Genomic DNA, 72,089 nt, shown 5'->3' on the forward strand with positions numbered 1-72,089 from the left:
TATTGGTCTGGCGGTTTACAGCGTGCGTCGTGCAACGCGCCCATCACTCAACTTCCTCCACTTCCTACGAGATGAGGATTGCGCTCAAATGACTTGTATAAATAGGTTCTTCAACCTATTTTCAAACAACACAGAAAAAACCAAGTGTTGTCATCAATATTCAGAAAACACCCAGAATTGATAGATTTCATTGTGCAAGCCAGTTCATCATTCTGATACAAGTCATAAACAGCCAACACCTTCACAATCTCAACACATTCTTCGCTTCCCTCCCTAAGATCAACCTCATCTTCTACACTTTGTGACCGAAGCAAGTCTGGAACGACCATTTCTTGGTTTAGGCCAGAATTGTATAGATTGATCTCTCGAATCAAAAGCACTTCCTTGCAGTGCATTTTTTTAGGGTTTAGATTTGTTTCTCATCCACACACACCCAAATTTTCCAAAACCAGTAGAAACAGTTTTCACCCATAAACACTACTTTATATCCTACTCTTGAGACAAAGTCGTATAAGTATGATAATTTTCAGACATACACATTTGATATTTCGAGCCGAGTTTACTCGCCTATCTTTTCTCGAAATATGTGTTGGTAAGCTTTCGCTTTAACCACTTTTCATATTAACCCGTGACGAAAGTCATGATGACGTTTCAATCTTGAAAATAACTTTGATGACGATAGTTGTGAATAGCGACTATTATAAAATTATAGAAGAATGTTTCAATGATTGAAATGTAGAGTTGAGATTACGTAACCAACTATGGATATAAGCATATATAGTGTGTTCTCACATTAGTGTATAAATCCATGTACCAGAAACCAAGTGTGTGCATATGTGTGCATACGGTATTGGTGAAGGAGACGGGTTGGGTACGCGTACCAGCGGAAGTTTTCGAACCGAAAATTTCTGCTGAGTTTATAAGTTTGCAAACTGCTAAACCAGTCACCTTAGGTATGCATACCCGTACGCGTACCCATGGAAGTTTTCAACCAAAAATTTATGTTGAGTTTCTAAACTCAAATCCGGTAGCTATAGTACGCGTACCCAAGCTGGTTATATTTCTCAAATCGGAAGATCATGAACTTAAACAATAAATCAATAAGGAATGCAATCTTTGAAAACCGTGCCTATATTTTTTCATGAATTGATTCAAGTGAATCAAACCAATTTTGTTTCAATTGTGTCTATTCATTAAGACCTAAGCAATTGAACAACTCTTCAACTAGTTCTTATGAGTCATTTGAACTAGTTATGTGAAGAAGATGAATACGGTTAATATGGAAGTGCTCATATGGCTAACTATTAGTTAATTATTTGTGAACCAACTAAGTGTACACGTTTAGGTACGGTTACTCAAACCTAAATGAAATACATTTCATTTGTGTGTGACAATCTAAGTTTCGATCTAACGGTTGAAAGATATTAGTTTGGCTAAATCAGGTTTTTCATCTAATGGTGAATATTGAATGCTTTGTTGCCAAGGTAACTTGGATTGCAAACCCTGATTTGAAAACTATATAAAGGAGACATCTAGCAACTGGAAAAACTAATCCCCACACCTACTGTGTGATACTAGTTGGTTTTGCTAGAGTCAATTCTCCTTTAACCTTAGGTTTCTTCACGAGACCCTGTAGGTTAACGACTGAATACTTCATTGGGATTGTGAAGCCAGGCGAAACTACTTCTCTTGTAGTTGAGCGATCTGATCTTGCCATTTTCTATCGTACGAGTTCAATTGAATAATTGACTTGAGATTATATCTCCGATAGGGAAAGATAAAAACAAATCACAAACATCTTCGTCTCATCGTTTGTGATTCCGCAATATCTAGTTTCGCTACCATACGATTTAGATTATTGTGAGGTGATTGATAATTCTAGGTTGTTCTTCGGGAATATAAGTACGGGTTATCAATTGGTTTCTGTTCACCTTGATTTTATCAAAAGAAGGAACAAAACTTTTAGGTTTATCTGTGGGAGACAGATTTATCTATCATCATAGACTTTTCTGTGTTATACAAATTTGTTTATTAAAGTCTTCGACTTTGGGTCATAGCAACTCTTGGTTGTGGGTGAGATCAGCTAAGGGAATCAAGTGCGTAGTATCCTGCTGGGATCATAGACGTAAGGAACACAACTGTATCTTGAATCAGTGTGATATTGATTAGGGTTCCACTACAGTCCAGACCGAAATTAATTTGTAGTAAGCTAGTGTCTGTAGCGGCTTAGTACAGTGTGGTGCTCAATCTGGACTAGGTCCCGGGGTTTTTATGCATTTGCGGTTTCCTCGTTAACAAAATTTCGGGTGTCTGTGTTATTTCTATTCCGCATTATATTTTATTATATAATTGAAATACCACAGGTTGTGCGTTAAGATCAATCAATTAGAATATCCAATCTTTGGTTGTTGATTTAAATTGATTGACACTTTGATATTGGTCTTTGGTACCATCCAAGTTTATCTCTCTAGTATTTGATAAAGACTCGCAAATTTCCATTTGATTGAGTATATATCAAATCGAGATATTGAGATATTAACTCTTTGATATACTTTTATCTAGATTGAGTCTGACTGTCTAGTTGATTCTCTAGAAAGTATATTGGAGTTAGTCCATACAGATTGCTAATCGAAATATTGGGTGACGTTGTTAGACCCCCGCTTTTTTAATTGGTATCAGAGCAGGCAAACACGTTCAAGACCTCAAAAGTCTGTGTTTGTAGCGATCTGACTCTATGGACAGTAAAGTCTCTATAAACGCTTCACCAGGAATAAATCACAATCTTAGAGAATGTTCAAAAAATCTTTTTATTCTCCAAAAGAAGTTGGATGAACAAATCCAGTTCAAACTTGATCTTATTGTAGAAATTGCAAAACATATGGATTTGAAATCTGTCAAAACTCCTTCGGTTGTGATGAATAATCCCTTTGATTCCTCTCTAGTGAATCATAATAAGTCAAGTGTTAAACAAAGTGCATGCTTTAAGAAACTTGATATAAGGAAGAACTTCTCAAATAAGATTACTGATGTTGGCCCCTGTATGTTTTGTGAGTCTCACAATCACACTCAACATACGTGTACACGCTTTCAGAAAAGTGTAAATGTTGCGAGTAATCTTCTCAAGAAAATTGAAAAACTGTTTACTTGTCTAAAAAGGTGTACAATACTAACAAGAAATTCTAAACAGGAAAGTAGTGTTAGTATGGGAGTTTTTGCCTTAAAATCAACATCACCCTTTCAATGGTTTCTTGACAGTGGTTGTAGCCGACATATGACTGGAGATCTTTCATGGTTTGTTTCTACAAGCGACTTTGAAGGAGGATCAGTCACTTTCGGAGATGGGAGATGTTGCTACATTAGCAAGAAGGGCATGATCAAGCTTCCCGGTGTTCCAGAAATCCATGATGTAGTAAACGTCAAAGGTATGACTGCAAATCTTCTTTCTATTAGTCAAATTTGTGACAAAGGCCATAAAGTTATTTTCAATGCAAATGGATGTGACATTGTAGACAAAACTGGAAAAGTGATTTTTCAGGGAACTCGTGGCAAAAATAACTGTTATCTTCTTGATACTCAGTTTTGTAATTGTTGCAATTTGACTAAGGTGCAATCTACACATCTTTGGCATGAGCGTTTTGGTCACGTTAATTATCGTCTCTTAACTAAGATCATTAACAAGGAACTTGTTAGAGGCGTTCCCAAAATCAATGCAAAGATTGACGGTGTATGTGGTGCCTGTCAATAGGGTAAGCAAACGAAAGTTCACCATAAGTCATCTCGAGATATTTTCACTAAGGCTCCATTTGATTTAATTCATATGGATCTCTTCGGACCAATTCAACAACCCACTGTTGGAGCAAAGAAGTACGCCTTAGTTATGGTAGATGACTACACCAGATTCACTTGGGTAGCGTTTCTAGCTCATAAGAATGAAACCCTTGGTGAATTTAAGATTATTGTTAATAGGATACAGAATGAAAAGGTCGTAAATTAAAGAAAATTAGAAGCGACCGTGGCACTGAATTCAAAGACACCAAAGTATTTGAATTCTGTGATAAACTGGGAATATTCAACAATACTCACCACCTATCACTCCTCAAGCTAATGGAGTTGTTGAAAGAAAGAATAGGAATATTCAGGAAATGGCCAGGGTAATGCTTCACAACAAAAAATTACCTCTAAGGTTTTGGAGAGAAGCTGTCTTTACAGCATGTTACTTGATCAACCGTGTCTACCTACGGTCTAAAACCCTAAACACTCCATATGAGTTGTAGTATGGTAGAAAACTCAACTTAAACTATCTTAGAGTGTTCGAAAGTAAGTGCTACATCCTGAAAGATCGATAACAAAGAGGGAAATTTGATACTAAAAGTGATGAAGGTATCTTTCTGGGCTATGTGTCAGATAGTCGTGGTTTTCGAGTATTTAATCTCAGAACCCAAGTAATGATGGAATCCGCTAACGTTATCATTGATGATATTAGTGATTTTCATCATGATTTTTCTCCTACTGAGCTGCCTCCAACTGAGACAACTGAGAAAGTCAAAGAAATTCCGGATTCAGTTGAAGTTATACCTACTGTTGTTGATCCTGATCATTCTAGTGACGAGGAGAAAAAAACTGATCAGACCGTGCCTGTTGAACAAGAACGTGTCCCACCGCGACATCTCTGGGTTCAAAGAAATCATGATCCAAACAGTATCATTGGATGAAGAGATTCTACTGCAAAGACTAGAGGACAACTTCAAAATTTATGCAATTTTGGTTGTTATTTGTCACATGTGGAACCAAGAAATATTGATGAAGCTCTCAGCGATCCCATATGGCTGAATGCAATGCATGAAGAGTTAAATCAATTTCAAAGACAAGATGTATGGTCCTCCAAATGTCAACATTATTGGAATCAAATGGATATTTAAGAATAAGTCTGAAGAGTTTGGCACTATTATCAGAAACAAAGCAAGACTTGTCGCTCAAGGATATTCACAAATCGAAGGAATCGACTTTGACGAAACCTTTGCTCTTGTGGCACGCCTTGAGTCCATCAAATTATTATTAGCTCATGCTTGTTTTCTTAAGGTAAAGTTATTTCAAATGGACATTAAATCCGCTTTTCTAAACGGAACCTTAAAGGAAGAAGTCTATGTAGCTCAACCTAAGGGATTTGAAAACCTGACTTCCCAGATCACGTCCTTAAACTTAATAAGGCGTTATATGGGTTGAAACAAGCACCTCGTGCCTGGTTTGAAAAACTGACCTCATCTCTTCTTGGGAAAGGTTTTTCGAGAGGAGGAGTTGATAAAACATTGTTTACCAAGTGGAGTGGAAAAGATGTTGTGATTGCTCAAGTTTATGTAGATGACATCATCTATGGATCAATATCGGAGAAACTTGCACAAGAGTTTCAAGTGTCTCTTGGAAAGGAGTTTGAAATGAGCAATGTTGGTGAATTAAAATTCTTTTTGGGTTTACAAATTCAACAACACAGGGATGGAATTTACTTATCTCAAGATAAATATGCCAGAGATGTTTTAATATTTGGCCTTGATAAGTCTACCCCTAAACTAATTCCTACAACTACCACTGGTAAACTGCATCGAGATGATAAAGGTGTAAATGTTGATCAAAAACTTTATCGATCAATCATTGGAAGCCTTTTATATCTCACAACCACTCGACCTGATATTGCTTTTAGTGTAGGTTGTTGTGCTAGGGTTCAGGAAAATCCAAAGGAGTCTCATCTTGCAACTGCAAAAAGGATCATATGCTATATTAATCACATTGCAGGGTATGGTCTCTCTTACACCTTCGATACTAACACTGATCTTACTGCCTATTCAGATGCAGATTGGGCAGGATGTGTAGAAGATAGAAAAATTACATCCGGGGGTTTCTACTATGTAGGACTGAATCTTGTAGCTTGGCATAACAAGAAACAAAATTCACAATCCCTCTCAACATGTGAAGCAGAATACATTGTTGCAAGCTCATGTTGTACTCAACTTCTATGGATGAAACAAATGCTTGCTGATTAGGGAATCAACTCTGGAATAATGAGAATCTTATGCGACAACACTAGTGCAATTCGCATAACAGAAAATCCAGTTGAGCACTCAAGGACTAAGCACATTGACATAAGGTATCATTTTATTAGAGATCTTTATGAAAATGGCATCATTAATATGGAGTTTGTGCCCTCGGAACAACGTACAATTGGATGATATTCTCACCAAACCATTAGATACTGCTACGTTTCAATACTTACGGCAGTCTATTGGTGTCGTTCTGGTTCATTAGTCTTCCATAACTCTTGCCCCTGTTATTATCTCGATCTTTTGGGCAATTGAGTTTGGAATGTCTTGAGGTGTAAGGCTATATTGCACATTTGTTTCTAGTAGATGTATCTTCTAAGTATCTTACTGTTATCTTAAAATCCTTCTTTTCTTATAAAAATAAGGTCGCTTTTGTTGTTCTTTCGGGAATGACATCAAATGGGGGAGAGTTCTTTTGAACTTGCGCTTAATTTCCATATCTTTGTGGGGAGTGCGGCTGTGGAATATTTTAGGGGTTATCTTGTATCTTTATAAAATCCTTGATCAATGCATTTAGCTTCGGCTTTATGATTGCATCTAAACAAGTTGATATGTACTTTTCTTTGGTCTTGAAGCATCTCCGTGGAAATTCCATTAGGATCCCGTTTTCGTACCTTTGCCAATTTTATTGACAAAAAGGGGGAGAATTCATATGTAGTTCACACTACAAATACATATGGTTTACGTGTTTTACGGATCATTATGTAAGGGGGGGTGGTTTTCATGTTGAGAAGAAAGTATTGAATAAGGTGGAGTGATACATATCACCATAGTATTGTTGTCGAAGTTGTGATATAAGAACTTTGATATTGTGTAATAATACTATGACACTGTATAACAATGATCGAGAGCTTTTGTTTTCTCATTGTTATGGCTACGGATCTTCAACAACTATGATGTTGAATTAAACATCTATGGAATCATGGGAGTACTTGGAAAATATGAAATTTTCGAGTAATGTTGAAGCACCAATGAGATCAAGCATGTGGACGAGAAGCTACAAAGTTTTATTTATTTTGTAATCCATATGTATTGATAGTTTTGCCACTAAAATTGACAAAGGTGGAGATTGTTAGAGCATTGCTTGGTCGAACTCGCATGCGTTGCTATCTCAAGAATGTTTGTCAAGTTTAGTTGTCAAGACTATATGTCTTGATTTCTAGACTACTTATAGTTAAGTCTCGGTTTAAGACAGTTTAGTATAGTTGATCTCCAGACTCCATGGAGATCATATTACGAAGACGAAGAACTACTCAAGGAACTAGTGGAACTTCATCCGACTAAAAGGTATGTGGAGACTTGAACTTATCTATCACTCAAAAGTTTATCTACTCTATCTCCTACTCTTGAGACAAAGTCTTATAAGTATGATAGTTTTCATACATACACATTTGCTATTTTGAGCCGAGTTTACTCGCCTATCTTTTTCTCGAAATATGTGTTGGTAAGATTTCGGTTTAACCACTTTTCATATTAACCCGTGACGAAAGTCATGATGACGTTTCAATCTTGAAAATAGCTTTGATGACGATAGTTGTGAATAACGACTATTATAACATTATACAAGAATGTTTCAATGATTGAAATGTAGAGCTGAGATTACGTAACCAACTATGGATATAAACATATACAGTGTGTTCGCACATTAGTGTATAAATACATGTGCCGGAAACCAAGTGTGTGCATACGGTATTGGTGAAGGAGACAGGTTGGGTACGCGTACCAGCGGAAGTTTTCGAACTGAAAATTTCTGCTGAGTTTGTAAGTTTGCAAACTATTAAACCAGTCACCTTAGGTACGCATGCCCGTACGCGTACCCACGGAAGTTTTCAACGGAAAATTTCTCCTGAGTTTCTAAACTCAAATCCGGTAGCTATGGTACACGTACTCGTACGCGTACCCAAGATGGTTATATTTCTCAAATCGGAAGATCATGAACTTAAACAATAAATCAATAAGGAATGTGATCTTTGCAAACCGTAGCTATATTGTTCATGAAATGTTTCAAATGAATCAAACCGATTTTGTTTTAATTGTGTCTATTCATAAAGACCTAAGCAATTGAACAACTCTTCAACTAGTTCTTACGAGTCATTTGAACTAGTTATGTGAAGAAGATGAATACGGTTAATATGGAAGTGCTCATATGGCTAACCATTGGTTAACTATTTGTGAACCAACTAAGTGTACACGTTTAGGTACGACTACTCAAACCTAAATGAAATACATTTCATTTGTGTTTTGTTTTAATTGTGTCTATTCAAAAAGACCTAAGCAATTGAACAACTCTTCAACTAGTTCTTACGAGTCATTTGAACTAGTTATGTGAAGAAGATGAATACGGTTAATATGGAAGTGCTCATATGGCTAACCATTGGTTAACTATTTGTGAACCAACTAAGTGTACATGTTTAGGTACGACTACTCAAACCTAAATGAAATACATTTCATTTGTGTGTGACAAGATAAGTTTCGATTTAACAGTTGAAAGATATTAGCTTGGTTAAATCGGTATTTTCATCTAACGGTGAATATTGAATGCTTTGATACCAACTTAACTTGGATTGCAAACCCTGATTTGAAAACTATATAAAGGAGACATCTAGCAACTGGAAAAACTAATCCCCTCACCTCCTGTGTGATACTAGTTGGTTTTGCTAGAGTCGATTCTCCTTTAACCTTAGGTTTCTTCTCGAGACCCTGTAGGTTAACGACTGAAAGACTTCATTGGGATTTTGAAGTCGTATGAAACTACTTCTCTTGTAGTTGAGAGATCTGATCTTGTCATTTTCTATCGCACGAGTTCATTTGAATAATTGACTTGAGATTATATCTCCGATAGGGAAAGATAAAAAGAAATCACAAACATCTTCGTCTCATCGTTTGTGATTCCGCACTATCTAAATTCGCTACCATACGATTTAGATTATTGTGAGGTGATTGATAATTCTAGGCTGTTCTTCGGGACTATAAGTCCGAGTTATCAATTGGTTTCTGTTCACCTTTATTTTATCAAAAGACGGAACAAAACTTTTAGGTTTATCTGTGTGAGACAGATTTATCTATTATCATAGACTTTTCTGTGTGATACAGATTTGTTTATTGAAGTCTTCGACTTTGGGTCGTAGCAACTCTTGGTTGTGGGTGAGATCAGCTAGGTGAATCAAGTGCGTAGTATCTTGCTGGGATCAGAGACGTAAGGAACGTAATTGTACCTTGAATCAGTGTGATATTCATTAGGGTTCAACTACAGTCCAGACCGAAGTTAGTTTGTAGTAGGCTAGTGTCTGTAGCGACTTAATACAGTGTGGTGTTCAATATGGACTAGGTCCCGAGTTTTTTTTTCATTTGCGGTTTCCTCGTTAACAAAATTTCTGGTGTCTGTGTTATTTCTATTTTGCATTATATTTTGTTATATAATTGAAATATCACAGGTTGTGCGTTAAGATCAATCAATTAGAATATCCAACCTTTGGTTGTTGATTTAAATTGATTGACACTTGGATATTGATCTTTGGTACCATTCAAGTTTATCTCTCTAGTATTTGATAAAGACTCGCAGATTTCCATTTTCTTGAGTATAGATCAAATCGAGAGATTGAGATATTAACTCTTTGATATACTTTTATCTAGATTGAGTCTGACTGTCTAGTTGATTCTCTAGAAAGTATATTGGAGTTAGTCCATACATATTTCTAATTGAAATATTGGGTGAGGTTGTTAGACCCCCACTTTTTCAAAACATGTAACATGCAGGAATTTTTGCTTGAGATGGCGACCTTGTTGTATAGATTTGGATCCCCTCCTTGGTTTTCTTGACCTCATAGTTTCGATTTTGAACATAACCCAACAATCCCATACATTCTCCCATTCTAATTAGCCATCAATATTTCATCTAGCATTTATCAAGTGTGATGTCACGAACCCACACGTTGCATAAATACACTTCGTTTAGTTAAGGAAATTGATTATCTAAACAGTTCTCAAACTGAACATCATAAAGAAGCAGTTTTATTATTCTGTTCTTAAGACTAGCCAGCATCAGCGACACTCTGAATCTTAATGTATTAAAGTTTCCACTAAGCTCACTTATGCAGATTTCTGTTGGTTTTTATTCAGAATTTAGTCGCGGAGATAAGGAAGAGAAGAAACGAAGAGGAAGCCCCCTCTCTTTCTCCCTGTCTGTTTTTGTTTTCCCTTCCCGTTCAAAACTAGGAGAAGAGTAACACGTGGTATCTTGCATTGAGGCTTATTAAGGCATCAAAGTTTCAGATTAAAACGGCCACCAGTTTATAAACACACCCTATGTTGTGTTTTTGAGTACTTTTAAATGCAAATATATGACTAATGGATTTGGTTAAACCCGAGAAAAAGGTTCGTACTGCTACAATACTTGTCTGGTAGACTAATAACAAATAACATAGTGATCGCCCATGAACTAGTTGACACTATGAAGAAAACCAACGCACAAAAAGTTTTTATGGCTGTTAAATTGGACATGTTTAAGGCTTTTGATGGAATATAATGGAATTTTCTGTTAGGGACTCTAAACAAACTTGCTTTCTATGCTGATTGGTGCTGCATGATTGAACAATGCTTGTCTACTGTTTTTACTTCCATTATGTTGAGTGGCTCACCTGGAGAGATATTTAAACCTCAATGGGGTTTAAGACAAGAAAATCAATTATCTCCTTATCTCTTTATTCTTTGCATGGACTCATTCTCTAGGGCCCTTTTAAATGATGAAGAAAATGATAGTATTCATGGTATAAAGGTAACTAATTCCAGTCCCTCTATTTCCCACTTATTTTTTGTTGATGATTGTTTGATTTTCACCAAAGCTAAAGCAAGTGAAGCTAGGATTTTAGCTAAAATTATTAAGCAGTTCAGCCTTTTCTCTAGACAATCTTTCAATTTTGACAAGTCATGTATAGCATTCAGTCCTAAAGTTCCTAATTCTGTTAAGAACGAAATCTCAAATATTCTTCATATTAAGATAATGGCTTTTTGAATGATAAATATTTAGGTGTCCCCCTTCTTATACTGAAAAATAAAATGCAGAATTTTGGTGGGATATTAGAAAGATATGAAGACAATCTCCACACTTGGAAATTAAAATATTTAAGTCAACAAGAAAGGACTATTTTAGCTCAGACTGTTCTTGGAAATACTGCCAATCATCACCTTGTAGTTTTTCCTATGCCTAAAAAGCTTACAGATCAAATAGATTCCATCCAAAGGAAATTCTGGTGGAATAAGAAGAAAAATGGAAGAGGGGGTTATCCTAAAAGGTGGCATGATGTGGCTAAACCAAAATGTTAAGGAGCAATGGGTATTAAAAAGACTGAAATTGTGAATAAAGCTTTGTTAGCTAAACTAGCTTGGAGGATGATTTCTTCTCCTGATAATCTGTGGTCACAGATTCTAGAAGGTAAGTGCTTTTCTAATGCAAATGCACTCCGGGGAGATTGTGCTACTAGTGCATCTTGGATTTGGAAGGGAATACTAGATGGACTAGAATGGGTTAGGAAATATAGTTGTTGGGAAGTTGCTAATGGTGACAAAATCAAATGGAAATACAGATTGGTCCCTACTATTGATGAGTTCTTAGATTCTACTTTATGTTCTTCTAATATGTGCACTGTTAACCAGCTTATTGATTCAGAAAACTTGACTTGGAAAGTTCACATTCTAAATGTTTTTTTTAATCATGAAACTATTAGGGAGATATTAAAAATTAGAATTTCTGGTAGTGGTAGTGACACATTAAGATGGCTTCCCTGAGAACAATGGTCTTTTCACTGTTAAATCAGCTTATAAGGTGATTCTAAATGAGTATCAAAACCAGAATGGTATTAACAACACTTATGATGGTGTTAAATGGAAAATTTTCTGGAAACAGAAAATTCCTCCTAAAATTCTACATTTTTGTGGAAATGTCTAAGTAGATATCTTCATGTAGGTGATAAATTCACCAGATTTTCTTGTGATAGATCTACAATGTATCCCTTTTGTAATACTTCTGTTGAAACTATGCATCACCTGTTTTTTTAGTATGACATTTCAAAAGAAGTTTGGAATATGTGTGATAGTAACTTTGCTTCAGTTGTGAGTAATGCTAAATTTGATGAATGGATTGTGAATATTTTTCAACGCCATCTAATTTTCATGTGCAGCACAACTTACAGTTAGAAGGAAAATCTAGAATAATCTTATGGCATTTATGGAAAGCTAGATGTCAAAATCAGGGAGTATCTCTAACCTAATTAATAGATACTACGATGACTGGAAATCCATTTGTATTCCAATCCCAGCTAGCAATGGGGATGTCAACAACAAGCAACTAACTTGTTGGAAACCACCAGTTGCAGACATTTTAAAAATCTATTTTGATGTTTTATTTATTAAAGAAAATGGCAATGCATGATTGGGTCTAATTATTAGGGATTTTACAGGTGCGCATCATGAAATTAGATCCTGGTTTACAACAGCAGTAAAACCGGAAGGAGCTGAAGCTGCAGCAGCACTCATGGCAGTGAGGTGGGCAAATAAAAGAGGGATAAGAAAACTACATCTACAAGGAAATTGTAGTTGTGTGATTAGAGCAATTAATGGAGCGAGAAATTCAGTGCGATTGACAACCAACTCTTGGATTGAAGACATTATTGTTCTATTAAGTAGCTCATTTGATTTTTGGTTGTGTTCCTTTGAACCTAGAGAGGCAAATAATGCAGCGCATAGGCTTGCAAAATATGCAGTTTCAAATTTTAGTAGGGAAAGATGGTTTGAACAAGTTCCTGGCTGGTTGAATGATACTATTCAGCAAGATCTATACAATATGTTCATTAAATTTATTCAATAAATTTATCTTTCTTATTAAAATTAAAAACTCCTTAGAGAATATCTGGGGAAAGAAAAAATTTATATTTCTGTTCGACAATATCATTTCTTATGGCATACTACCAGCAACAATAGTATTGGAAAATGAAAAGAAGCTACAGGGTAGTGACATAGATTTGTTGTTAAATATATTCCATATCAGAAAGTGCGAAGCCGCTTTTATGTATCCACATAGTAATGAACAAATCGAAATCGCGAATAAAACAAGGCTTCTCTTAAATATAACCCACATTTTTATTAACCAAAGCTCATTTTAACCATAACTCACAATATTTTTGAATTTATTACCCGTAGCCCATACCAAGTTAGCAGAAATCAGTAGCTAGTTAGAGGTGAGTTGAGTTGAGTTGTCAATTAACCGATCCAACTAAGTTGATTCAGTTATTAAAGCTAAACTAGATAAGGGACGAATGAGTAAAGTTGTGCTACTTACTAACCTCAGCTACTTACTAACATGTACAGTTTCGGAGTATTCATAGAGCATACTAGGAATTGATCCAATGTCAAATGTGTATAGGGGTTAGGAGAAATCCTCCGATTTTAGTAGATTGACTTTACCTAAACATAGAAACCATCAATATGGCTGCAAAACTAGATAAGGGACGAATGAGTAAAGCTTTAATCTTTTGTAAACATGGATGTTTCACTTCTTCCTGATCATTTTACACTAAGGATGACATATGTGGCGTCATGGATCTTTCAGAGGGTACATTGTATAGTTTCTTGATTTTCAGCTAACCACGACACTTACTGATGAAACTCTTAGGAATTCTTATCACATAATCACTCACAATGTGCAAATTACTATACTCAAGACCTTGTTTTATCATTATGTCAAACTACAAGGTGTAACCCAAATATGAACCTGTAACTCAACTTCCAGACTAATTTGACCATCTACTAGTACGTGGTGTCACCCAAACCTAAACCTGCATCCCTCTTCAAAACCAGATTCAAGGAAACAACTAACTGCTAATTACAAATCAAATATCCCACTATGATTTCCATTCAAAGTAGATGTTTTAAAAACATTTACTCCATTTTTCCATTTGATGAGTTCTCGACCATCATTGGTTCCATGAGTTCTCAAAGTCAGGGAAAAACAAAACTCACTGTGGGTCTGGTATACGAGAATTCAATGAATTATAAACCACCATAGAGACCGTGAGTTCTCAAACTAAATGGAAATGAAAAACCACGGCGGGTCTGGTATACGAGGTTTGATGAGTTCTCGGCCACCAGGGGGACCGCGAGTTCTCAAAGTCCGGGGAAAAGAAAAATCACAATGGGTCTGGTATATGAGAATTCGATGAGTTCTCGACTACCAGAGGGTCCGTGAGTTCTCAAAGTCAGAGGAAAATAAAAATCACATTATGGAAAAAAAATTAAAACGAGATTGAAAATTAAAACATGTAATACAAAAAGATTAAACTTAAATAACCTTATAATATCCAAAACAAAACTAAAAATTTTAAAGTAACTGAACAAAAAAGTTCAATACTTGACTCAGAAATTTAAGCATTTAACTAAGGTCTATGGTTTGAGTAGAGCCATCTTGGACTTGTGATGGGACAAATTCATTCCACCCTTGATGCATTTTTTCATAATGAGGAGTCTACAAAAGTGTCGCTTATTTGCATACGTTTTCCCATCCGGGATACACCGGTGGAGTAGGAGCTCCTGGTTTGAGGATTGCCTTCACAAAATGTCGATTATCTATATTGAAGATTGATACATTCTTGACATCTCTAGGGGGGTGGTAGTCAAGGGTAAAAAGCAGTTGTTCTCATTGTCCGAAATAACTGTAAAGATACCGTTGAATGCTAAAGCAAAATTATATCCCATCTCAGGCAAGGTCATCCAGTAAGACTGTGTTGCAATATTGTATGTGTATTTAAGAGATTTAGTTACTTTATTGTAACTTTCTTCTCCACCCATTTGTGGGACATGCAAGTCGCGGTTCTTCTCTAGTTCATTCAGCATGCGTCTCTTGACGGTTCTCCAACCATCCACCGGAAATAATCCATACATTTCGGCACAAGCACGAAATCCACAATGACCATTCAGAGCTACATTTTCCAATCTATGGTTACATCGATAAAACCAGTGTCCAGAGGTTGGATTGGAGCTGGCTATGACCTTATTATTTGTTATTCATGATTTGGTACATCATTTTCATTCTGTAATAGCATATGCATGACTTAAATTACGTAGATCACGGTATAATCATAATAAAATAGTACAAACAATAATTATAAACACAATATGTAGTTAAATAATAAGACAAAAGATTTGTAGTATTACCTCATTATAAGAAATCAAAGTATTAGTACTTAGTACCAACATGATCTTCCAGTAAGTTTCTAATTGATTTTTCTAGGGTTTCAGATGGTGTAGACAGAGAACTTGATGAATTTTCTTCCATTTTAATAACAAATATTAAATAATAATTATATAAACTTTGTATCTAGTAACAATTAGGATTCTAAAGTTAAAATATTTTTGTTTCTCATGCAGATAAAATCTCGTTGAAAGAAAGAAAAACCAAACAAAAACAAAAAAAAAAAACGTTTTTTATAAAGATTTTTTATTGATTCGCCGAGTCACTGATTTTTCAACTCACTCTCTCACTTATTCACTAATTTACTAGCCTAGTTTATGGGCTAATTTTCAATGTAACAGAAGTCATCATCCCCTAGATTGTCACCATTCACGCTTACGCATTAGTTTAGCTGGGTTGTAGGCTTGGATACAACAGCGGATCAGATCCAGCCCGCCAATTATTTTGCGAGTGGGTTGGATTAGTGGTTGTCGTTCCAACTAAATTTGGCACTAGTACCATCATTGCAAAGGAACCATAATATTGGGCATACCAAAATCTTCCAAGGCATACTGAATGAAGACAAAAAAGGTTGTGAAATAGCAAAATCAGATAACCCCTTAACCCAAAAAAATTTTAATGGCAAATCTGCCCTTTACTTATTAGTGTTATTAATCTTGATTAGTGATTAAATATTTTGTTTAGCGATTAAAATAATTTTCAGAATTATAAGAGTTGTTTAGATGAAAAATTTGGGGGGGGGAAAAATCAAAGTTTTGGTTTGGTTAAGAAGGAGAGAAAGAGAAGGAGAAAGTGAGAAAATTCTAATTATTGATTCAATGGAGGATGAGGAGTGTCATATATCATCTAAAAAACCTAGGAAAATACACATCAACTACAACAATGATTCCCAAATGGTTGATTTCCTAGATTACGAGAATGATTCAATGGAGGATGAAAAGGTTCGGCTTACATTTATGAGCCGAACCGATCCCTTTATGAATAGTTCGGCTAGCTGAAACTGTTTAGGTATGCGCCGAACATTTGCTAGACACTAGTTCGGCTTGTATAAAATTTTCCTAGAAAGCCTAACCTATTCCTGAGAGTTCTGGAATAAAAAATGTTAATGGTTCGGCTTATATAATGAAAATCGTATCAACCGAACTGTTCATATACACTTTCAGGCTGAAAATTTGAAGAACCGTTCGGCTCAAAAACAACAACATTATGCGCCGAACCTAGGTTCGGCTCACAACGCAACTAAATGATGCGCCGAACCTAGGTTCGGCTCACAACTCACCTAAATTATGCGCCGAACCTTGATCTGAAACCTGGATATTGACAACTAATGAACAGTTCGGCAAGCTGAAAGTGTTATTGTTATGAGCCGAACCAACTAGTTCGGCTTGTTTAAAAATATCATAAAGCCGAACCTAGTCCTGTGTGATCTGGAAGAAAAATTATGTGAGGTTCGGCTCATAGATGTAAGCCGAACTGTTCATCAATGGGTTGGTTCGGCTCATAGATGTAAGCCGAACCTATTCCTGAGAGTTTAGGAATAACAAATGTTAATGGTTCAGCTTATATAATGAAAATCGTAGATTTTAACCCATTAAAATCAAGTAGATTTTATCTTAATCTTCAAGAGAATGAAAATACAAAGATAACGCAAAAATAATGAGGCCATTCCGACATTGGACGAAGAAGTTATGATCAAAACAAGATCGAAAGAATTCAGTCTACAGCGGGAAGTTCGGCTGATAACTCATCAACACGAGTCAGCCGAACCTAAAGCCTATAAATCAATATTTTCGAAGTGTTTAAGGGTATATAGGTCATTCATACCCATTAGACACCCCTTATCAATACACCCTGGTTAGGAAAATGACTTTGTATGCCTATAAAGTTTTTGATATGTCCAATATTATGGTTCTTGCAAAGGCATAAAAAAAGTGAAAACAAGAAAATATTGCAACATTGGTTAATGGACTCTTGGATTTTATCTAAAAAGGACCGACGAGAGGAGGACTATTATCCTCAACTGCTCTGAAGTGACTCAACAAATTCACCCATTTATACAAAATGGTAAAAGTGGCCTTTAGTAAGGTTTTTTCTCACACTCATTTTTCCTATTTCCCATCCCTTCGCAATTTTTAAAATTAATCTACTTTCCAATTTAATTTTTTCCTATTTACCAAATGCAAAAGTCAAATTAAGTAAAACCATAATTTTTGTTTGTCTTCTTCTTCTTGGTTGATTAAAAAGAAAATATCATTAAGAATCCAACACATTAGAAACCCTTGGTTAGATTTTATTCAAGTTTTTATAGTACATCTATATGAATTAATCGTTTAATTATTACTAACCAAGATACGCTTATTAAAAACCTAGGAAAAAAATATCAAAACCCTAGATGAATCTAATATCCAAAAAGATTTCTATGATTGAAAATCTAGTTTTCCATCAAGCATAACCCAGATCCATTTATACATCTGCTCAGGTGTACTAAGCCGAAGAAAATCATAATACGAACACTTGAAAGAACAAAATTATTAGCGCAGACAAAGGCTGCCTGTGTGTTAAGGCTTAGCAGAAAGGAAAAGAAAGGCATAATTAAAGATCATAATTTGTGAAAGAGGAGTTTCGTATGTGTACAGAACATTCAAATGCTTTATCCATTTACTTGGTCACGTGTTGCATAATTTCTCAACACCTACACTAGAATAGATACTTGTTATTGCATCAGGATCAACAATCTTTCTGTGTTTAATGAATCTTTCCTCATTCCATCCACAAATGCCTTTTTATCTGCTCGGTAATGAGCTCAAAAATGTGCTTCCATGATTACTCAAATATGTAAATCACTATATTTTTATTTAGCTTGGTGTAGTGGTGCATTGTGGAGGTGAGGAAGAACATATAATGGTCGTGGTGAAGATGGAGAAAAAGTCATCTGTAAATTAGGTTTTTATGTTTAGTTGGTGGATGATTGTAATGTTGGTTGCAAATAAAAAATCAAGAGATGGTATTTATGAGATATGAAAAATTAATATGGGTAGTACATATGATTATTGGGGATGGGAATTTATGTGAATGGGAAATAGGAAAAATGAGTGTGAGAAATAGGAAAAACATTCAGTAAATACCAAAGTCTTATTGGTTTTATTCTTCACATTGGCACCTACATTTTTCAGCCGCTTTATATACGAAAATGATGTGTTTATATACAAAAATCGATATGGTTCATGAATGTTGAAATTCACTCACCAAGTGGTCTGGTGGTTGGTATGCTCCCTTCTACTGTGGAGGTAGGGGTTCGAACCCTGTAATTGCTGAAATCCACTCCAATTTAAGTAATTTGGATGTAGTCTAAGGACCACTAATTTAGGGCATCAACAAAAAAAAAATGGTTCATGAATGTATATATAAAAGATCAATTTTTCTGATGACCACCTTGCGAACATAGAGAAACTAATAAAGCTACTGAGTATTTGGCCAGCATTCACCCTGCTAGTACTTGGGTTGGGCTTAGAGTGGAGGAGTTTTCTCTGGACTTCGGAGGAATTTTGGTTGTTGATAAGAAAGAACGATTTTTTGGGCACTAGCCCATTTTGGTGGGGGACTACCCATTAATTTGGGGTGGATATTTTGAAGTAAAATCCAGCCACCCCTTATCTTTGGTTTTTATTAATTCCCAATAAACCTTATTAATTAAAACAACGTTAGTATTAGTGTTAGTGTAATGATTAATTAGTTGTTAGTGAGTTATTAATAGGGTATTTTTATTAGAATCTGAATAATTTAGAGAGAAGAAGAGAAGATGAAGGAAAATAGGGTTCCACCCATAAATTTTTTTTTTGAGCTTTCTAAATATGATATGAGTGATTCATGTGATGATAACTCCTCCTCAGAATCAGAACCTCCTTCATCTCCTAGAGTATTTGTCAATACTTCTAACAATCCAGGTATGCGTTATTTGTTAGATGATGAATGTTATTTTCCCCAAACTCAAGCAAACGACCCAAATGATGAATTTAATCAGCCACAACCAGAAGATAAGGATATGGGTACTCAGGTATGGCTCAAATTTAGTTAATGTAGCTTGAAATGTGCAAAAAATGGCCAAAATGAAAATTTTAGTAAAAAATTTCGGCTAGGTCAAGTTGGTTCGGTTACCAGATATGCAATGCGATGTAACCGAACTCCTCTGTATGTGCAGTTCGGTAACTTAACGTATCAGACGCAGGTAACCCAACTACATTTTAATGGAGGTTTTTGAAAGTTCGGTTACATTTTTGCAGATAACATTGCCGAACTAATAGTATAGAGTAGACATAGAATAGTTCGGTTTTGTCTAGTATACTATATGGGTTGCCGAACTTTTTCGTAGAAAATTTTTTATGCCAGTTTGGCAAGCTCGTTAAACATATCAAGTGACTAGAAAACTGAACTTTAAGTTCGGTAATGCCGATAAATTTGTTTCATTGCTGAACTTGTAGGTGTTTCTTGTTTTTGGTTGTCATTGACGTTTTCCTATTTATCGTAGGTTGAATGTGATCAAATACCAATGGAAAATCAACCTTCCCCGGTTAAAATTTTGTACGAGGACACATCCCATCACTACATGAATGACTTGGTATTCAATGATCCGGCGGACGCAAAGAGTTGGGCTAGACAACATGCACAAAAACAAATGTGTGTATTAGTTTTAAATGGGAATGAATCAAAAACTCGCTTTGAAATGGTTTGTGAGAGAAGCGGTGATCCCGACAGAAGCCACAAGAGGAAGAGTTATGTTTATAATGGAAAGACAAATAGAAAGAACAAAATTTTCTCAAAGAAGATTAAATGCCCATTCAAGCTATCATTTAATCACAACAAAGATTTGAATGGATGGGTTCTCTACAGGGTTATGGAAGGTCGTCATAACCACCCTCGTCCGGAGTATCTTGAAGGACATTTCATGGCGGCAAAGCTAACTCCGGAAGAAATGGACAAGGTGGGGAAAATGAGGAAAATGGGTCTTTCACCGGTTCAAATTCTCCAAATACTAAAGGAAGATAATAAGGATAACCACTCGTCTTTATTCACCATTTACAATGCAGTTGAGACAATTAAAAGGAAGGAATTGAGAGATAGACAAGTGATGCAGCAATTGTTTTTCTTGGCCAAAGAGAATGACTACGGGGTTCAAAAGGATGTGGATTCGGATGGAGAGATAACCCAACTCTTCATTTCGCATCCGACGAGTGTTCAATTGGATCAATGCTTTCATGAAGTTCTAATAATGGATTGCACTTATAAGAAGAACAAGTACGAGATGCCATTGTTGAATATTATTGGGCGTACTTCGACAAAGTCACCGTTTACCGTTGCATTTTGTTTCTTAAGCGACGAGCAAGAACCTAGTTACATTTGGGCACTTCAACAAGTTAAGGCAATCTTCCGAGGCGATGATATTCCCGGGGTTATAGTGACCGACAATGAAGTCGCATTGATGAATGCAATAGAGGTAATGTTTCCATTATCCCATAATATGCTTTGTACGTTTCATATATGGTGTAATTTGATCCATAAGTGCAAGCCAATAATATATCCTCCCAAGAAAAAGCTATATGATACGGTTAAAAATCTACCGGAAGATAAACAAGTGGATGCAAAAGAGAAAGTTGAAAATGAATACGAACTAAACCACGCTAAATGGGTTGCTTTTAATGGTGAATGGGAGTCGGTGTGTTGGTATCTTACCGAGGAAGAGTATCATCTAACTCTTGCGGAGTTTATCGCGCATTGGGATACTCCCGATTACCCCGATGTTGTATCGTATGTTCTTCGTCAATGGTTGAAAATGCACAAAGAGAGGTTTGTTTATGCCTATACGAACCATTATAAACATTTGGGAAATCAAGCAACAAGTTTGGTAGAGTCGGCTCACCATCGGTTGAAGAAGAATCTCTTTGGATGTGTCGATAATTTCGTAACCGTGTGGAATGCTATGGAAAATTACTTCAAGCGCGACTTTGACAGAATTAAAGAGAAGTTTCAAAAAAAGCCTCATATTCAAAATAAGGGGAAAATATGATAGTTACAATTTGTTCAAGGGAATTCATTACAACGTATCTCGACAATGTATGAAGTTGTTGATTATAGAAGTCCAGTTGATTGAAAAGTGGGAAACCAAGTCGGATGAGGTGTGTGTTTGTAACATGAAGAAGTCCATGGGAATCCCTTGTCGCCATATGATACTCAACTATGAGCATGGCGTAATCCATTTAAGCGACATTGATCCGTTTTGGAAGCATCTAAGTTTTATCCCTCCTCCAAAGGGAGAAGAAGCCGGAGAAGAGTTTGGTGACAATGAAATGGGAAGAACCGTAATAGAGATGTATCGAGGAATGAACAAGCTCCAAAAAAAAAATGTTTTGGTATGACATGAGGACAATCATATATCCACAAACTTCGGAGAATGTTCATGAACCGCAAAAAGGCAAAGGGAAAGGTAGGCCACGCTCCAAAGAAACAAAAAAACAACTTAGACAATATGCAAAGGTGTTGGCTAAGAAGAAGAGTGAGCAAAATGCAACTACTAGAGATCCTTGTGCACATGAGTGGACCAACGCAAAGTACTTGGAGGAGTCTAAGAAACGGGGTAGGAGTATTGCGGAAAAAGGCGAAACAAGTGAGCGAGATTTGAAGAAAAAGGGTCTGATGTGTCCATCGCCACCAAAACAACTAACTCATATGCCACCTACTCAACCATCTTCCCAAGACGTGAAGATTAAGGATCCAATGTGCCCCATACAACAAAAGGCTCATCTAATGGATGGTAAACCAACGTATAAGAATAAACACTACTTGGAAAATTTACCTCTATACATTAGAGAATTCGTTATATCCACCGACAATGTTCCTCCAGATGGTAATTGTGGTTTTCATGTTATCGTACAACAACTAGGGCCTTTCATCGAAGGTGCCAAACGAAAAGGTGGGTGCCCATTCACTCATGTAAGGCAAACGTTGTTGAGGAAACTAAGGGGGAATCCGGCCTTTTACAAGACAATGTTGTCCGGGGAGGGAAGTATCAACAAGCAATTTTTTAGGTTTCAAAGTCGTCTTCATAGGGGCCATCCGGTCACCATGGATTATTGGATGAGCATGTCGATATGTGGACACTTGATTGCCGATGCATTCAATTGTGTGGTTCATTATTTCTCAAAATATGTTAGTTTCACATACACCCCAAAAACAACGGTATGTGTGGAGCAACTCAAACGAAAGAGATGTGTGATTGCATTGATCGACAACAACCACTTTATAGTCCTCCGGTTAGAACCCGATTTTCCATTGCCTCCTATATGTGGAACCTCTTATTGGCCTTCATTCAACCCCGATATAATGTTGGGTTGGTGTATTATGTATGAGCATAACATGGAGATGTGGAAAGCTTTGAAGAAGTCGGACGAAATTGTACATGAAGGTGTTGTTTCACTTGAAGATGATTAAATGACACTTGTAATGGTATTAAGCATGCTTATGAATCATGTACTATGTTTTTTGAAGTCTACTTTTGAGTTGACAGATACTAGTTCGGTTTGCATTATATTATACGACTTTGCCGAACTTTGTTTATTGGTAGATATATATGTTATCAATTAAGTCCGGTGACCTTTAAAACTTCACCAGGTAGCCGAACACTGTGTTTTTTAGGACAATTCAAATTTTCAGTCAACTGAAAGTAGTTCGGCAATGAGACAAATATCGCTAGAAAACCGAACTTTAAGTTCGGCAATCCGTTAAAAGTTGCATCCAACCGAACATTTTGTTCGGTTATACATTTATATAGTGTTGGAACCGAACTTTTTTTTGAAGGTGATATAACCAACTGAACATACAGTAAATACACTAGCAAGTATAAAACAAACCTCAGAGTGTAGTTGTGAGATTTCTGAATCAATAGAGTTATTTTGAAATTAAACCATACGAAATTGTTCAACTAATTGTTCAAAACACACAAACATTTGAAATTAAACCATACGAAATCCATAAGTAAAATGTTTTTTGAAATAACAACCAAACGAAATCACTTAGGACCACTACGACGAACCGGTTTATTTCCTTTTTGACCATGATTCTTTTTCTTAGGTGGAACTTCCTCATCAGTAGGGGTTTCATCTCCTCCACCGGTTTCTTCCACCGCGGCAGCGTCGCGACTTTAACCTTCTCCTTGTTTTCAACCTCTCTTCATTTGCTTCCTACGAATTTCATCCACCATTCTTTGAGATATAAACTGCTCTCACTGGTTGTGGTACTGGGTTTGTTCCATTGGCGACATCGACTCTCCACTACGGATTCTAGTCATCCATTTCTTCAACAATTGGGTACCCTTCTTCACCTATTTCCAAAATATAACCACAATTAAATATTTTTTCAAAACTTTATAACAACTTTAAATATAATGAGAATACGTCTCCACAAATTGACATCTTCTTTTTAGCTTTCTTAGCCTCCTTCTCCTTCAACTTATCAGAAATAGCTTGTTGTTGTCTATTTATCACAATAGGATGACTAATCTCTTGATAAAACTCCATATAATCTTCATCAGCTGCATTTACATCGGCACCACAAGGTACTAAATCACCTTGAGGTAAGTTTAACGGGTTTGGATTATTCCAATGACTTACCGTAGGAGTTGGTTGATGTTTCCCATCAAAGTAATTCTCGGTGTTCTTTGTTCCTTGAACCAGCAAAGTGAAATTTTCACGTTCCACCTCGGGATCCATTTGGACACAAGAAAGTTGTCTTAGTATTCTCCTTGGATTATATAGTGTGTAGCCCTCAGGATGCCAAATTGGTCCATAGTAAGCCGTGACGGAAGAGTAACCATTCAAATCAGCTTCATCTACTTCAACATTATCTGGTACGCCGTATGGGTGAAATAAAACATCCTTCACTGTTAGATCATCCAATTTCTCCCTCAACGAAGCCAACTGCTCTTCTTTAGACTTCTTTTGTGCGTCCAAAAACACCCATTTTCCAGCTGTAGGTTTGTTATAGGGATAATTTGGCTTTTCCCGAGCCAATCCCAATGTAGGGAAGTGGTCGTAGATCCAAACCTATGCGAAAAAAAAATAAATTAACCAACATATATGATATGAAAATTTCAGTGAATAATTCGACGATTAACAATGTAGAAGGTCACCTGAACAAGAGTTAAGTAACCTCCAATTTGAGTTGTCTTAATCCTCGACCCTTTGTTCATCTTCTCTAAAACAAACGCAAGCACACTGGTGGCCCAAGAATAGTTGTTCATCTCATCGAGATTCTCCAAAAGCTGCAAATAATGTGCATTCACCTTGTTTCCAGAAGTGTCGGGGAAAATCACGGTTCCTAGCTGATATAACCAAAAAGCGGTGACATGGTGCCTAAGGGTATCCTCGTCCATCACCAGCTTTTCGTTCTTCACTTTCTGAGTTGTCCCTTCAAATGCTTTCTTCAACTTTACCAACTTAAATGTCTTGAACTTCTTCTTTAAGGATCCATTTGCTTCTCTGGGATTATACTCATCGCCACATTCAGGAGACTTCACAGCACGTCTAAACTCACACTGGGACTGTTTTGCACTCCATCCTAGACATTTTAGAGCTAACGCTTCAAGAGATTCATAACGCATCGATGGGTCGAAACCTTCTCTAAGACATTTACCTTCCACAGGTAGGACGGTGATGTTCTTGCAATCATTGGGAGTAATCCCCATCTCGCCAAATGGAAGATGCATTGTATATGTCTCGGGATAATGTCTCTCGAGAAATGCGGATACGCCAACAGTGTCAAAATTCACATGTTGGAGCTCAATAGCTCTCCACAACACATTTTTTAACCTTGGCCTGAAATTCGAGACACTCCTTGGACAGATCCCAAGCGGCCGCCTTTTGACGACGAATTGCATCATTATGATCCTACGAAAAGAACATCAAACTATTAATACTTAATGAAACATGTCCAAAAACAATAAATCGTTTTGTTAGTTGAGAATACCTTTGTCGCATAGATATTCGCAGCCCATGAATGTTTGTAGCCAAACAGAGTTTGCCCTCCATCCACTGGAGTACCATAAGTTGAGCTCACTGGTGACAAACACAAGTCAGGATGTGGAATGTACGAGTATCTAGCACTAGGCGGCTTCGGTTTCACTTTCTCTTTGACGGGAACAATTGCTTGCTCTTCACCCTCTTCCTCCTCTTCATGCTCTTCCTGATCTTCATCCTCTTGTCCCTCCTCCTGTTCTTCCTCTTCTTCCTCATACTCCTCTTCCTCTTGTACTTCCCCATCTTTGCCCTCTCCTTGTTCTTCTCCTTCTCCTTGTAAACCTTGTCCTTGGTCTTCTTCCTCCACAGCTTCATTTCCTTGGTCTTGATATCCTTCCTCTTCATCATCATCATTTTCTTCTATATTCTCCATCACCTCTTGATTGACACCTTGGATTACATTAAGAACATTATCTTGGTTCACTTCCTTTAAAGACCCCCCTCCATCACCTCCATGTTTAGCATTTTTAGCACCACGGTTTCGGAAATCCAAATGTATTCTCCCACGAGGGGTGGGGGTTCTCAAATCTTCATCTAGATCTAGATTAGATCTTTTTCCTTTTTTCTTAATGAATGAAAACTACATTATTACATAAAAAAAATATTTTGTTATCACATAAAAATTAAAAATGGAGTTACATCATACATAAAATGTCACCAGTAAAAAGTTCGGTTATCTAGTATGTAAGTGTCGAAAAAACCGAACTAGTCGATCGGTGACCTGGTGAAAGTATGTAAGTAACCGAACTACATGTTAGGGGTTGACATACTAAAGTTCGGTTTTCCCATAGAAACTGCGAGGTAACCGAATTGTACAATAACAAAATTCGGTTATCTATATCAAAATATCGATTCAACCGAACTCCAATTTTCAAATCCATAGAAAGAGTTCGGTTATGCAGATTATTCTTTTATGCTTACCGAACTCAACAGTTCGGTTACCTAAAAATTATTATAGTTTGCGACATTGCCGAAGTGTTCTTCAAATAGGCAGTTCGGTTATCCAAAAACTAGGGTTTTCAAAAATCTCCTAGCCGAAAAGCTCTCTGAAACTACCATTTTCAGTGGGTTTTGATGATTTCTTCGAATAAAAAAAATTAAAAGGAATGGGTATGAAGGAAATTACCCGCGGATTTGCATTTCACTTGAATCGGACTTCTTTGTTGAGGTTGGATGATTGATTTTGCCTCTAAACGGTTCTTCAAGTTCTTTAAATTTTAGCAATTCTTTGGGGAGATTCATTATATGTGGGAGTCCCGGACTCAATCCTGGAAGTCTGGATGTTTGCTTGGTACGCATTGCTTATAAGGATGGATTAATCGACGATGAAATTTTTTCGAATCGATGATTAATGTCGATGTTAACGAAAAAGAGGAATAGAGGAGATGAAGAAGAAGAACAGTTTCTTCTTTTGAAACTGATTAAAGAAATCAGTTGTTTAGGTTTTATTAGTGGGTTAGATTAAGAGAAGATTAGTGGGTTATTAGGAACCTTAATTAAGATAAGGACAGATTAGTCTTCATTAATCATTTTGGACACCCTTAAAATTTAGGGAGGACAATTGAATCAAAAAGTAGTCCCCCACCAAAATGGGCTAGTGCCCAAAAAATCGTTCATAAGAAACAACAGGTATATCTGACTGATAAGTAACTAGTTTGCTTTCTTTCATTTTTTGTATTTTTTTTGTTTCGGCTTGGTTGTGCCTAGCCCACGGAATGTGTCAATACAAAATAAACCTTGCAAGCATTGGATCTTCATTTGTATTAGGGTTCTTATTATCTTGTATTTTGATGTTTTTGTCAATTTTGTAAGCAATCATGTAATCACATTCTGATTTGAATAAATTGAAATTGTTGATGGACAAAAAAAAAAGCATTGGATCTAGAAGTTCTATGATTCTCATTGGCAATAAAAGTGAAAAACAAAGATCTAGCAATGCTGCGATGTTTGAGGATACGCTTTCAACATATTGCTAGTGTCATTGTCATCAAGCAAATTCCTGTGGAGGAGCCTTTAGACCCTAGTTTTTTGCGTGTCTTGTATCCATGTTTGCATGTACGGCACTCAGTACTACTAAGTGCATTTTTTCAGTTTTGTTTAGATACCAGAAGAAATTAGGATAATCCATCTCCAAGGAATTCGGCAGTGAGAACATTTGCCTATTGCCATGGATGAAAGCGTCAGAAGAAAATAAAATGTGAACTACAGTTTTAGCTGGGACAGAATGGGATTTTCTTCTGAAGGCGCGTACGGCAATTTAAAAATTTAGCTGACTTTCAGTTACTGCATTAAAGAAACTCGCCAAGTACTCTCGTACATGTCTTCAGTTTAGATGCGAAAAGGTAGATGCCAACGGGCGAAAGATGTATAGGATTACAATCGTCTTATGTGGTTTTAAATGGATTGTGAAATTGAAACAGCAATAGGCAATTGAAAACTAGTGTTATCAACTTATCTCTCGGTCATGAATTGGCCGTAAATGGCTCGGAAGGGGTATGACCATTTCCAATATCACGGTCGTATCATATTTCGACTTCTTTTTTTAGACTACGCAACAGCAGCAAGTATATCAATCATAATGAGTCGATATATTACGGCAAATTTGCAACTGGAAAGACCTATGTTGGAGCGTCCTTGCATCAAACAGTAGACACCTGCCAGAGAGGAAAAAGGTTTTTCGGACGACCAAGGTCGAGTTGAGCACCATAACAAAGGTTTCCTATTAAAATTTGAAGAAATCATACCCCGTAACTTTCCCTAAACATGGTGCTCCCGCAATATGAAGACAAGATAAAAGGATGCTTGGGATCCACAGTCCACTTATGGTGTTACCTCGAACCTCATGCCACTTCTGGATTGAACCCTCCAAGGTCCTACAACATTATATTTTGATAGATTTTACAATCTATTCTTGGAGATAGAAAGAAGGACTACGATGAGGGTTTGGTAACGGTTGGATACCTAACGCTTACCCATTTCTCAATTTGACAGCAATAGCAAAAAAAAAAAAAAAAAAAAATTGAATGCAGAGAAAAGTTCAAACATAACGTGGGCAACACATGGTATTCACATGGAATTCTCTAATAAAATTATTTTCTGTAGGCACCCATTCACATTGAAAAACCCTAGCAAAAGGGACCGAAAAATAAATAAATAAATAATTTGGAAGTTTAGAAGTGAGTTGTCTAGCCCACTCTCTCTATTCCTTTCCATCTTATGTGTTCTCTCAATCTTCTCTACCTTGCTCTCCTCAATCGTATGAGCAAAATAAACCATGTTGTCATCCCATAGAGAATGTAAATACACAGCACACGCTAATTACACAGGCTTCCAATTTTATGTTGGGGGACAAAAAAGAAAGAGAACAAGAGAGAAACTGTAAAAACATATAGAAAAGAAAGGAACAAAAAAATAAATAAAGACATATCTGAGGCATACATGATTTCTACACAAGCAATTTTGAGATATAGCAATACGATGTTTGCAGCTGCAGAGAGCAAGGCCGAGATGAAAGCTTCGAAGAGCTAGCAGAGTAGTAGTATGGCAGTAGTAGAGTTACCACTGCTGCTACCTACAAGCTCTGCGGAATCTGGCCTGGAGCACCAAAATTGTTCACCGGCTTGGGCCTCCACTCAGTTCTTCCCTTAACAACAACCTCATCGCCGCTCTCGAGTCGAAGCATGTGGGAACACTCAACATCACCGACATCCAAAAAGGAGCTGCCAGCACTGGCATCACCAGATACGGATGTCAAGGACTTCAGCACACTATCCTTCCCACACTCCTTCCTGTACTCAAGAGTCATGCCATACAGCTGGTGACTCTCCAATATTGTTGGAGGAGCGCTCTGCAACAACAACAACAACAACAAAATCAAGTTAATAATCGAAAAATGGGTTTATGGCATTTGGGCAACATGAAGGACAGACTGAAGTCTACATCTTGACGAATCAGATTATGCTAGCATTGTATATTTTGACAGTAGAAACCTAGAGCAGATGTATCAGTTAAAGATATTCCTGATCCTGCTAATTAGAGTACCATTTATGTTATATCAGGACCATAGTGAAGAATTGGTTCATTATGCAACTCAACATGATTTACGTATAGACATACTGCAGTCTAGGCTTTACTGCGTCCAGAATTTGAACCTTGTCGTTTAAAAAATCCAAAACCCGAACTCGGCCATCTCAGTTTTAGAACTTGTGTACAACCACTATAACCCCATTATGTGCTCATCGACTAGTTCATTGATTAGACATAGATATGAAGTACATTCTAAATTCATCTGGATGTCTGCATTTGTTTAAAAATCAAGTACACCTGACTTTTACATCTCTTATTATTGTTGCAGATTCAAGCACTGCCTTCTTTTGCATTAATGGAGTGAGGTCCAAACTTCAAAGCAGGTAACCAAAGCAGGAGTCTGCCCTTCATATTCGATGATGACACTTCGGATCATATATGACTAGCTAAAGTAGTTCTTCTTCTCATCGCTCCACCAAGTTTGGTTTCAGTTTCTGAATTTGGTCAGCTGACTTACATCCGACAGCAAGTACTGTCCCTAAAAAGATTCTTAGCCTTTGCTAACACCTTTTTTAAAAGCTTCGCACACCTTACTATGGCTAAAAGGTTATTTCTCCATCTAATTTTTTACATTTCAAATTCCGATCCTCCGCATGGCCATCCAAATGTGAACAAGGGTGCTAAATGTCTACTGGTGGTATAAATGTACCCAGTAACATGTCTAATTTGAACAATGTACAAAACCTACTTGATTCAATTCTCTTTAAAGTACAGAGCCCACTGTGGGACCACCCTAGTTGCTTTTTTTGTGATACCAGTACACCTAGATCATGTGAATTATCTTGATGATCTTTATACTATAAATAAATTGAGTCGCTTACAGTTATACTTCACTTTTGTTCATTGTAGGATGCTGCCTAATAAAGGAGGAAGAAAGTATCATCTTTACCTACACAATGCTATTCCTCCTCCTAGATAAGACTTCATGTCACACCAGATCATGTGGAAGTTGGGCATAACATCTCTTGTACCCAGTTCTGAACACTAGAATATATCATGGACCGCCAATATATTCCTAATTTGTAGACTCGTGACCCTTTCGCAAAAGGAAATTTGGCGCTTTAAAAACCTAATTAAAATAATATATCCAAAGGCAAAAAAGTGGCTTCACAACTAACCTCGAGAATCCAACCAATGTACTTGACATTGTTTACATGCTGGTTCACATCCAGGTCACTCCAGCGCGGCTGTAGATTTTGAAATGTCAAGCCATTGCTAAAAATCTGAGGCTATAATAGAAATTGAAAGCTTATTTACTAACTTACAGTTAAACCAGCTTGAACGAAATCAGCCGTGTCATCATCAAGCTTCGGAAGTTTCCTGCTATCCTCCTCGAGGATAGGATCACAGTCCATGAAATAAGGCTCTATTTCACCTCTTACTTCATCCGGCATTTTAGACAATCTCCTTGTCTCTTTATGCATCATCACCCACTTACTGTATCAAGTTATATAAAATCAGAACCATAACTTACTATTGAAAAGGAAGCAGATGTGTTCCAAACTAAATTATACAAAAATAACAAAGAATCCGAAATCAAACAGACTTGTGAAAACAAAAGTAAAAAAACCTAATTCAAGATTTTAAGCACTGTTGCACCATTTGAACTGTCATGTCCATACCTGGTAGCTCGTGTGAGAGTTTCACCAGTATTAGAGTCACGAAGAAGCCAATTCCGACGCATACAATTTTTCCCACATGCAGAAACCCAAGTATCTACTTGAACAACATCACCCCTGCCAAGACAGATGAACGATTAGCTTTGTCCGTTCAATGGGACCTTTTACGTAGACGGAAACTAGTCTACAGGTTACAGCAAACAAGCGTAGTTCTAATAGGCCCCTACAGGTGAGAGAGTGCCTTGAGAAAATGAATAGACATAAATCGACCATAAAGGTACATAATCAGGATATGTTGACAGTAGGGATAATAGAAACCCGTAGAAATAGCTTACCAAGAAGGATAACGATCAACAAGAACCTGCATCTTAGATACCACCCAAAGAAGATTTCTTCTGGACATTTCAGGCGTCGAACCAAACCCATCACCTAACAGTCCGGCAGTCTTAACATGGTTAAGGGCCGTTTCCTGCAAATATCCCAAGCCTGTGAGAAAAAAAAAAAAAACACCAGAAGAAGCAACAATTTTCTGATGGAAAAAAGAACATAAATTCTGTTCAACAAGGAATGATCAGATGGTGAAGAAGCATTCTTGCCTGTAAATGATTCATTAACGTTTCTATAGACGCCGTCCGATCCGCCCCTATCTCATAAGATCTAATTGAGAAATTCTGTCTGTAAACAAGTCCATCCTGAACAATTTTCCCCAAACCAAACGGATCAACAAGCATATCGTCTCGTCTAGGTTTCCAATCAAGAAGAGTCCATTGTTTTTCAGCAGCCAAGAACATAGCAGTGATAGCAGTTAAAAGAACACTCCAATCAGGCAATTGATTGATGAATGTCCTTGCTGGTGGTGATGAAGTTTCTTCTCCACTTTTCACAATCTCTGCTGGTGCAGTATAACCATTAATCTTTGGAGGAGCTTGTGCATTAACCTTAACCTTCAAACCTCCTGAAGAGGTGGATTTCGACGAATTAATTCCTCGAGTGTCTAAATTATCTGTTCCTCCTCCCAACATCATTGTTGTTGTCTTTGCATTAGTTTGTGTAGAAGCAGCAACAACAGGAAAGAACGCCGAAGCAGCGGCCGAAGCAACCATGATTGTAAGATTATTTGAAGAACCGATCAATTAAAGCGCATCCCCTGGATCAGAAAATTCACCCTAATCTCGTCTTCTCCAACACGCTCTGACAGCTGCAAATTCAAAACAAAAAAACAATTTTAATTACAACAATCACAAGAAGAAGAAGAAACTCCATATTGTAGAAAAATGGAATGAAATAATAATAAAATATCGGGGGGAAAGGCTATTAGATCTAAAAACGAAGCTGAGTTAAACAAAATTCTTACCAAATGAAAACCTAAGAAATAATCTCGATCTAAAATAACCAATACATTATATTTTTCATCGCCATTAAATCAATTAAAATCAGCCAAACAAACCTCAAATAAATCCCATTAAATCATATCACAAGACAAATTATTAAAAAAAAAAAAATTAGCAGAAGAATGAGTTTACCTTGATCGAACAGCTCGTCCGATCAACAAAGAAAAAAATCAGAGATTCAGAGAACACGTCAAATTTGTTATATAAACCCTGGTTTTTAGGGGTTTTTATGGCTAATTTTTCGGTGATTCTAGTTAATTTTGTGCTTACAGTTTTTTTTCCTGTGTTTTTTTTTGGGAGAGAGAGAAGAGAAAGTGAGAGAGAGAGAGAGAGTACTAGAAGAAGAAGAAAAAAAGGGTTTTCTTTTGTTTTAGGGCCAGCGAAGGGTTTATTGGATGTGGGGTGTGTTGTTTTTTTGAAATCGATAATAGTCTGTGTTGTCTCTAGAGAGAATCCTTCATTTATATATATACTCTCTCACACTTCTTTATCCTACCTGGCTTCGGAGACCTGCTCCTCCCGCTTCCCTCGTTCAAGATTTAATTCCCCGTACGTTTCTGTGCACCCGAAATTACGTGAATATCCTTTTTGTTTTATATTAATTACAGTACAAAAAATGTTTGTAGTTTAGCAAGAACTTGACAAATTGTTAGTTTCCGTGTCATTTAGTTTGACACGTATTACAAAAATTGTGGGTCCCATGTCCATGAGAATATCGTTGAGATGACAGACCATTGGAAATCTAGCCGTTGGATTCTATTTGGAAGACGTTACTTACCAGACTAGCTAAGATACCACGGCGGAGCTGCTCGTGCAGTTTGATTTCTGCAGACGACTGTTACAAACTGCGGAAACAACAGAAAATTCAGTAACTGAACTGTGCCACTGCGGTTTATAATACACTGCGAGAAAAACCGTGTTCGTTCATTTCAGAGTGAATTAAATTCTCAAAAATTCCAATTATTTGAAATTTCTTGAAAACAATTCAAAAGAGACAACAGGAAAACTAGTGGCAGAATCTTATTCGGAGATTCAAGGGACCAGCTAGATACCACGGCTGGGGTCTGTAGTTTTTTTTTTCTTTAGACACTTCTATAGACTGTGTCCGGGACTGTTACAAACTGTAAAAGCAAGTAATAAGCTTCTGACAAGTTCCAAAAATTTGAAACTCTTACCGAAAAATTGGCCGCCAAGAAATAGATGCGAACACTAGGAGGTTTCACGGGATATTATGTTTTAGCTAAACTCTGTTTTTGTTTAGCGCGTTTGCATGCACATTCAGAAGTTGTTTTTCGGCTTCTGAAAGTTAAAAAGTCAGAAGTCAATTTGGTAATAATATTTCAGAACGACTTTTAGAAGCAGAAAAGTCAGTCTTTTGTGAAGTAAAATAGTTTTGCTTCTGACTTCTGCTTTTCAAAAGCAGAAGTCAGAAACGGATTTGTATCCAAACGCGTTATAGTTTAACCGACTTATGAGATTTAAACTTGTGCAAAAAGCTAAACAACCATTAAAGCCACAGGTCCACATTTGTTTTGGAAATTAACTTATACCGCCCTCGCATTTTTAGGCATTGCAAATTGGCAAGGTCTGGCAACGTTACCGCGTAGGAGTTGGAACTTAATGTTGATTGATCTTGTTTTCTAACCGGGTTGAACAATATTAATCAATATATTGCGTACAAGTAGGTGCAATGATCTATTATTGCTGGTGTAAATAGGTTGGGAGAATTAATATTAAAGTGCATGCTCCAAAAGACATGGGTGAAAAGAAACAAACGAAAGACAATTTACTTTACTTTATGCTAATTCTTTTCTTCTATATCCCACTCTAGTATCAATTATTAACATTTCTTCCACTTATATTTTTTTCTTTTCAGCCAAGTTAAAAAATCATAAAGGTGTCAAGGTGGCAATAATCGGTTACCTCATTAATATAACACAGTGATCTTAAAATGGATATCATGTGAATTTGACTTAACAAGTTGATGAAATGGATAATTTAGAAGTCATATTTCTACCTACTTGAGAATTTTTGGTTCTCCTCTAATCCAAATGCATGACGCAAAAATGCAAAATGCCTTCGACAAAGAAAATAAAAGTTGTTTAACCAGCAAGGCTGTTATCAACCTGGTTGAGCATAGATATGGTTTACTGACTTTTGCCGCACCAATTAATGCCCAAAAATAAATCGATGGTGTGGCAAGTTTTTACATGATTTGTATTGGTTGATACCAGTTCATATAGGACAAAAAAATCCTGACGATTCTGATCATTGGATCGATGGACTGGTATCAACCCCTAGTAGAGATGATATCAGTCCATGTAAATCATGGCATTTGTAATGTTTCAATGTTTTCTTCATGAAATGGTGCTTTTAATAGACCACTGATATGTTTTTGTTATATTGCGCATGCACTTTCCATGCATCATACCAAATGCATGAAATCGTATGATCTCAACGGGGGATCACTTAACAGCATACACAGGAATCGCATTCGCATGTACATCCTTTGACTTGGTCTGATCATCAAATTCTTGCTATTCATATGACTGATCGAGAATTAAGCCTCAGTTATTTACGCGTAATCCCGATAACCAAGTCACTTTGTTTCAAGTATGCAACTAAGAGGGCAGTTCAGGCAGCGAACAAAACATGGATAGTGTGTGTTGGCCTTCTCTTATGCAGAAAGGCCAAAAAAGGTCACTGCTCCCGGGTCATTGGTAGATGGTTTCTTTCACAATTTTCGGACTTCCACTGCACTTAAACAGCAGAGCCACACTCCTTGTCCCCCAAGAATCTCGCATGCATTTTCCAGTGAAATTGTGGGTGATAGCAAGTAGACGCGGACGCCGCATTTGACTAAAGCTTCAAGATCTAAGATGTAACTTTTCCCGTCATACACGTTCATGATTATTTCCGGCGAAACAAACAAGAAACAAAAAATTCCATATAGATTATCGTGGTCTTTATTTTTGGTAAAACATCGACAAGATCGAAAATGAAAACAAAGTAAGGTTACAAATAAGATTTGTCAGTACGGATTATTCCACTAGTGTCGTTTATTTCTTTGAGATTTTGTTTTGTTCTTGTTAAGTCTAAAATAAGTCGGATTAAACACTAATTGAATAGTCTAATTATATCCCTCCATTTTATCGTTTTATGTTTGCACATATGACAATACAAAGGTTCCATATACTTTTTTAAACTACATGGTTGGAAGATAGTATGCGAAAGAGAGATGATTACTATTTGGAGTGTGGGTTTAAAACAATAGTGTTTATTTGTTCAATAACCAAATTTGTTTCATTACTTTAAATTGATCGATGAGCGAGAATACTTCTTAAATAATTTGTCGCACATACAAAAATAATCATTTTAACCAAGGTCTGAAAAAGGGTCGTTATTTCAGAAAAAAACACCTATTAAAACTGTCACGCCTATGTAGCGTGTCCGTGAGGATCGCCGACACTCGTATCTATATATTACCGATAAATAGGAAATAACGACGTTATTTAGACCCGCTATAATCGTTTAACTTTTAACGCATGTTACAACCGTTTTTCGAAAATTGAATTTTACGCTTTTTCTTTCTAAATACCATTTTAAAGCAAGTTTTTTAGACCATTTTTCCCGTTTTCATGTCAGTTATAACTGTCTTTAAGAAAAATAATATAAAAATATTTTCTTACACTTCTTATATTTTAAATTAAAGATTAAAAAATTACAATTAATATTAATAACGGGTACCTAGCTCAGCTGGTCATTCCCGTTCCCCGAAGTTTCATGCGCTCCAGAAGGTCCCAGGTTCGAGCCCCCAATGGGGTAATATTGCAGAAATTAACATGGAAGGTAGAGTTAGTTTGCCCCCCTTGTGACACAATCTCAGCCCGGCCCCCCATCCGCTTCGCCTTCCTTGGCTAGGTTACCCATGAGGCGCTGGTAGGCTATCTCAGCAACCTGTTTAATTAATGTAATAGTATGTTTTTGGAGCTTAGCTTGTTAGTCTTCCAACTAGTTAATGTAATACTCTTTATCCAATAGTATTTTAAATATAAAAGAGTAAATTAATAATATATAGAAAACGTTATAACAACGTTATTGGACCCGTTATAACTGTTTTCACGCACGTTGTAACCGTCAGATAGGAATTTCAAACCATAATTCTTTTTAGTTTTCTATTTAACCGTTATAACGCACGTCATTTTAGAATAACGTATAAAAACCGCGATTTTTTCTAAGTAACGCGTTTTTTGCCAGAAACGTGCTCACGCCTGTCAAAACGCGTTATAACGATTACGCCCAGTGATTGTGATCTGAGCGGTGACCTGTTTTTCAAACCTTGCTTTCAACTAGTTCGAACCTGCTGCTTCCAAGATCCATCCACTAGCGCGTGCAGTTATCACTTTGATGATATGTTCCTCTTATAAGACTTAACATTCTTACCAAAAATGAACGCAATTCTAGATAACAAACCTCACCGTCTACCGATCTTAATTTCAACCGTTAACTTTGATATTCAAAGAGGTAGATGGTGGTTTTATACATCTCGAGTTGTGCTCATTTTTTGTAGAAATGTAGAGTCGTATAAGAGGAACATATATCATCAAAATATTAGACTTAAATTCACTGTCGTTTGCGTTTTGCGGAGAAAATAACGCAAATCATGCCTGACCTTGTCCATCTAAGAGTGTCCATGGATCCTCCCTCATCATGTATTATCTTCTTCTTTTTTTCAAATTGGAAGAAAAGTATTTATTAAAAGAATGAAAAATGTACAAATACTAAAAATTATAAAGAGACGAATGACAATGCTAACTACACATTAGTTGTAAAAAGCCAATATCCCCTTAAAACCCTGCCAAGCATAACCTTGCCAACTATCGGTAAGTCCCTCGACCCTGAAAATGCTCAAGCACAAGCACAAGCCCAAGCCCCGATGCAGAAAATAACCGAAAAAATAAACCAACCCACTACATACTAAGTGGTGAGTAATTGATAGGTATCCAGAAACTCTAATTACTCTAAACCTATCGAAAACGATAACCAGAGCTTAATATGAAAAGATTATTATTTAGAGCATTGCTCGGTCGAACTCACAAGTGTTGCTATATCAAGCTTGTTGTCAAATTTAGTTGTCAAAATTATATCTTGATTTCTAGTCTATCTACAATTAGTTAAGTCTCAGAGTAGGATAGAAATGCAGTTGAGAAACAGAGGATTACAACAGTCATCATTGCGTTCTACCTTTTAAAGGCGTAGATCAACCGAAGCTTTTGGAGAACTTCATCAACAAAAGGCAAGTATGGACTGGACCACCTATATCTCAAGTTATATTCACTTTTCAATCATCTGAGACGATGTCGCATAACTAATTAGACTAGTATGCATAGACAAGAATTTCGAGTCAAGTTTTATCTTGATAATTTCTCGAAATATAATGACTAAGCTTAATGAACATTTGTTCATGCTTGATGAATTTCAGTTCAGGACAATTTATTGTTCGGAATCAAAATCATGATCCAAGTTTTATCAGTCGAAAATAGTCAGGAACAATAATATGTGTCATTGATCTTATTCAGGAATGTTACGAATCGATTTAGAGAAAAGTACAGAACTACTGTAGATTTGGATACAACACGGTGATATCAGTCTTACAAACTGGAAAAACTGTTATACGTCTGATCCCGTATTACATGTACTTGTACACGTCGCGGAGTAGCTATACATATCGACTTACAAATTTGTGATATTCAAATTCTTATGCACATCATATGAAAATCTGTTTAACTCGTGAACCGATTGGTATGCATACTCGTATGCAAACCATTCTTGAACTGTGTATTAGGAGTGATTATATATTGAACTTGTTTATTTTCTTGAGTTGGTTATTCTCCGTGCTCATAAAAATCATCATCTAAGGGTGTTGGTTCCACAAATAATTGCGATTGTGAATCATTATCCTTGTTGTAGTTGAGCTAAAGATTCAGCAGCAATTCTCTCTTCACCACACTCCACCATTTTTACCCAAAACCTTTTTCTCAAAATTTTCCCTCCTTCTACTCTCAACTCACACAAACAATACACTAATACACTATCACTTATAAATTTCCTAATTATAATTAACCACTAAACATGATTAGTGAAGAGTAGATTAAAAATTAATTAAAATACATAGATAAGGGATGATCCAAATTTGATTTTTAAATCATGTTTTTGTCCTTTCCCTCTATCCCCAATTAGTTTAACTATCTCTAATAGCCGGTTCTTGAATTTCGCTCAAAATCGTTGTGACTTGATTCTATGAAGTCAGAACTTTTCTCGAACACTGATCTCGGTTTACTATAAAGAAACAAGAAATTTTGTACCACTGCAAGACCAAGGAAGAAAGAAACCATAATAACAAAGTTCAAGTTCAGAAAGATTTGAAGAAACATAGAAAATCTGGAAAAACAAAAGATAGATACAATGGCAGTGTAAATATAGACATTAGTTGCTGTAACGTTATTCAATTAGTTAAAAAAAAAATTAAATGAATAATTTTTTTGATGTGTTTACAGGTGAGAGCCGTTAATAAAAAAATTAAAAGCGTTTTATTCAAAGTTTCTTATTAGCTAAACGTAGGTCCATACAATCAAACCTCTCGTCTTTCTAAATCCATCTTTGGCACAATAAACTGGTTGTACCCAGCCTGTAACCAATCGATTGAGATGTTTATACTTAAAGAAGTTTGATGATTGTATGATTTAACAATATTGATTACATAAAAAAAAAAAAAAACTAAATTAGATATACTGTATTAAATTAAAGGCCAATATTTGATTCGAGAAAGTTGTGTAGGGATCAAACTGATCAGGCCAAAACTGAAATGTCTAGGCCAGCAAATATCAACAACAGCATTCATGCTTGTTAACTCATAATCATAACATATTGGCGTCTGAGTTTAGTGCCTAAATCTTGGTGTATAGGAAGAATTTTCAGAGTAGCTCACTGCCATTTTATGTGTGGTGGAGAGTGAACCACTGACCTTTAACTTACATAAGCAACGAGAAATCCACCTAGGGGAAAAATGAGCATGGTCATTCCATTATTAGCTCCGGTTAAGTCCTACTACCTCGTTTCAAAAAATAGGTTGGTTTCATATACAAATTACACAGAAACCAGCCTATTATTTTGAAACGGAGAAATGCAAATCAGGGAGTACGATTTTCTGCACATTGTGCAAGACATTTTAAAATTTCACCACTAGATTAATTTTCCAATTTTCTGAAAAGTTTCCGTAAGGACCATAACCTTGTCCTAGATTCGTATAGAGCTTATATTTTCTTTTTAAATGTATGTTATTATTCCGAAAAAAAGCGTTGGAAAATTTGTACTATAAATTAGATTATCCATAACAACAACAATGGCGGTTGTAAATGAAATGCCACCCTACATTAAAGTTTAGAAAGATAGGGAGATGATCATCACTAGCTAAGCACATGGGGTTACCCTTTTCCTAAGAATGTTGTAGGGCCTGAGGATAAGTCGAACTCACCAACTAATCACTAGATTATATCGACTATATGAATTTATAGAGATTTTGTTCCACCGGTGTAATACCAAAATGTTTCATTTTTATGGTTCAAAATTTGATTCTGACCGACCAAACCCACACATTTTCCTAGACTGAAGCCCCGTTCAACCCATTTTATGGGTTGATTAGTTGGTCATCCTTTTTTGCATATAATATGTTTTTTGTAATGCTGGAATTTGAGTCAATGCAACTTTGAATTCATGCATCTGGTTGTCATCGGTGACATACTTCTAATGTTGTTAAAGTCGATTTCCATTCATGCAATTTGTTTTACTTCTAGGTCTCCGACAACAAAAACAAGGCAATATCTAGGCAAAAATGATCAACCATCAAAGAAAACTCTGAAAATTTTCACGGAGATAAAATCTTATAGTTGGCAGTGAAAGTGTGGACATTTCGATGTAGCTTTCACAGCCAACTTAGAATCACGTTTCAAAAGCGTTTTAAGATTTCAGCAGAGGTAGAAATAGTTTTATTAGGCTTGTTCAGTTAGCACACCTTAACTTAGAAGCTAAAACACGCAAATGTCATTCTAGGCACAAAAATGTGTGCAATAATTCAATTACCATGGCATTGGAATCCAATGGATATTTCACTATTCCAGCAGTGGGTCAAATGGTGTTTGGTTCATGAACATGGAATTCGGGTTTTCGGCAGTTGGAAGTTGGGAGCCTCGTCAATTTGCACCTTTAGCCACACGGACGAACAGTCTCCTTTTTCAGGGAGTGATCGTCTGGGCCTTTCAGGACTACAAAGGTAGCAAGTTTGCGTGTAAAATATGTGGAAGAGCGTCCACAACGTGACTATCATAGAAATGTCAAGTTGCCGAATATGGTTAGGCACCATAGGCGTCATGCCAGGTTCAAAGTGAGTAAATCTCCAATACACCAGTGTAGTTTTGGACCTTTTAGTTTGAATTACCGTTGCTAAAGCTAAATTTATCTTGCCATTTTTGGTGTATATATCTTGCACCATTAATTGCGGTTGTTAAGCCCAGTAATGCTTTGGCACTGCTTTTTGGTTGGACCACCTTATATGAACCAGCAATTGCTTTCTTTTCATAAAGTAGCTGAAAACCAAACTATAAAAAGAAATTCCACAAATTGTACAAGCTGACTGGAACTTACTCCATGCATCAAAAAAATTAATCACAGTAGTGGTTGGACGAGGTGAAGATTTCAGGTGGCCAGGTTCACATGACATGACCAGATGACCTTGATGCAAGTCACATAGTTTACCTGTTTAAGTAGTGAAAATAGATGACCCATATGCTAACGACACCTAAGTGTTTCGACGAAACAATTTCAGTCCTTACTTGCCCCCAAGCGAGTCAATGCATATCATTTTCGAAATAAAAATGGAGGTAAGGTTTCCAACTGTTTCTCACCTTCCATGCTTAATATATGTATGTATGAAAAGATATATATACATTCAAAACCGGAAGTATTCAATGATGGTCTTTTCAAAAAAATTGTACTACTTGTATGATAAGCAACAATCAAGCATTTCTGGTTGATACATCTACATTACATAAGTTTAGGAATTAAACGTTGAATTTATTTTAGATGGTTGTGTGATTTGTTATATGAAAATAGACAGGAGTTAGGGGTGTTACACGAGTTAGGGTGTAAAGTGAGCCGACACAGCAAAACACGTCATGTATCAGAGTATATCGTGCTAGGCGTGTCTTATGTCGTGTTGTGATGTGTTGTGATCAAATTTTAACGTGTATGTCATGTTGTGTTGTGATCAAATTTTAACGTGTTTTGATGTGCCATAAACGTGCCATCACGATACACTTTTACACCCATATACTAACTCATATTACCTCTGTTTCTGGAAAAGAGTTGCTATCAGTTCTTTCATTCTGGTCTAAAAATAAGTCGAACCAAAAAAATGATGGTAACTCTTTTCCAGAAACGGAGAGCTGTATATCATCGATTACTTTTTAATAGTGTTATAGTACTTAGAGAAAACAACAAATCTAGATTCATACTATATGAGTGTATGGAGATACCTAACTCCGTTTGAAATGGATATTGGAGTTAAGTTTTGATTTGGTCTGGTGAACCACATATTCATGCACAGACCACAAAGGTACCTTACAGGGTTTAATGCAGAGACCACATATGACTGCTCGGCAGTGGTGTAAGTTTTCATTTATTTATGTTCTTTAGATGACTTGCAACTTGGCAAGACGGAGTAGGTGTGGAAGTTGGAAATATATACATATATGTTAAATTATAGCTCATGCACAAGATTTCATGTTGGTTCTAATTCTTATTTTGGTTATGGCCGGGGGGTTGCAGTTTTGTGCTTTTTCCAGCCAGGGACTCTTATCTGTGTTCGTGTTCATATACATTATTGGGGAAGTACTTGCAACCCAACTGTATTCATTAAGTTGAAAAGACTACTTGGTTTGGATGTACCTTTGGTTGCACGTTTCTCCTTCTGGTGACCGGAGAAATAACGAGACCCCTTGTAGTTGATAGGTCGGAATTAATCCTACTACTTCTGGGTTTCAACTTTCAAGTGCACCTCTCTGACTTGAATGCAGCAAATTGGAGCTATGGTCCGTTTGCAATTTTACTGGTCCCTCCAAGGAGCTATTAGCTAGAATCTATGCCATCGGTTACTCGTGTGCATGGTTCAACCGGTAGAGATGTTAGGTTTGCTGGTTCGTCAACATTAGTTGGTGCTCACGAAAAGGCGGAATTAGCTTGGTTCGTCTGTTTGTCAGTTACATCAGGTGGGTCTGCTGTTTTATGGTCCATTTGGCTTGATACTAATTAATGAAAGAACATTGAACAAAAATGTGAAACTGCCAGCTGCTAATCATCTCAGAAGCCAAGCTTAAAGTTTTTGCTTGGATTAGCTCTCACCCCTAGCCTCTCTAATTCCTCTGTAGAGGAGGATAATGTTTGTAACGAGAAGTTTGAAATTTTTCGATCCCCGCTACTAACCTGCTCTTAGCTGCTTTGGGTCCTCTTGGGACATCTGTTTTTCTTTTTCCTTTGGCCCCTTTGTCCTGTTATGGTTTCCTATCCTATTACAATTACATTCATTCATTCAAACAAAATAAATAGATAAAGCACACGAAAAACACACAATGTGAACTCTATTTGGTTTCCAACAAGAGTAGCTCTACCAGAGAGAAAAGTTACAACTTACAAGCCTGGACTAAGCCAAGACAAACAGGCCTTGCAAATTACATAAGGCCGAGAACTAGCTCCCAGTTGTGAAAAGCCTGAGAAAACTCGACCAAAACAAAAAGCCTGAGAATGCTTGACCCATAAAATATTTTATCATCTTCTAACAGTTCATAACACCTTCATGTGCTGCTGAAACCTCCATTAAAAGTAATTTAATCCTCTTAATTCCGGCTCTAAAACTGGAACAACACCCACGTCTCTGCGAAGAAAATCCCACTCTATTTGCTCATTTATGTTCAGTCTTCTATTGAAGTTACATCTCCGGATCCCATCCTAAATCATGTCAGCTACATGAATATATTTGTTGCTGCAAGCCTTATAAGCAGCGGCAAAAACATCTTTGAGTATGCCAGCAGGAGCCCAAGAATCGTGCCAGAACCTAACGCCTTCCCCATTGTGCATCCTCACAGTACAGTGATTCTGCAAATCAGGAGTGAGTTTGCTCACAATTTCTGGCCTAAACAAGAGTCCGTATGCAGCAGAACAGGCTATACACAACAGAACCATACAACACTTGATCGCTTTCCACGTGTCTATACCGAATTTATATGTCGACTTGGCAAATCCGAGGGAAACAAAAAAAAATATACATTGTGGAAGAATTTCGGTTTCATAAGATCAGCATAGAAATAACAATCTGCGGAGAAGAATAAGTGGAAGAAATAATAAGATTTTTACAACAAACAACACCAGAATATTTCAGGTTGGTTTAGGGTTTTTTTGTTCAAATTAACGAATCTAATTCCTTTCCTTGTAATTCTTTGTCTTAGGGTTTGTTGATCTTTTTCTATCAATGCAAATCAATCTATCCATGTGATTTAGAAGAACCCCTAATTTTTAATCTATGTGAATATAGATCTCAAGAATTTGATGATTGTATGTGATTTTTGTTTTGATTTTGCAGATGTCAATCTGGAATCGGGTTATCTTTTTCGTGGCGTTTTTATTTCTTGTTGGACGTCTGAATGCTAGCATTGGTGATTCCAATCCACTTTACAGGTGTGTTTTGGTTTGTTTACAGCAATTTGATTTCATTACAAAGCGGAATTGCGAGGAATTGATGTTCATATTTAAGAGATTAGCATAACCTCATTGATAAGAATTAGATGCACAAACTTCTAGACTAGAATACATCTTGGACGTAGCAATTAGTAGGTTTTAACCAAGTAAAGGGTATAGAAACGAGAAAAATCAAATAACTTCGGTTTTAATGTGTTTTCTTAAGTTGATTGTTTTCTACTAGCGTTTGGTGGTAACCCGACATATTAAAGAGGAGAAATTGAAAGCGTTTGAGTTATGAAACAGACCTCTGTACAAAACAATGCTCTATCTATAACAGCATCACTACACTAAACTCAAATCCCGCTAATTTTAACGATTGCTTTAATTTGGAACTTAGTAAATGACTTGGTGTAACCCAGTATAGTAAAGCCTATTCTCATGAGATGCGCCCATTCATTTAAGTATCTCAAACGTGGAGTGGATGGTTGCAACTCGCCTGAAACTTTTAGGCATTGGGTGAATCCACCTTGCGGCAAAATATCTCGTGACCCAAAAGTTTCTACATGACCAAGATTTCATTATCTACTTAAAATTTCAAGTGGATGGATATGCGCGTTTGAGGTTTTTTGTAGACCAGTAGATGTGCCAAAACTTCTTCATGCCTGTGTTTATGACTTTATGTACTGAAGTTCTATGCCTTCAACGGTATGCTCAACTTAAATTCCTTCCAGGATTACACTCTCTTAGTGTGTCCATATTGTCTCCTATTCTGTGAAAAGGTTAGTGAAGTATTTAAAGTCTAAAACAGCTAACTGTTTTCCCGATGATTGTTTCCCCTGATACGTAACAGATGAATATCATTTACCTACCCGTTCATAAAAAGCACAGGGATGCCATCTAAAGTAAAGATGGTATTGGCTTTAGAAACACGTCTTGTCTGGAAATATGGATGGTTATTTTTATCAACTCGATGCTTTTATTGCTGTTTTGATTTCACTTATAGAAGGATTTCACTTATAGAAGAAGGTGATATGATCGACTCTAGACTCTAGTTATTCTCAATAGCGAAATAATTTCATTTTTGTATTTGTAAATATAAAAAAATGTCGTTTGTTTGCATCGCATCATTCTAATTTGTTAAACACAAGCACAAGCTGAACCTTGGTTTTCAGATATATTTACAATGATTCTGTTCTTTGAAATTTTCTGTGGGATCTCAGGTCATGCCTAGAGCAGTGTGAAGAGACTGGATGTATTGGGGACAGATGCTTTCAGGATTGTCTATCGTCTGACATCGGGTCTAATAATGGTTCAGAATCCGTACAGAAACCATTTTACATGCAGTTTATACAGTGGGATTGCCAGAGCGAGTGCAGGCATCACTGTATGCTTGAAAGGGAAAGAGACAATGAGATGCTTGGCCTTGGACCGGTTAAGTATCATGGCAAATGGCCCTTTAGGCGAGTCCTTCGGATTCAGGTTTGCTGTCGTACAAGCTAGTGAATTTTCAAAATATTCTTTCCCACTTTTAAGTAAGAATTGTTAACTAAAGCTAACAAATATTTACTCATGTCTACAGGAACCTATATCTGTGGTATTCTCTGTTTGCAATCTTGCCATGCATTATCTAGGATGGATTTCATTTTGCTCCCTTTTATACACCAAGTTACCTTTAAGGCCTAAAGATAGAAAACCATACTATGAATACTCTTTGTTATGGCATGCGTACGCAATCTTGGCAATGAACTCTTGGTTTTGGAGTGCTGTGTTCCATATGCGGTAAGGTTATTCTCTTTATCATCTTGAGGCTACCATAGTATGTAGAATCTAAATGATATTGAAAGTTCCGCCTTGTGCAAGTTAACAATTTTATATAGCTGACTAGATCATTTGAATTACATAGCAGGCAAATTAACAAGTAAAATACTGGTTACATCAGCAGATTGTGCATATTGCTACTCTTAACCTTCTATAGAATGTGTATGAGAATTTATTTGTCAGAGAGGTTGCCGACTACCTAAAGTTGGGTTTCTTTTCTTCCTGACCATGAAGTTTTATTTATACTGTATGATGTTGCAGTGATCTGGATCTAACAGAGAAGCTAGACTACTCATCCGTCGTGGCATTACTTGGATTCAGTCTCATTGTTGCCATCTTACGAACTTTTAGTGTGAGGGATGAAGCATCTAGAGTCATGGTTGCTGCTCCTCTGATCGCATTTGTGACTACCCATATATTATATCTGAACTTCTATAAATTTGACTATGGTATGTCTTTCTCCTTTCCTCTTTATACATTAATTTTACATGCCGCAAACTAGCTTTGTTTCATAAGTATGTCTTGAAATGAAATGGGTTACTAACTTCCTTAAGTGGTAAATCTCCATAAAGTTGGTCATTTTCACTGCTCAAGTTTTATCAACTTGATAACCAGATGCACAACCAAATGAAAGATCTATTCTGTTTTTGGTCACCCTCAGTTTTCTGAATCCACTTGATGCTTCATATGATCCTTTTTTGCAATACAGTGTTCCTACCTCAGTCCAGCTTTCCTATCATCTAGCTTTTCTCCTCTGTCTTGGATTTTATTATGAGCACATACACGATGAATACAGCAGATTTTAATATTTCTTTGGAACTACTATCAGTTTTTTTGTTTTAATTTTGTTTTTTAGTTTTTATACAATACGGTAGAATGATTCCCACTGTACAATCTTGCAGGGTTGAACATGAAAGTATGTCTTTTGATGGGTGTGGCACAACTTCTTTTATGGGCTATTTGGGGTGGTCTCAGTCGTCATCCATCACGAGGAAAGTTGTTGACTGTCGTTGTAGGAACTTCTCTGGCAATGCTCTTGGAAATCTATGATTTCCCTCCATACAAAGGATATATTGATGCACACGCTCTTTGGCATGCTACCACCATTCCCCTTACCTACCTATGGTGGAGTTTCATAAAAGACGATGCCCAATTCAGGACTTCGAACCTCACGAAAAAGGTAAAGTAAAAAAAAGGCTTAAATTTCTGATGCTACACACTGGCGAACTTAGGTAATTTCACCCCCGTTGTAAATTTGTGAGAAGAACCTCTTCTTTCTTGCAAGTTTTGTTCAAATTGTCGTTAAGTATCTGCTTTTGAGTATATAATCTTATTAGTCTTGCTTAGAACCATTCAACACGATTCTTTTTTCTGCTTGCCAACCTTCGATCTGATCATTTGGACTAAGCAATAAGTCCAGGTCTCAAAAAATTTAAAACTGAAATAGTCAGAAACAAACACTTTTGTGAATTTATAACTATAATCTCTTATAGTCTTATATAAATATATGAATGATATCTCTGTTTAAATGAAAAGGGAGAAGCTAGTTATTGAGTTGAGTTATATATATAATTTACATGATTTGTGGGGATTACTTGATAGCATAGGGACATGTCGACATGTCGGAACACTTATATGCTTATAATATTCAGAGAAAGCTGATATTGTCTCGTCAGTTATGTCTAATCCTTTCTCTAAAATCTTTTACCTTCAGTTGTTTTATTTAGTCCAGAATTATTGTACTAAAATATGATTGAGATCATGGATTGCTTAATATTATTATTATCATATTAATTTGTATATAAACAATGGAGAAAATTATTAGAGTGCCTCATTTTCTCCGGGGCTGTTTGTCCTTTATGAACATGTGTCTTATGGGTTTGACACTTCGTTAGCAAAAAACAAAAAAACTCGACAAAACACACTTTCATGATCACAATGAGGACCATTTGTTGGTGAAATCACCAAATATAGCTTATTCATAGCACAGTGGGCTGTTAGTGTGATGACGTTGTACAGCTGCTTAAGGCATCTGGTCCTGTCTATATTTCGTTCATTTGTTGAAAGGAGTTGCATTCGGGAAGTTGGAGAATGTATATTGAAATCTTAGCCTACAGAACAATCTAGCTTTGACTGCTGTTAAATCCAACTGAATATGCAACTCAATTAGAGCTAGTGCCGAGATAATCACCAAATATAAAACTCTAGCAGTTATCAAGGCTAGATGAGTTTAGAAATCAATTTTGAAAATCAAAATTATAATTTTATAAAATATATAAAAAATCAATTTATAAAACTCTAAGAACGGGCACCTAGCTCAGCTGGTCATCCTCGTTCCCCAAAGTTTCATGCGTTAGGAGGTCCCAGGTTCGAGCCCTCAATGGCGTAATATTGCAGAAATTAATATGGAAGGTAGAGTTAGTTTGCCCCCTTGTGACACAATCTCAGCCCCCATCCGCTTCGGCTCCTTTGGCTAGGTTACGCATGAGGCTCGATGGTAAGCTAGCACATCAACTTGTTCAATTAATGTAGTAGTATGTCGTTGGATATTAGCTTGTTAGGCTTCCAACTAGTTTCATGTAATAATCGTTATCCAATAATATATTAATATTTTAAAAAATTAACCAAAATAAAGGAGAGGATTTGTAGATCGATAGAAGATTATCGCGTACACATCAACTAAATCCCCTCAAGTTCCATCTTTCCCTCAGACTTAAAGAATGAATCGATTAAACTCCATTGTTTACATAGTTTGTCTCCCCCTGCACTTTGACAGTAATCTCATTTAGAAGTTCTAACAACCATACACTACTCAATCCTCTACTCTTGTAAGTTTTGGCAACATATCCGCTACATTATTCTTCTCATTAGGCACGTAACTACATTGCCAAGAGCTAAATATTTTAAATAAAACCTTAATGTCTAAACTTAAATTACATAATCTCCAATCAATATTAAAAACTTTTTTATTCGCTGCATCAATCATAAGCTTTGAATCCAACTGAAACTCCACTTTCTCCAAGTTTTTTCCTTTAGCCCATTACACTGCCTCCCATAATCCTCTCTGCATTCAGCTAGCTCTGGATTCAACAGGTGATTTAGGTAGATGCATTTTGATCCCCTGTGGGTACCTGCAAAATCACGAAGTATTAGACCAATAACACATGTTTTGTTAATATGCTGAAAAGAACCATCAGAGTTAATTTTAAAAGTGCCTCTTGGAAGAGGTGACCAGTGCAAATTAGTTTTAGGTTGAGGTAGAAGAAGCTTGTTGCAGGATGCGGTTTTGCTTCATATTCTGAGATCTCCTTCCTGCACTTATGAATGATCATCTCTGGAGTAACATTATTGGTTTTAAAGACTTTGTCACATCTAGAATTCCAGATACAGCATGCTACTAAAACAATCTTGCAGACTTCTTCCTCTTGTATTTGATGTGCAATCAGTTTATCAAACCAAGAACAGAACCAGGCCATTAGATCACCATTGTTACTAGTGTGTAAGCCCAACATAGCAAACCAAAGCATTCTTGATGAGTTACATTCAAGAATACAATGACTTGATGATTCCATGACTTTATTGCAGAAAGGGCAGCTAGAATCTCCATCTTGAATAAAGTCTTGTAGTTTGTCTCTTGTTGGAAGAATATCTTTAATACATATCCAGATAAACTGGTTAATTCTAGGGAGGAGAGGTAGCTTCCAGAGTTTCTTAAAAATACTTTGTATTCTTGGACCAACGAAATTATTTCAATTCTTTTCTTCGATCATTTTCCTGTAACTTGACTTGACTGAGAAACAACCATTTTTTTCAAGAGACCAAATCAGTCTATCTTCATAGTTATGATGTATGGAGATCTCCTGTATCTGATTGACTGTTGATGAATCAAATAAAAAGGATAATAGATTGATGTCCCACCCCCTGTATCTGCATCAAAAAGTTGATGAACATAAATGGAGTATTGATAATGAGTAGCATTAGGGTTAGGATTAGGTGGCCCATCTAGTCCTTCAATCCATTTATACTTCCAGATCAAAATTTTCCTCCCATAACCAACAGACCAAATATTGTATCTTTTAATGAATTGCAGCTCAGAACTTATGCTTCTCCATGACCATGTAGACATTGCATCATCCTTTATATTAAAAACTTGATCATGTGGGAAGTATTTTGCTCTTAGTGATCTAGCACATATTGAAGAGTCTTCAGTGCATAATTTCCAAGCAGATTTAGCCAACAGAGCTCTGTTAAAGACCTCTAAATCTCCGAAACCCAGACCCCCTTCAGGCTATAAAATGCTTCCATTTATTAGTCTTCTTATTCCTCCAGAAGTTTTGCTTAATAGAGTTCATTTTGGTTATTGTATTATCTGGAATCTTATAACTGATCATGTGGTGCACTAGGATAGAATTTGTCACATCTAATCATCACTGATCTCCCTGCTTCAGATATATTGATACCAAACCATTTAGTGAGTCTATCTTCCATCTTTTGAATAACACAAGAAAAAGGTCTTATTCTTCCAACAAAGAATGGTAATCCTAAGTATTTTTCCTCAGCAATATCTATCTAGTTGTCTAACTTGAAGAAGACCACTGATAGTGACAACTTGAAGGACGCATGTTCATACTAAAGTAGACAACAGACTTATGAAAATTGATTAGCTGACCGGGAAAAACATTGAATTCTTCTATTACCTGAAGTAATGTGTTTGTTTGCACCAAATTTGCTTTGAAGAAGAGAAGACAATCATCTGCAAACAATAAATGGTTAATTTTTGGTGCTGACCTGGAAATCTTCATTCCTGTTAACTGATTCTTCTTTTCAAGATGATTAAGGTTACTTGAGAAAGCTTTCATGGCAAGGATGAACATATAAGTGGAAAGTGGATACCCTTGTTGGTCTGAATGGAGTTTATGGGGAACCATTAATCATAATCTCAATCTGAGTTGTACTGATACACTAAAAAACTAGCTGATAGCATTTATCACAAAAACCAAACTTCTTTAAGACTTCGATGAGGAAATCACACTCCAATCTGTCAAAGGCCTTTTACATATCCATCTTCAATGCTAAATGACCAGTTCTACCACCTTTATTCTTCATAGGTTTAACTAATTTTTGTACCATGCAAATATTTTCTGAAATGAGTCTTACTAGTACATAAGAAGACTGCATTGGACAAATAATATCATCAATAAGTTTATTTAGCATGAGAGTAATAATTTTATATATAAGCTTATAGGTTGTATTGCATAAAACAATTGCTCTGAAGTCTTCTGGCTTATGGGCTGAAGTAGTCTTTGGAATTAAAGATACTCTTGTATTGTTTAATTTCTTAAGAAGAAAACCTGAACTGAAGAATGCTTTAACAGTCTTGCACAGATCATATGTTAAAACATGCCATTGAGTTTGTTAGAAACCTGGTGGAAAGCCATCTGGTCCAGGTGAAGTCCATGGTTCCATTAACTTTAAAGCTTCATGAATTTCTTGATCAGTTGGGACAACCACCAATTCTGCATTGTATTAATCAGAAATACAGTTTGGAATGTGTTGGAGAAAGTGATAGCTATTTGCAGGATTTGAAGTAGTGCTTATCTTCTTAAAACGGAAGACTGGAAGATCTTCAATAGAATTCCTATCTTGACACCAAGTACCATTTGGAGCCTGAAGAGAGTCAATTATGTTTTTTATTCTTCTTCGGTTTTCTCTTATATGAAAATACTTGGAATTTGTATCCATATCATTGTAGAAATGATCTCTGGATTTTTGTCTGTTTGAGCTAGCTTGCAATTCATTTAAAGTATTAATCTCCTTTTCAAACTTCATTACTTCAGTTGTGTTGTTGCCTTGTATATTTGTTGCTTGCAGATGAGATAGTTCTTGTTGAAGACTTGTGATTCTTTCTTATTGAAGTGTGAGAATGTATATTGCGATCTGATCCTACAAAATCATCAAGCCTTGACTGCTGTCAAATCCAACTGAATATGCAACTCAATAAGAGCTAGCGGCCGACATAATCATCAAATATAAGCTCTAACAGTTAACAAGGCTAGATGAGTTTATAAATTAATTTTGAAAATCAAAATTAAAATTTTAAAAAATATATAAAAAATTATCTAAAATAAAGGAGAGGATTTGTAAATCGATAGAAGATTATCACGTACACATCAACTAAATCCCCTCAAGTTCCATATTTCCATCATGATCATGGATGAGTAACACAATACACTTCATAGTCAAAATTTCTTTTCGTAGGGGGAGCTTTGTCAGTAGTATTGGCCAATAGCTCTTATGGAGTTGTATTTGCAGCTGGATTTGACAGTAGTCAAGGCTAGATGGTTGTGTAGACTCAGATTTCAACATATACATATTCTTACATTTTGAATACAACTCTTTGCAAGACAATTTTAGTAGTTTCAGCCACATGATTTATTCAATACTAATTGAGGCTGCAATGCTTATAGTCAGCCCAAATCGATTGTGGTAGTGTGTCATGCACTTTTTTCTTTAAAAGAACTTATTCATGGCACTATTTTGTCTAATGTTTAACCTCTTTTAGTCCCTTTAGGAACATAAGTGATTTAGTCCTATTGGAACTTAGATAACAGGGATATGCACGCAAAAGATGATTTTTCTATCATGTAGATCGAATCAGTTTTGTTTTTGTTTTTTAGCATACATTTATTATTTATTATTATGACGAAAGGAATTTATTAATAAAGAAAAGAAAAACAAAAACAGGAGGGGGACATAAATCTAGAACCTTCTAAAGAAAAAAATGAAATAGGAATTAAAAATAAAAGCAATGTTATAGCAAAAAATTACATCAACAAGCTCATGTAAGGCGTTTCATCCGATAATTATTTTCAGAAGTTTCCAAGTAAATTTTCTGTTTTGGTTTTCTCTAACACAAAACAGTTGAAAACCAATCGATAGAGGAGAAGGAGTATCTTTTATCACCATGTTCTCCAATACCGGCCGTGATAAAATGTTGGATAGTCATCACATTCATTATCATATGTATACATGCGTGGCTAGCATATTAAATCTATTAGTATCAACATTAGCAACCATGTTAAACTTCTGAGAGAAGATTCATTCTTTGTTTCTTTGTCTTTATGAACAAACCCCACCTTCCTCCTCAGATAAATTTGCACAACGAGCTGCTTTCAAAGATCCATAGGTCACATTATTAACAACCTTACTACCATAATTAGTAGTAATATGATATCTTCCATTAGAAACATTTATTGCTAATTATTTCATGGCTTGATTAGCTACTTGAAGTATTATTTGTTCAACAAAAAGTTGAGGATTGTTGTAATTTGGTGTACCCACTATAACTGCAGTTTCACTTCTCGGAGACTTCACAACAACATCATCCACCTCAACGGAAGCATCACCTGTAAGTTCTGTGTTAACCACAAGCTCCTTATTTTTGTGCGTATCATCATTCACTTTACCATAACCTTCAAGAGTTTGTTGTTTATTATCTTCAGGTGCATTAAAAGTGACGTAAATCATTACCTGTATTTTTACTGCCTCAACAGTCCTTGGGACATATTGTTGCTTCCATGATTTTCTTATCACGTTGCTTGTCATCAACTTTTTCATTATAATGTCATCCTTTCACGGAATAGATTTTAGATAGCACAATAGAAGGTTTATTCTTGCATTCTCCCATACCCATGACCAATGGCCTTGTAATAGGAGTAAAAGTAACACAGAAGGGAAGCGTGAATAAAGAATTGATAGTAAAAGTAGAATTTTTGAGAAATCTAAATATTTATTAATAATAATGTGTTTAATTACAATAGACTTATCTCTTATTTATAGGGAAACAATAGAACTCAGGTTAAGGAAACTCTTATTAACTCAGGTTGAAGCTAACGTATTTCTTAAATTAAATAAATTCTAAAAATAAGAATTACCTAAAATAATAATAAATAATCTTAAATCTAATGGATGTCCTACAACAGGCGCGCCATCTTGAAAAGAATTTGTCTCGAATCGACGAAATACTGAAGAATGTGTGCTACATCAAAAAGGCATGCAACTTTTGAAAATCAAACTATGTCGTAAAAGCGAAACCATCTCGCTATATTAGAACCTTGTCAACCTACGGCGTGGAGAAATTAATCTCCACCTGAACTCTTGCGAAATGACAAAAAAATTTGTTTAGAGTAACATTATCTACGCGCATAGCCGTCCCAATAGCAAAAGCAATTTCGAACAAGGTTGTCTTTCATCAATATTCCAGACTAGATCCATAGATTCTCGTCCAAATTTGCAATATATCGACGTTTATCACTAGGTTTGAAATTCTTAGTCCATTGTTGTAAGTGCATGAAGCCAGGCTTAAGATAACACGACCCACCAGCCCCAATGTTCAATATATCTTCCTGCAATGAGAAATAAAGCACTATAAACCCTTTTCCAAAGGTGGAATTTTCATATTATATTTGTCGGCTACGGATCTTTGAGATTATAACGAATATCACAAATTCAACTAAGAGTAAATCCCTTAGGAAGAACCTAACGTCCAATGAGATTGTTACCATAATCATCAATCCCTTTCAGATATTTATCCTCTGAGATTTTGATTAAAAGGACATTACCTTTTATGTAGGGTTTAGGAAGCTATCATGGTAAAAACTCAATGGAGAATAAATCGGAAACTGTAGTTGTGTAAGATTTAGGTTTCACAAAATGTATTTTTTCGGTGGTATTAATAGCTTGGGGTCTGCAAACTAGGATTAATAGCATGATATCCAAGAAAGATCTAGAACCATGGTTATTTCGAAATAACCCTAAAACTTTTCTCTTAATAAAATGGAGCTTAACATCATTTTTATTTTTTTTGAGAAGCTCTTCGACTAGACATGATCCCGTAACCTTGTTTATATTTTCATCTTTCGATAATCTAACTCAACATCTATCATTACCCCACAAGTTTATTAAAATTACCAAACTTGAGTGTACTTGTTAGTAATGCAATGTGCCGATAAAAATACAAGATATTTTCATAGAACTGTTGATGATAAAAGACGAAGAAATTTTATTTCTAAGATAAATGTGAATGGGAAGGTGACTGAAGATCAGATTGCAATGAAAACTGGAATTTTGGACTTTTTCAAGAACAGGACCATGAGAGACCCTCCATGGACGGTCTTAGTTTTTATTCTCTTCCTGATAATTTATGTTCTTGGTTAGAAAGGGATTTTGATGAGGATGATATTTTCAGTTCTATAAAAAGTTTGGGTAAAAACAAGGCTCCAGGCCCTGATGGATATCACATTGCTTTTTTATCAGCAGACTTGGAGCATAATTCGAGAGGATATGATAATGTGTTTTCGGAGTTGCAAGATAGAGGTTTCTTGGATTGGAGGCTAAAAAATACTTTCATTTCATTAACCCCAAAGAAAGATACCATGGAAGAAGTGAACGATCGAAGACCTATTAGTTTGGTCAATGGAGTGTACAAAACTTTATCGAAGGTGTTGGCTAAAAGGTTTGAATTGTCACTTACTCATGTTAGCAATCTGCTTTTGTTAAGCAAAGATAGATTCTGGATGGTGCTCTCATTGCTAATGAGAAAATATATTCTAGGAAAAAGAGTTGAATTCCATGTTTTTTGTGTAAAATTGATTTTGAAAAAGCGTTTGATCATGTCAATTGGCATTTTATGGATATGGCTTTGGAAATAGGCTATCGAGTTAAATGGATAAGGTGGATCCAATGTTGTATGGAGCACATTAGATTTTCAGTTCTTATAAATAAATGGCAGATCTGAAGGGTATTTCAAAAGTATGAAGGGAATCCAGCAAGGTGACCCTTTGTCACAATTTCTGTTTTTAGTTGTACATAAATCTCTTACTGTCATAATGCTCAAGGTTCAAGCTAATGGTCATCTTAATGGTTTTCAAGTTTCCATGGGTGGTACGAAAATCAGTCATTTGCAGTTCGTTGATGACACGCTGATCTTTCTTGAGGTAAATATTAATCAAGTTAAGTTTCTTAGAATCCTTGTTTTGTGTTTTGAATTGCTCACTGGTCTTCATGTCAATTTTTTGAAAAGTCATATGTATGGTGTTGATTATGATGGGGATATGTCTATCTTTACATCTCTATTGGGATGTTATAACTCTACTTTACCAATTACTTATCTTGAACTTCCTCTAGGAGATAAGTATAAAGGATCCACAAATGGGATAAAGTGATAGATAGATTCATCTCTAAATTAGATGTTTGGAAAAGGACATTACTTAACCGGGCATGAAAGGTGGTTTCAATCAATAGCGTGTTGTATAGTCTTCCAGTACTATATTATATGTCACTTTCTGACATGCCAAAATCTGTTGAAGTGAAGCTAGAAAACTGATGAAGAATTTTCTTATGGCATGACAATAAAAGGAATAGGATGATTCACTTGGTAAAATGGACATTAGTTTGTAGGAAAAAGAAGAATGGTGGTTTCGGTGTTAAAAGTTTGAGAAGCATGAATGATGCATTCCTTATCAAGTGGCTCTAGAGATATGCAAATGAAACTGAAGTGCTTTGGAGAGTTATTATCAATGAGAATATGGAAAGGATTTTTTTTTTCTGGAACTCCAAAAGGTGCTTATGGTTCTACAATTTTGAAAGTTGTAATGCAAAGAAATGATTTTTTTTTCTGGAAAATATCAGATTTAAAGTGAACAATGGAGTTAATATTAGACTCTGGGAGGATTTTGGATTATGAATGAGCCTTTATGCAAGATATTCCCTAATCTATATATACAGTAGCTAGATCAAAGTTTTGTTCTGTTGCTGATATATGCAATGATACTACAAATGGTATTCTTAATAATCTGCAAATTCCTATAAGACCTCATATTTCAGCTAAAGGCGAAGTTAATTTCAAATTGTCTTGTTGATTTCATTCTTCAATCTCAGTCCAAAGACATTATGGAATGGACTTTGTCTAGCAAGAATTTGTTTACTGTTAAATCTATCTATGAGAGTTTAGTTAGCAATTCGGATAGATCAAATTCTTCTTTATCTGAGATTTTTCCTTTTATTTCGGAGCAGAAGTATCCGCCAATTTTATTTTTCATATATTATATTGGTCATAATAGATAGCCAATAAGGGATTCTCTAATCAGAATGGGTATTTAACATTCCTTCTTCTTGACTTTTCTGCAATGAATATGAGACCACTACTCATTTATTGTTATATTATAACTATGTCCAGGATGTGTGGCTGCATTTTATTAAAGAAATGAAGGTAGAGTTCATCATGTGGGGTGATGCGCCAACAACTCTAATGTCTTGGCAATCTATCATTACAATACTGAAAAGAGATGTATTTAGAATCTATTTGCCGCTGCAATTTTGTGAAGTATTTGGAAGGATAGGAATGCAAGAATTTTGAGATCTAAATATCAGAATTTGCCGCACAATATTCGTATGGTTAAGTATGCAGTTTTTCAGTGGGCTATTGTCTTTAAAAGACTTTAAAGAGATTTCTTTTGATATAGTGGTTGAAAACAAGAATTCGTTCAAGATTTATTTTGAACTACCATATACTTTTTTTTATCAGCAAAGAAAGGAATTTTATTGATCAAAGGGAGAGGGTATAAAAGGATTATACCAACCTGAGCCAAAGAACAAAGAAAAGAGCAAAACCTACAAACAGGCTGAGCTCAAAGAAAATGGTCTACAAACAGACCCAAAAAATACATACAAACTCATTATCAACTAAAAAAAGTTGAGTGTCAGTTATTCATAACATCTGTGGAAGAAGTAAACTCAAAACGTTTGATGGCTAAGGACCAAGAGTAAAGGAAATAAATAGCCTTATTAGTGACTGCAACTTCATTGCTGACTTTTCCATTAAAAACTCTGGCATTCCTCTCTTTCCAGATGCACCAAAGAATTGCAGCAGGGATCAAGTTACAAATAGCATTTAAAGCTGAAGAAGATTGAGTCAGATGCCATGCTTGGATAGAAGATACAGTATGCTCGGGCATTGAGAAGAACCAATTTAGCTTATCAAGAAAAACTCCAAATTTTCTTGGTAAAAGAACAATGAAGCAGCAGATAGGAAGTAGTTTCAGGTTCAGAGCAAAAAAGGCAATCTGGTGGAACATCCATACCTTTACTTCTTAATGAGTCTCTTGTGGGAAGCCTATCATGAGCAATTGTATAAAGGAAGAAACCAATCTTGGGTGGATACTTTTGTTTCCATATAAAAGAGAAAATTGCATTCTTTTGATCATTTGAATCTATACTGGTGAGAAAATCATATAAAGATTTAACTGTGTAATTTTTTGTTGAGCACAAAGACCATTGAAGTTCATATTCTAAACAAATATTGAAAGTAAAAGATCTCAAATTTGTAAGAAGGATAGTATGCTCCACAGCAGCTTCTCCAAACAATCTTGTAGGAGTTCTAAGATTCCAAATGATACAATTTTCACCTGTAAAACCAACTTCTACAACTTTCAAATTCTTTAGTCTTGAAATATTAAACAGATGAGGGTAACAATCTTTAATTGGTCTATCACATAACCAGCTATCCTCCCAAAATCTTTTAATTCTGCCAGAATGCACTTTGAACTTGATATGTTTAAGAAATAAATTATTGCAGCTCATAATGGCTCTCCACACTGAATTTCCATAAGTGCGTTTTGGAATTTTAGCTAGCCAATATACCTCTCCCACCCCATATTTATCATCTACAAGTTTTCTCCAAAGAGCATCTTTTTCATTTGCAAATCTCCAATTTATAAAGAAGATCTTGATTCATCTTTTTCAAATTCTTAAACCCCAAACCTCCAGACTTCTTTCTTTTTGCAAAGAGTGTTAGAGCATAGCTCGGTTGAACCCACCAAACGTTGGTATGTCAAGTTTGGTTGTCATATTTTAGTGAATCAAAACTCATTTTAAGAGTTGCTTGATTATGTACTAGAGTCAACTTCGTATAGGTTAGCTTGAAAGTATTAGGATATGAGACATTACAAGTATTGCGAAGACTTGAAGAAGTGAAGAAGTAAGAAGCTACAACGACAACATCATCCTTCCACTTAAGGTTAGTGATATTTGACTTGAACTGTTTCATTCCCTAACGTATCTTTCAAGTCGTGCATATTGAAAACAAAACTGCGAAGCATGAACACTCTAGATAGACATAGTATTAAGGAATACAATACGAGGTTTATTGCTTAACCATTAAACTTTGTAGATAAGACATTGACATAATCATTTGAATGCTATTGTGATTATGTATGGGTATGAGGTGAGGATTTCATCCTAGGAAACAATGTTCTACATGTGTTTTAAGGAGGTAAGTTCATAAACTTGTTTATGAATCGAAAAGGAAATCGCCAGGCGTGATTGGTATTGTTATTCATTGCATATCTTGTGAACAACCAATATGTGTGATTAGTATAACCGCTCATGACTAGTTTGTGTTCTTGGTAAAACTATTCACAAAGGCCTGACTTATGTATTGGTATGACTTTTATTAATGAAACCGATCTTAAGTAATCACCTGAGATGGTATGATCGAGTTTGTGATTTTGTGTATGACCGACTCTGGGTAAAGGGGAACCGATCCTAGTAAGAGGTGCAACACATCACAAAGGGGAATCGATCCTTGTATGAGGTGCAGCAAGTTTTTAGCAGAAAAGGGAACTGATCCTATGGACATGTGCAACACGTTTTTAGGCAAAGGGGAACCGATCCTATGGACATGTGCAACACATACAAGTTAGATACCATATATATGTGGGGAACCGATCCTAGTACCTAGTCAACCGAATTTTGGAAATCTAGTGTGACTATGCACACAGTACTCACATGGAGGTAGAACCGAAACTTGTTTTGGTAGAACCGTTAAACCCATGATTTGTGATTGAGTGTTCTTGATCAATCACATAGTTCTTGAAAGTCAGATGAACCAATTCTAAACTTGTTTGGAAGTGTGGGAAATCGGTTTCAAGGTTGTAAGTATGAAAGAGGACTTACAAAGTAAGGATGTCTACTTTGAACACATGCAGTAATGTTTGTCTTTTATTGTTCAAAGTTATTCCTTAATAGCTAAAGGAAGAAAATCCCGGATCGAAACATAAATAAGCTAAGAATCTTTTATTTAAGGTTTTTAATTTTATTTTAGGAAAATAAGAATTAGTAATGTGCATTTACTAGTTGAAGATTTTCCAAAGAGATTTTCGGTCAATATTTTGGACAGAGCATTTCCAGGAATATATTGCATATCTTGAGAATATTTTCGGTTTTGGAAATTCCTTGGTGTCCAAAATTCCTTTGTCTATAAATATGAAAGTTTGCATTTCAAGCAAACTAATCCTTCGTGACAACAAACTTCCTCGGTTGTGTTGTTACTAGTGAAGCCGCTTATTCAGAGAGGAGAGTAACCTAATTAGGCAAAATCTCTTACGGCCGCTCAGTTTAAAGTCTTCTTTGGGATTGAGAAGCTATATTAGTACCGTTGGTGGGAAACTAGATAATTGCGGTTTATCTTTTGTTTTCGATTGATTTGATTGACTGATGGTGGTTGAACTTTGATTGCACCTAGTTTGTTTATGCTTGAGAATATTCTCTTCTGATATAAGATTCACTCAAACTAGATCGAAGTTTCGACAGGGATCTTTAGACTGTTTTTAGTTCTAAAGACGATCTTGTGATAATCCATTGTTAACAGACTCCGTTCTGTGCGTGATTGATCACAAGAGATTCAAGTTGTTGTGTGCAGGTGTCTATTGAATATCTAAGAAGATTTGAAGACAAAAAAGATATTGAAGATTTCTGATTTGGGGTTCATAATCTTTGGTGTGCACAATACTTGTTTTGGTATAGAGAATCCAACTATAATCGGTTTATCCTTGTCGTAGATTAGATTGATTAGTTGTGTAGATCGGCATCAATACAATTCTTTGTGATTAAAAGTATAGATTGCAAAATCTTAACAATTACTTCGGTAGTTGAGAATAAAATAGATCTAAGAACCTGACGAAGGATTTTATTGAGATAAACAGAAGAGTCTTTGTCGAACTCATATCACTTGGTTGAAGAGAGTTACTACCAAACAGATTTGTTGTTCCTTTACTGTTTGGAATACGAACCAAAGGAATTGTTCCAAGTACGTGACTTATTCATAAGTTGGAGGTGTGGGAATACAGACGGAACTAGGTGAACTATAGGTTTAGTTGCTTGGTCTCAACTATACGAAGTTGGTTTAATTTTGTGTAGCGGCTTAATCATGAGAGTATTCAATTCTGGACAAGGTCCCGGGATTTTTATGCATTTGCGGTTTCCTTGTTAACAAAATCTTAATGTGTCATTTTACTTTTATTTTCCGCAATTATAATTGTTTGTTATTATAATTTAAAGTAAATTACACAAACGTTAATTCCTATTTACTTGATAGTAATACTATTGTGTTTGGTTAAGTCCGAACCTCTTATCAAGTAAACATAATTCTTTTTTGTATTGTCTCGATCTCGTATCCATAGACGATCACACGAAGTGTGAACCGAATAGTTGTATTGTCTCGGCTCAGTCCATAGATAATCACTTTCGGAGAAAGGACTTATAGGTAGGAAAAGTTTTAGCTTGAGGTACATTTGGATGAAAATGAAGCTCTGAAAAATTCATCATACTTATTTTTGTTTCTTGAAAACAAAATATGTTCATCATTTCTATGAAACGTCCAGCACCACTGCCCATAAAAGTTTTTTTTTGATTCCTTTCTGATAATATTCTTCATCCAAACAATAGCTTCTCTACTCACCAAAACTTGAATAACATCCTTAGTATTTCTTGTTTTTTCCTCTAGCAATAAACCATTTGAAACTCTAGAAACAATGAAAGACTTGTATTTGCAGTCGATCGATACTTGATTGACAGGTTGTGTTTTACTCTTTGATTTTTTGTTTGCAACCACTTGCCAAGCATTACTATTTTCCTGATCCATACTAGAAGATGAAGAAACCCCACATACCATACTTTTTCCGCTCACAACCTCAACCCACTTCTTAGCAATACCAGTCTTCATCTTCAAACCCTGCAAACTCTTCCATAAATTCTGATCTGACCCCGTAACCCTTTCTCTGATCTGATTCAATGATGATCCAATCTTCATTGTAGCCGCGCGAAAATCGGACACTCACTCTCCTCCCCTAGCAGAGTTTTATTTTTGCTACCATAATTTTTCTTTTGTAAATTTTTTCCGATACGTGGTAGTTTTTTTACAATAATCTCTTTTTTTGTTCTTTTGTTCTTTTTTTTTTTACTTTTTCCATTTCTCTCCTCTCCCATTAGGTGAGCAGAATTCTTCTGTACTCTCTTCTTTTTTTCGATAAGATCTTTTTCTTTTGCTATTCAAAAAAATAAAAAAGTGTACTTTTTATTACCTATTCAACCCACAATATCATTATTTATTTATTTTTAGAATAACAGAATGCTCATCCTCATATAGCCCGGGGCAATGACATTTTAAAATTTCTTCTGTACTCTCTTCTTTTTTTCGATAAGATCTTTTTCTTTTGCTATTCAAAAAAATAAAAAATGTGTACTTTTTATTACCTATTCAACCCACAATATCATTATTTATTTATTTTTAGAATAACAGAATGCTCATCCTCATATATCCCGGGGCAATGACATTTTAAAATTTATGTTCACGAACAAAATGACCGTAGGTAACATCCAATTTGAAAGAACATAAGTAACATTTTGTTTCATTTTTCAGGTGTCTGTCATACATAATGCAGTGTTCTGAAAACCATCCCGGCCGGTCATTCCAGTAAACCAGTGACCCAGTCACCTTTCTGGGCTGGGTCATCGATGACCCAGTAAATTTACAAGAAACCGTTTTGTTTTGTGAAAATCGGGTGACCCGAGTCTGTACGGTTCCCAAATGGGTTGATTCGTTTCTTTTTTCGCAAAAAAATTTTGTGAGTAGGGATAGAGATTTGATCCCATGACCTATTACTCCTTCAAAATAACCACCACCACTAAGCCATTTATTCTTTGGTGAAAATCATGCATATAAAAAATATATAATTGTTTCTAAAAACAAAGCATGAACAAAAAACATATACTCATGTGACCCAGTGAACCCGAGTTGAATCACTGGTTGAACCATTTGACTCTGACCCGGTAACTTTTACGATTTGATGTCCGGACCGGTTTTCAGAACATTGACATAATGTACATTTCTTAGCCGACCTGATCTTGAGGACAAGCAAATTACACCTAAAAGTTAAAAAATCATCTGTTTTTTAAACTTGAGGAAACCTCGGTCGGAAAAATCATTTTTCACGCCAAGTAAATACCTCACAAAAGGATTACTTTACTCGTTAAAGAACGCATGTGATTGTTATTGGCTTTAGGCTTATTGATTTTATACAGGACACATCTTGGAAACCGATTTTTATCAATCTCTTAAAATTTTAAAAACTACTTTATTGATTATCATCTAATTTGTCTTGTATTAATAAATTGATTAAAAGCCTCTGTCTTATTTTCCAAAATACAAAGAAATTTCATTTTTAAATAATTGCAGAACATTTCTTTGGCATGTATTATGCTTCTGTATGTAGAGCATATGCCACGGGCATGGGATGATATTATCAGTTGACCTAGAAATTATCTACGACTTAATTTCATGAGGAACAGTTCTTACAAGCTACGACCCCTTTTTCAAGAACTAGTATATGTTGAGATTATCAAAAACGTTGCAGTTCATGCACATAAATACATCCCCTCTTTAATTTTTGATTTAGACAAGTTTTGTTTGATGCCAGTTTTTTCTTGATATCTCGCATTCGACTACATAATACTACCTTCGTTTTTGGAAAAATGTTATTTTAAATTTTTCATTTTAGCCAGAAAATAAGCCAAATTAAAAAAATGAAAATATCACTTTTTTAGAAACGGAAGGAGTATATGATAACTATGCATTTCTAAGTCATCAGGTCGTACACATGCATTAGCATTTGACGGCTTAAAGTTGTATGTCTACTGTGCACTCAAATGCGTGATATCCTTATTCCAGTTTTACCCAAATGAATTGAGAATGGGCATGCAAGCCCTAAATGCACACGGACTCAAGTGCGATCATTGAGCTGTGTGATCAGATCTATAAACCCAGTAGCTAATGGTTGTGTTACAATTATGCGGTAAAACTAAAGACGCGCAAAATACGCTTTTGTAGTACATGTAATTCTATAGCTACTTTCTTTCCAACAGACAATAAATTCATTAGTCAGATAGGGGCACCATGATTTATTTGGAGTCTTTAAGGCGTTCCATGAACTCAAGTTTGATAGACCTGGATGATTGGTTTATCGGATTAAGTATTGACCGTCATTATCAGTTGATGTTGAAACCCTTAAGTATCAGCATGGCAGCGGGGGCCGTCCTTATACAAACGGGTCATTTTCTAAACTAGCTAGTGAGCTTCCTGGAAGCTTTCGACATCCATCTTTAATAAATTGTGGCCACATTTTACTTTTTGCAAATGAAAAACACGGTTATGCTAATTTTGTGTCTTACTTCGTTCAATTGAAATGTTATTTGGTATTACCCTTAATCAATTTGGAGAATAGTTAGGGATGCTAAAAAGATAAAGGGTTCTGATCTTCGTATGTCCACAATATATGTTGATTGGGATACTTTTGTAATTAGTTAGGTTTAGATTTTCATACTCATTTTGATGTCCGGATATATTTTTTTTCCCGCAAGAACACCAAGAATGCTTCAAGAATAGAAGAAGAAAAAAACATAAAAATATCATATGAACCGTGGAGTTTTCCTTCTTAACCAAGATAAATTTTTGGTTCAAAATGCTTTTTCTTAATAAAATTCTAGTCGAACCTGAGGTTCAGATAATTGTTATCTTTTAGAACCCATATTTAAGGGATACTCCCACAAATTTGGGGAGGCACACGGTTGAATAGGATTGGATTAGTTTTTAGTGATGAAAATATCATACTGCCCTTTATCTTAGTAAATTTAAAAAAACAAAACCTAAAATTTAAAGAATCTAAACGAAAATTGGGGAATATTCACGGTTAAGTGGAGTTGGGTTCCATACTTCTCCAAAAATCAAATCGAAATATGAAAAACAAGTTACATCCAATCTTATCACCACATACGACATTGTGTGTATGATAAAGATAATGCCGACTATAACGGCATTGTCTTCATCATGTATACAATGGCGATTGTGCTATGAGTTCTTTGGTGTGCAAATACACAATGCATCCGGCATAGTTTGATTCAAAATTTATCGATACCCACTGCTTATTATAACAGTCGGCATTATCGACCCTCATTCACAAAATACTGACTGTGATTTTTTTTTCTTTTGAAATAACCTGTGAATTATGGGAATATGTATTGCCAACATTGCAAAATGATGAATGCAAATCAAAATTCTTAGTCGGCATTGTATTCATCATTTTTCTAAGCCGAGTTTTGGTCTATTTTTTCATTCACCATGCGAATCGAACCCAAAAAATAAGATTCAACGTTATTGGATCTACACATGATTATTCGGAGTAATTATATATCATTAATTCCTTCCTGCAAATCTCACAAAATCCTTCTAGGATTTTTCTTCTTCTCTCTATGTCTAACAATTTTAAAAAAATGAATCAGAATAACTCAAAAATCTTAGATTTAATTTTAACAAACTAATCTATTACTGATTAATCTTAAAAAACTAATTGATTTTATTAACAACTTATTAATCAAAAATAATTTTGCCATTACCAAAATTATATGGATAAGGGGTTCTATAAGTTACTTCCTAATGTTTTTGTTTGTCTTTTTGTATATTCACCAATTTGTGGGGTATCTAAATGCGGTATCAAAAAAAAATGCGGATTCATTTTTTACACATCCGAACATGATTGATGTTTTTCTAGGTTTGGAAAAAGAAAGAGAAAAAACTCAACTTAACTTGAGATTCATATTTCATTAATTAATCAAACTTGAATTTTAAAGAATCTTTTTTTTAATCTAGTTGAACCTAATCAAGTTGTGAGAGTTTTTTTTTATAAATCAACTAAACTTAGAGTTCATAGAGTTTCCTTTTAAACAAAATACAAACAAACCTCATAGTTCAAAGATTTTTCGTTTTTTATTAATCGAAAGGGTAAATTTTTTGGCCAACGTCATTAGAGAACTAAAACTAAATTGTGATTGATGCGGAAAACCTTCCCTTTTATTTTCTTTATTAAAAAATGTATTTTATCAAACAAAAAGAAAAAAAAATCCTCAGAAACAAGGACTCAATTACGACTACCAACTTTTTTGTTACGGAACCTATAAACTATTTTCTTCTGTGAACTTCAATCCAATGATTAAAGCAGGTAAGAAAATATCCTTGGATAATCTCTTAAAATAAATTCTCGAATCACAAGGATTGATTAACGTATAAGTTGCTTGTACTTTTAATAATAAAGATACGTTCAATATAATGCGGAAAATAAAAGTAAAGCAAGACACCAGAAATTTTATTAATGGGGAAACCTAGAAGCTAGAAATAAAACCCCGAGACCTCATCCAGTTTGAACACACACTGTATTAAGCTGTTACAAACATTATACTACTATAAGACTTCGGTATGGAATGTAGTTGAAATAAAATAAACCCTCCAAGCCATTGTGTTGCAAATTTGTGCCTACGTATCTTGATTCTCGCAAGAACCTGTGCACTTGATTACCCTAGATGATATCTTTTGTAGCCTTAGCAGCTTCTCTACATTCTGGTTAGAGCACTGCTCGGTTGAACTCGCAAGCGTTGCTATCTCAAGCTTGTTGTCAAGTTTAGTTGCCAAAACTATAAGTCTTGATTTCTAGTCTACTTATAGCTAAGTCTCAGATTAGGATAGTAAGTATAGTTGAGTAGTAGACTTCACAGCGTTCATCGGTTGAGGACGAAGAACTACTAAGGGGAGCTTGTGGAAATTCACCAACAAAAGGTATGTGGATACTTGAACTCATCTATCACTCAAAAGTCTATCTACTCTATCTCCTATTTGAGACAAAAGTCGTATAGCTATATAGACTTCGATTATACGCATTTGATATTTCGAGCTGAGTTTAACTCACTTACATATTTCTCGAAATATGTATTAGTAAGCTTTCACTTTAACCAAGTTCATCTTATATTCTTGACGAAAGTCAAAAGATGATCATGTGAAAATCTCCTGGTAACATCTTACATAATTTGTGTGAGACAGTCATTTGATGTAGACTCGGAATGTTTCGTATTGATCATTCGATCACTTGAAAATTGCTTTGAAGCTAATAGTTTGTGTAAGATAGCTATTGTCATCTTTTAAGAATGTTTCAATGATTGAAATGGGAGTTTAGAACAATTAACCATAATTGTATATAGCACATTATGCATACTTGTATGCTAAACTGTTGCATGTTATTCCAAGTCCGGGAACCATAGTATGCATACCCGTATGCGTACTGGTTGGTTAATGAAAGTCCAGGAACTTAGTATGCATACCCGTATGCATACTTGCGTAAAGTTCATGTCCGGAAATTCAACTGAGTTTTGGAGGTATGCGTACCCGTTCGCATAATGGCGAACCCAAACTAAGTCCGGCCACTTAGGTATGCGTACCCGTTTGCATACCTGAGTAGGTTATGTTCTAAAATCGGTTTGTTCATGAACTAATACATTTATATATTAAGGAATGCAATCTTTTGCAAACCGTGGCTATAATATTCATGAATTGATTCGAGTGGGTCAAAATCGATTTTGCTTCAATTGTGTCTTGTATACTTCTATGAGAATATAAACAATTGAACAACTCTAGAACTAGTTTCATTTGAGTCATTTGAACTAGTTATGGTTAATATGAATAAGGTTGATATGAAAGTGTTTATATGGCTAACTTCGGTTAACTATTGTTGAGCCAATAAGGTGCACACGTTTAGGTATGGTTACTCATATCTAAATGAAGTCACTTTTAATTTGTGGGTAACAAGCTATTAGCTTGAGTCTAATCAGGTTTTCATCTAACGGTGAATATTGAATGCTTTGTTACCAAGGTAGCATTGATTGGAAACCTTGATTTAAAGACTATATAAGGAAGAAATTTAGCTAACAACTGGTAAACCTAATCCCCACACCTCATGTGTGATACTAGTTGCGATTAGAGTCGATTCTCCTTTAACACTACAAGAAAATTGGACTTTAGTGACCACTAGGATTCAGTTGGTAGAGGGTCGTTTTGATTGGCTGGAGCTCTATAACAGCCGACATGGCAACCGATATGCTATGTGGGTGAAGCCTTAATTGCTAAAGATGTGTACCAACCATGTTACTGGAACAGATATCTGCCGAATACAATGAAGCGACTCAAGTCCTAGCTAGCGCAATATTCCGGTAACTACAGACTATCGTTGGTAGAGTACGTATAGGTTTGTTGCTGAAATATTTAACCCTCGAAAGAATTTGTTACTGAAGAGTTATATATTGTTGGTAGAGGTGGTTAATTATAAAATGTCGTCAACAGCTAAAGCGTTTGACCCACTGAGTTTTAGTTGTTGCAGGTGTCGGTCGAGGATTCCAACTACTACATATTCCAACGGAGAAGAGTTTCTTCGACTGAGTTTTAGTTGCTCAAGAATTTAAGCTTCTATACTATCGGTAGGATTAGAATTTCAGACTCTCATTTTTCAGTTGGTTGAAAGGTGTAACCACCCTTTTCTAGATGGTCAAGCTCTCTAACCGTTGTTTCTTCGGTTGGTTCAAGGGTGTAACCGCCTTCTCATAGGATGGTCAAGGTGTCTAACCGCTGTTTCTTCAGTTGGTTCAACGGGCTGGTCAAGGTCTCTAACCGCCGATTCTTCAGTTGGTTCAAGGGGCTGGTCAAGGTGTCTACGCACCAAGTTTGTGGTTGGTTGATGACGTTGATGAAAAACTCTTCCAGCGTAAGATCCAGTTGTTTGGGGTATTTTGTGTTGTTGGCTAAGGGTTTCACTAATTGCGAATTCTGTTAATTAAGGTTTTAGGCCTTTGTTGTTAAACTACCAGCAATTCTGTCACTGGTAAAAAAGAGGAATATGACTCCAGGCGCTTTCACCGCAGTAAGCTAGCCTTGTGTTAATAAATTAATCATGTAATTTCAGAACATGAATATATAAAAGATAACATAGAAATAGTTTAATTAGAAATTCCATATATCAGTAGTATCCAAAATATTTCTAAAAGATACTTTCATCCTAGCATTGTCCAAAGAGCTAGACATTTGCATCCCAAAATATGACTCCAAGAGACATTTACATCCCAAAATATAACTCCAACAGACTTTACACCCCCAAAATATGACTTCACAGGATAAAGCTAGACTTCATAACTAGACTTCACATCAAGACTTCATCCCAAAATATGATATATGACTTCTGCACATATACTTTATATCCCAAAAAAACTTCAATCCCTAACTGTAAGTTCTATGTTTGATAATGTATTTTTCCAACCACATTCATATGAAAACAAGAACGATTAAGTGAGTATACTTACACTGACATCCACGAGTTGGTCAATAAAAAAGTTGATCCTCCTCCATGTTACCTTCCCCACCTTCCTCATTCACAAGTTCTTCATCAACATATTCCTTGTCCACGTCTTCATAAACACCTTCCTCTTCCTCATCTAGTGCATCTTCTGGTAAGGGCTCACGACCCAAACTCACAAAAACCTGGTTTAAGAGTTGCATCACTTTAGTACCTTTGTTTTTAGACTGTTTCTTCAATCGTTCAATCTCCATTGCTTGTCTTTCTCTTTCAGAGTTAGTTGCATCCAACTTTTGATGTATTTCAACCAGTTGTTCCTCAGTTTTTGAATAATAGCACACAGAACTGTCATCACGACGCATTTTTCTTCCAGAACTCGACGAAGGAATGTTTGCGTGATATATGTCTTCCAATGACATGTCAAGTTCTCCTCTTTCCACTTGCTCTTTTATTGCTTTCATTTTTCCTTACCATCAGTCATCAACTAAATCAGTCACCAAACATCAAAACAACTAACAGAACAACATGTACATACTAAAGATCCAAATATACTAAAATTAAGAAGATTCAAACACTAATTCAGTCCCTATACACATTTCTCAGAGCAAACCCACGAATTCCTCATGCAAAGTTTTAGGGTACATTTTGCAAAAAACTTAAATTCATCTGCAAGCCCATGTTTCGCAGATGTTCTGCAATTAGATTATTCTAATTACACGTCTAATCGGTCTAGTGCATGAATCGTTTCATATACGCAATTAAAGTAATAGTCTTCCACAGGTGAGAGTCTTCAAAACATGTATACAAGAATACAAAAAGCAATCCAAGTTCATTGTGGTACGATAAATATTGTATAAACAATACAGACTATCGCTGCTCTAATTCAGACTTTCTATTATAACAATCAATATTTATTCTACGAGAACATAAAACTATACCTTAATATTTTCAAAAGTGGGATCGGTAGACTTCTTAAACTTGTGGGTCACGTCAAACATCGTGACTGGATCAATGGTTTCTCCGTTCAACGCCTATAAAACATAACATAGGATAAGTACATCATGAAACACATAATACAAACTATGGGAACATAAACATTTACTTGGCTAAAAAAAAAGGAACGCAGACAGTTGAAGATGATTAGTTTACCCTGCTATGCATTGACTGAGCAAAACTCGTCGGACCATTAGAATGCTTCAGGACTTGACTATTTCTGGCTTTGATTGCTTGATCGGATTTAGACTGTTACTCCAATAAGAATATTCCAAGTTAATTAAGCAGTCTTAGACTTTATATAAAATAATGAAATCTTAACTAGATATGATATTTACCTGAAATTGCTCATCTTTGCTCATCTTTTATCTAACGACAATGATGAAATGGATTGTGATTAGTTTCAAGTGAGTTTTATTTCACTCTCCGCTTTCCTGTTTAACTTTTTAACTAAATGAGATGCTTACTGAATGTTGAGGCGAATTGTTTGAACTGCTTTGTAATTTAGGCATCTTATGAACTGCTTGGAAATTTGGCCATCTCATGCACTTAGTCTAATGGTGGGATACGGAATTAGGAAGTGGAGAGTGGGGTGTCATACTTGATGTAGTCATATAGGATAAAGTCTACAAATTACGAATGTTTTGCCCTAATCGGTTTGATTTTGGTAGTTAACATTTTTGTAGATATTATCACAATTTTTTGACTGTAGAATGATTTTATTACCGTGTCAATAGACCTAGGGATTAAAAATCTAGACAGATGAAGTCGTGCAGAGAATGTGTCTATTGTGAATTTGTTCGGATCTCTTTGATGCTGTAATATTACACAGTAATTCTGTATAAGGGAGTTTTTGTTATACAATGAATTTATAAACATTTGACACTTCGTTTTGGCCAAAATGTCTATCTATAATATAATTATGGAACCCGCCGATGCCTTGTTTTATTCAAGTTACATTCCTTTCGCTAAAGATTCCTAACATTTTTTTTTCTATAAATTTCCACAGCCGGATGTCGCGGCGTTTACTAATTGCATCATATTTAAGGTTCATGTACAGTCGTGGGTAACTCCAATTCAGGCTCCAATTGGGGAGAAACATTGTCCACCATGTTTTTGAATATGTGCTTCATACTCGTAAGATCCCATGTATTTTGGCTAGTTTTTGTTTGATGAAGTTATCGAGAAAAAGACTTTCCCTAACCTTTTGCTAATATCATGGAATATTTAGATAAGTATATATTCAATCTTTTGTATGTAGAAATGGGTATGAAATTATAATTTAATGAAAGTATTGTAATTCTGGACTCAGTAATGCAGAAATTCTGGTCTCGGTAACAAATGACTAGTATGTACAAAATCCATTTTTGTTTATCGGATTACATATTTTGTTTGGTGTAATTTTGCTTGTTTATTTCTAAAAATTAGGTGTATTAAGACCAC

General features: G+C 35.8%; 3 protein-coding genes across 4 annotated transcripts; 2 read left to right on the forward strand and 1 right to left on the reverse strand.

Annotated features, from left to right (window-relative positions):
- Positions 1 to 28,506: 28,506 nt before the first annotated feature.
- LOC113299722 (palmitoyl-acyl carrier protein thioesterase, chloroplastic-like) lies at positions 28,507 to 32,937 on the reverse strand. 2 transcript variants are annotated; one of them, XM_026548793.1, is made up of 7 exons: positions 32,626 to 32,937; positions 31,699 to 32,300; positions 31,438 to 31,571; positions 31,106 to 31,219; positions 30,749 to 30,920; positions 30,602 to 30,670; positions 28,507 to 29,244 (listed from the first exon to the last, which is right to left on the reverse strand). In XM_026548793.1, the coding sequence occupies exons 2-7, from the start codon at positions 32,203 to 32,205 to the stop codon at positions 28,969 to 28,971; spliced, it is 1,272 nt and encodes a 423-aa protein (XP_026404578.1). In that variant the 5' UTR covers positions 32,206 to 32,300; positions 32,626 to 32,937; the 3' UTR covers positions 28,507 to 28,968. The 2 variants fall into 2 exon arrangements, with proteins under 2 accessions (XP_026404578.1, XP_026404579.1); XM_026548794.1 differs by lacking the exon at positions 32,626 to 32,937 and adding an exon at positions 32,457 to 32,479.
- Positions 32,938 to 43,867: 10,930 nt separating this feature from the next.
- Positions 43,868 to 47,886, forward strand: LOC113299724 (post-GPI attachment to proteins factor 3-like). Its single transcript, XM_026548795.1, has 6 exons — positions 43,868 to 43,981; positions 44,183 to 44,277; positions 45,501 to 45,759; positions 45,860 to 46,059; positions 46,360 to 46,547; positions 47,001 to 47,886. Exons 2-6 carry the CDS (start codon positions 44,183 to 44,185, stop codon positions 47,285 to 47,287), a joined length of 1,029 nt encoding a protein of 342 aa, XP_026404580.1. The 5' UTR covers positions 43,868 to 43,981; the 3' UTR covers positions 47,288 to 47,886.
- Positions 47,887 to 55,262: 7,376 nt separating this feature from the next.
- Positions 55,263 to 56,321, forward strand: LOC113296053. Its single transcript, XM_026544391.1, has 2 exons — positions 55,263 to 55,612; positions 55,889 to 56,321. Exons 1-2 carry the CDS (start codon positions 55,263 to 55,265, stop codon positions 56,319 to 56,321), a joined length of 783 nt encoding a protein of 260 aa, XP_026400176.1.
- Positions 56,322 to 72,089: the final 15,768 nt, after the last annotated feature.

The sequence above is a fragment of the Papaver somniferum genome, chromosome 7 (genome assembly GCF_003573695.1).
Source record: "Papaver somniferum cultivar HN1 chromosome 7, ASM357369v1, whole genome shotgun sequence".
Lineage (NCBI taxonomy): Eukaryota > Viridiplantae > Streptophyta > Magnoliopsida > Ranunculales > Papaveraceae > Papaver > Papaver somniferum.

Excerpts from the sequence above, each read along its gene's own strand:
- LOC113296053 (XM_026544391.1), top strand. The coding sequence starts at position 55,263 with ATGGACGGTCTTAGTTTTTATTCTCTTCCTGATAATTTATGTTCTTGG. Across the intron at positions 55,613-55,888 it reads TCGAAGGTGTTGGCTAAAAG|ATCTGAAGGGTATTTCAAAA; the intron begins GTTTGAATTGTC and ends AATAAATGGCAG.
- LOC113299724 (XM_026548795.1), top strand. The coding sequence starts at position 44,183 with ATGTCAATCTGGAATCGGGTTATCTTTTTCGTGGCGTTTTTATTTCTT. Across the intron at positions 46,060-46,359 it reads AGTGCTGTGTTCCATATGCG|TGATCTGGATCTAACAGAGA; the intron begins GTAAGGTTATTC and ends ATGATGTTGCAG. Across the intron at positions 46,548-47,000 it reads CTTCTATAAATTTGACTATG|GGTTGAACATGAAAGTATGT; the intron begins GTATGTCTTTCT and ends ACAATCTTGCAG.
- LOC113299722 (XM_026548793.1), bottom strand. The coding sequence starts at position 32,205 with ATGGTTGCTTCGGCCGCTGCTTCGGCGTTCTTTCCTGTTGTTGCTGCT. Across the intron at positions 30,921-31,105 it reads ACTCTCACACGAGCTACCAG|TAAGTGGGTGATGATGCATA; the intron begins GTATGGACATGA and ends AACTTGATACAG. Across the intron at positions 30,671-30,748 it reads TCGTTCAAGCTGGTTTAACT|CCGCGCTGGAGTGACCTGGA; the intron begins GTAAGTTAGTAA and ends CAAAATCTACAG.